Source organism: Buteo buteo, chromosome 3 (genome assembly GCF_964188355.1).
Source record: "Buteo buteo chromosome 3, bButBut1.hap1.1, whole genome shotgun sequence".
In the NCBI taxonomy this organism is placed as follows: domain Eukaryota; kingdom Metazoa; phylum Chordata; class Aves; order Accipitriformes; family Accipitridae; genus Buteo; species Buteo buteo.
In genome coordinates this window covers 16,830,977-16,903,065 of record NC_134173.1, presented here as the reverse complement: position 1 = coordinate 16,903,065, position 72,089 = coordinate 16,830,977, and the positions used below count along the sequence as shown (strand labels likewise).

Below are 72,089 nucleotides of genomic sequence, written 5' to 3'. Positions count from 1 at the left end.
AAATTCTTTCAGCAAAGGTGTCAAAATAATTTTCATTCAGTCTGCCTTCAGCAGACTTCACTCCCAATGACAAAGGACAAAAAAATCTGCTCTGCAAAGAACTAACTAAAAATGTACAAAGTTTTTCAAAAAGTTAAGATTATTATTTTACAGTTAATAAACTGAAAACAGTTAAGCATGAAATTCACTTAACAAAGACATTTTTTACGTATTAACAAATGCATCATAGGCAAAAATGATTCTCAGGCCACTTTGAAATATGCCTGCCCGCAAATGGCACAAATAAAAAGGACTCCGACCAGATCTTGAAATGGAATTCAGGTAAAAAATAAAAGCATAATTGCATGTTGAATTTAAAAAAACATTGAACTTCATCACTAAAGACATATACTCTATGTTGAGAATTTCTTATATATTGTGGGGAGATTTTATGAGTGCTTGGACTGGGTGCCCAACATAGCAGTAGGCCTGATGTAAAAATGGCTAAAGAGAGGTAGCCACCAAGCAACATGTCTGGATCATGTAAAAATTTTCATTTTTCAAAATTTATCAAGTTTGGTGAGTTTTTTGGACCCACAGCTACTCAGTCAAAATGGCATTTTTATTTGTCTCCCAGAATGGCCATATTGGCCAAGATGTCCCTGCTGTGGCAGGGGATTGGAACAGATGATCTTTAAAGGTCCCTTCCAACCCAAACCGTTCTGCAGTTCTATGATTCTATAGTTTATTTTTCACGTTTCATGTATTTGATTATAAACCTGTTTGCCTATATGAGAGTTGCTGTTTTCACGGGAAGTAAACCATCTCCATGCTTTGGAGATCCAGCAAAATCTTTAAGTACAAACTCTGTGTTAGCTTGTAAATGGGATGAGACAGTGTAGTTTAACACTGAGTGCAACACTCATACCCTAAAATCTGCTATTGTGAGCTAGAATAGAAAGTTTATTGGGGAATTCATAGTATTTTCAAAAATCAAAAATTTTTGATACATTGGATGGATCTAACTAGTCAAACAGAGTTGTATTTAGTCCATATAAATTCATAACAGAGTCAAATAAAATTGTGTCTTCTAAATATAAACACACTTGCAAGCTTGGAAAGGATGAAACCCTAAGTTACAGAACAGTTCTTATCCTGTGCAGCAATATTTATTTGTTTTATTGAAATATGTATTTCATATATCTCTGTCTATCTGTGTCATATAACCTATATGCATAGATCTATTAAAAAAAAAAAGTCAGTGGAATTTGTAGCAGCCTTTTAATTCTCTCTCTTATGCATTGGAATGTCTTGAAATTTAAAGGGCTTCAGAGAGTTCATATAGGATCTTTAAATGTTCGGAGACATTGCTGGTTTAGTTTATATTAATTTCTGAAATATTTTGGTACAGGAGAATGTAGTTTATATAAAAAACAATTATTTAATGAAAGTCAAAGTATATTAGAAAAAGTATTTTAGAAAACCCTTTAAGTGTGTGCATGGAATTAAATTATCAAGAGTTGAAGTACAGGACATTCCTGAGAACAATACAAAGCCAGCGGATTTACAGAGGAATAGAAGTAGCTGTATTCAAGGTATCTAATTCATTGCAAGCAAAATCTAGTAAAGCTGTCCTTAGTACTTATCCTCTAGGCTCCACATTGAAATGAATGTTTGCTTTAGTTTCCCATATTTTTGTGGCAGCAAAGAACTAAAATCCTGCATGTATATATGCTTAACTGTACAGACTTACTCATTTTAATTTTAAGGGTATGAAATAATAAAATGAAAAGTATCCATTTCTTCATAAGACTTCACCCAAAATATTTACTGCAGGAATTTTTCAACATTGTCAATATTGGACTCATACTTGTCCCACTGAACTCAGTATCTGACTTGAAGAACACTGGACTAGTTTTGAGCACTTCTGAAACCTTATTCTAACTTCATAAATATTCAAGATAATATACCCTACGATATTTTGTACTAACAGAAACTTGACAGAGACTTTGGGGAATTTCAGGATTCAAAGGATATCTACCAAATATACACAGAAACTTGTACTCAGATTTTCCTTTCTCCAACATCTCTATGTCTACATCATAATTTATGATACTTTTCAGGTTCCACACACTTAAGAATCATACATAAATATAAATTAACCTTCAACTGAGATTCATATTTGTTTATTAAAGGGATCTGGAATCCATGCCTTAAGCATTTTTGTCTTCCTACCTAGTTTATTCATTTGGAAACAACTCCTGAAATTTTAAAACCTTGGAGCATTATGGCTGATAAGCAGTTTTATGACTTTTTTTTTTCTTTTTGTGCAAATTCAGAAATCTAGATTACAGGAGGCATATTTATCTTCTGTTAAAGAGGAGCTTCAGAAGAGGTGTTTGGGCTGAGGATTTTGTAGGGTTTACTTCTACCTCTGTTCTTATTTTTCCAGTTTCTCCACAGGAACCCAATGCTAGTCGTAACGTGAAAGTCAATAAAAGGTCTATTCTAACTTTAAATACCTTTTTGAGAGAGGAGAAGGAGAAAGATTAGACTTTGTCAAGCATTTTTGTTGGTGCCAGTGAGCTCAGTCGTTCATTTCAGACTGTAAAATATAATGTACTTTCCCAGTGATTGTACTTCTGTGCTCAGAACAATAGGTTTGGCACATGAAGCTGAGTAGGAGCATGGAGATGTATTAGTTCAAAATGGGTCATAAAATAAGGACCTACATTTGTTTGCAACAGTGACAACAGTCAGAAAATAGATTCTGATGCATTTAAATTGTTTCTATTGTTAACCCAGTAACCTGTACAAGGCATTTCCAAAACTCTCTCTCGTACCAGAATTTTAAAAATGAGTGAGTTATCTTTTGTCATAACATGTTATTCCAGCTAATAATTTTATGACACACAAGAAGTTAAAATAAAGAATTAAAACTGTTAGAAGAGCCAAGCTTAGGAAAAAAAAATAAAATAAAAATTATAACCTCTATGGTATAGGTTGGAAGTATGTGAGCCAGACAAAAATTTAATACATAGGAAATAGAATTAGTAGACCAAGGTATCGAACAGCTCCTTAAACTCAAACTATCATTAGTTTTTGAAAGATTCTCAAGGTATTTGAAAATCAAGAACCCATTATTGTAATTATCTAGATTTGTTTTATTCTATTTACTAGTTATGCTTTGAAATGCATGATCCCTGTTTAAATGATAGTGGAACTAAGAGACATTTTGTTTTCATAATCTTATGCTTTTCATACACCTGAATGGTTGAAGTGTCTCACTGACAGCACTCAAATACATTGTCATTGCACCTACTAATGAGGGCAAAGTTGTACAGCCTCAGGTTACTTTATTAATTATTTTCCAAATTTTAATACCAATACCCTTCATGGAAACAATGTGTAGTTTTCACAGATATCAAGCTACCATACAAGAAGGTATGAGTTACATATGATTTCAAACCAAGTCTGCCTTTTAAACCTACACACCTCAGCATATATCAGAATGCACTATAAAATATTGCTTATTTCCACATGACGTTCAGCCACCATCACTGTAGTGTGTGAAATCAGACCTAATGAGTACTGAAAACAGTGTGTCAGGATAGCCACAGGTCTGCCTGTGCTGCAGGATTATATGGATGTATTACAACACAGGCTGAAATTAATTTAAATAGTTGCGGGCTAATGAATGTCAAAGGAAAAGAAGGGCTAAATTTTGAAAATCCCTCAGAAAATTAAAAAATACCTGAACATACAGTTTCATCTGCTCTGACTAGGCTACAATCTGGTGCACAAATTAAAGCTAGCATGTGGTTGTCTTTTCTAAAACTCAGTACTGTAGAGCTACCTTTAAGTTTGCCACATCCTTGATACCAGAATTACTGAGCCGATAGATGACTCAGATTATAAGTGTAAATGTTGTTTATGTAAAGCACTAGGGATTGGTTTACTGCAGCTTGGCCCTTTTTCACCTCTCAAAATAAATAACAAACTTGCTCTCTAAGTGCCAAAATGGCTTCAACTTTTCTGTAACTCCAGTTGGTGTTTTAACCTTGTCTGAGCAGTTTCTTTAAGACCATCGTAAATGAACCACTAGGGATAAATGCTGTAGGAGTGAGCTTGAAGCAAAATCCTTCCCTGATCGGCAATTCTTACAGATAATTTATGTCAAGCTGATTTCCAAAGGTTGATTCTGAGATTGCACATATTTATCTGGTTATTTCTTAAGATTCATGTCATGAAATTGTGTGGCTCCTCAGCTCTTTTTGATGACAAAGCTTGTGCTGCTTCTCTATCAAATTAATTGAAATCTCCTATACCAATGTACTTTCATGTCTTCTGGTATCCCAAAGGCAGGCTTGTCAATCACACAATCACTCTGCTGCTGTTCTGCAGTTGACCTGATTCGGCACTGAATAGGAACAAGCGCTTCTGTGCAATCAAACTGGAACTGATGGATACCAAAGAGACCTTGATAGACTCACTTAGTACCAGGCAGTGGGAGTAAGGGAGGGAAGACAGACAGAACAAGAGAGAATGCACTGGGGAAAACAGTTGCTTTGGAAGTGATTTTTTTCTTTACAAATCTGTACAGAAAGAAGCAAGTGTAAGTATACAAATAGGGTAATGTAGGGTGAGTTCTTTCACACACATAAATGATGTTCACACACAGCACAGCTTTAGGTGTTCACTTTTGTTTCTAATCACCCAAGGCTTCCTGTACAATTAGCATAAGGGAAAAATTTCCTTTTGTGGATAACATAAAAATTTCCTATTGTGGGTAACAGAAGGAAACACTTTTTCACTGTAAGGGTGACTGAGCACTGGAAAGGATTGCCCAGAGGGGTTGTGGAGTCTCCATCCTTGGAGATATTCAAAAGCCACCTGGGCAACCAGCTCTATGTGTCCCTGCCTGAGCAGGGGGTTGGACCAGGTGATTTCCAGTGATCCCTGCCAACCTCAACCACTTACTGTGATTCTGTGATTCTATGAACTCGTAAAACCTACTTTGGTCCTTGGAATTCAGAGGAAGCCCAGGGCAACATGTTTGCCTCCATAGGCATCAGTGTATTCCTCTGTCCCTGGGTCCCCTTTCCCCAACCTCCAAATGTTAAGTGTCTTTAATTGTTCTTCTGAAATTAAAGAAAATGTAGCCCAGGGTGAAGTATTTCTGTTAGGAAACAATAAACAAGGTGTACAGAGTTTCAGAATTTTATTTTGGAAGAAAAAAAATGAGATATTTTTCTTCCCCTAAAATGTAATAAGAGATGACAGAAATAGGAATTCTGAAATAAATCAACAGTTATAGCCTAGGAATAATTTCTGTACCATAAAAAAGCCAAATTTGGATTTTACAGAAGACTATATGGCTGGCTTTCTAGTGTCACCTTTTTGGAATCAAATCAAGGTTGATTGTGTATGGCATTTTGACTTTTACAGAACAGGCGGTTTATGTGATTTATCAGTTAAAGGCCCATTGAAAAACAGTTGGAGACAGAAATCTGATTAGATGTTGTTCAGAGCCTCAATAAATATTTAGGGAGATAACTCTTACTGAAATTAATGGAAATTAGATCCCTTAAAACCACTGAGAATGTAAGCCATGGACGCTTGGATACATTGAAAAAAATGAAGATATTACGTGACTGATTATGTGTTCTTTTAAAGGGCTGGAATCTGGACCAAGATGAAACTAATCTGATTCCAGATTCAAGTTTACTCCACTTTCTAAGAAAAAGAAACACTTTTGAGGTCTACCTGAAAAGGCCATGAAGTCTAGAAAACTGTCCTCAGGTAATTTAATTACTTCTTGTCCCACCACCTGTACTTAAATTTGAAGTTTGTTTCACCTTTTGAAAGAAGGTAATTGAGTTGGCATAGTTACTAGCACTTTTATCTTTTTGTCCCACAAAGTGTTCTCAGGAAGACTGTAGTTCAGGTTAGAAATCTGAAGAGGTGAAGATACACCTTGAATGGATTAAGGCCTTTCTGAAGGTACCAAAAATGATCTGTAAAGAAACATAACAAAACATTAATAGCAGCTTTGCAGAATGAGGAAAAATACACCGTTTAGTGCTATGTAAAGAGATCTTCATACTAATGAATCAGAAATCTTTTCTACTTGTACCTGTATAATAAACCACCAAGTTGCTGTCTGGGACTTATGAATGCAGGACACATTCTATATATATTTATACCCTTATAAGAAGACTATTTCCTATATAGGATGTACATGCAATATCCAGTGATCAAACATAAACAGACCAGTGAGATCAGGGACCCCATTTGATGTGGGCAAGAAAAAGAACAAGTACTATGTTTGTACAGCTTATTTTTTCTACGCATTGTGAGAAGTTGCACCAAAGATATTCTTTGGTCTGTGAACATATCCTGTGAGAGCCTCCTCTAGTTGCCAGTTGCCCTCTGTGCATCAGAGTTTGCTGCTAAAAGATATCTGAGAGTTATTTTATTTCAGTCTCGTCTCTACAAAAGCTATGTTCAGTTCCCTCTCCCTTGACATTCATGTAACCTATCTTCAGTCAGCCTCATTAGTCACCTTGACTGCAATTTCAGTGCCTTGTAGGTTGGGATAGCCTGTGGGAAAGAGTTGCTTCTGTTTATCCTCCACAGTAGGTAGCTACTGTGAAGAAAAGATAGTTGCAACTATTTACTGTTCTTAAATACTGATTTTTTACTTCCTCATCTGCAGGAATTTGCACAGGGGTCTGCATTTACACTTGATATTCTGATGTGAGAAAGTGACAAAAATAGTGCCTTCACCCGGAACAGCCCTCAGCATAAACCAAACTGCAGCTTCCAGAACAGTGGAAGGTGTGTCTCACATCTGGGTGTATGTGTGTGTTTCTGCTGAAGGACAAAACACCAAGCATGCAATTTTCTGAAGAAAGACAAAGTTTTGCTTGGTCGTGCATTCTTCTACGTCTAGAGAACAGAAATAACAATCTTCAAATGATGTCTTTGAAGAAGAGAGACCAGAATGATTTGTGACTCAGGAGGTGAGTTTTTGTTTAAAGGTCTGTAAGGAACTGTCAATAAAGATTTCATAAAATGATGGAACTGGAAAAATGCTAGAGAGGATCTGTTCAAATTTTACAATGCTTTTGTGAATGCTGTGAAGACATATATTTGCTCACTGACATCCATGAAGGTAAATTAGAAAGATATAATCAGAACATGATCTTTAATGGATTACCTCATTGTCAGGATTTACAGAAAGGTATGTTCAGTGCACAGAGGCAAAAAAGGGCTTTTTTTTCTGAAATGTGTAGACATTAACTCTGAAATTATTGTTCTGAAGTTATTAGATTTAGATCATTGATGTTCTCTGATAATATCAGTCTTGTGTTCAAAGTAATTATATATTCCAGTAAAGCCTTACCTTTTTTTTGTGAGTTGGTTGCTTTTGCTTCCATTTATTACCATCGTCTTCTGTATCTCCTTTGTTTAGTCCCTTATATTTTACCGTACTGCAGAGCTATTTGGCCTGTTATACATAAGAAATAAAAGATGATGACTAACTTAATTTTCCAGCAAACACTGCACTTGTTTCTTTTCTTTAAATAAATTGTTCAAACACTTTCCTCTTTTGGAGAGGCCATTGTCTTCAAGCCAGAAGCAGTCATGCCTTCCAAATCTTAAAGAGGAGGAAAGGGGAGGCAGCTCTTTCTCCTCAGTGATGACATTAACTTCAACATTTGGATCTGAAAATCATAACTTTCCCTAAAATGAAAGAGAAATAACAGGCCCATTAAGTACCTACACCAGGAAAAAGAATTAAAAATCATATTAATAATCTCAGGATGAATTGCTTGCTATTATACTGTCTCCTTTGCTACAGAGAAATGCACTGAAATGTGCAATCAGGCCAGATAAACACATGTTGATAGGATTTTTACACAGAAACAGTGCACCCCTTGGGTGTTAGTCCCCATCTTTTGTTAAACAGTTTCATTTTGACAAGTTACTGCATACTTTCATTCAAAACCACCTCTCGTCTGATACAAGTAAAATGAAAAAGAAAGGGAGGGGAAAAAAAAGAGAAAGCGGCTTTGCTTTACAGAGATTACCAGTCCTTCACAGACATATTCAAATCAGAAAAACTGTGAAATACATATTCAATAATTTGATGAGGAAAAAATGATAGCTAAGCCCTCTTGACCTTTTACGCAGCCCATTAACACAGTCCGCTAACACCTGCTTTGTAATTAATGTGCTAATCAAGGCAGCAGGGTTTACCAGTTACCACATTTCTGTACAGATTTCCAGCTTTGTTGCCATGTTGCTATCTCAATTAGTCTGCAGCACTCTTAATGTAGCCTCCTCCTGCAGGAAGAAAATTGGTTTCAGATGTGAATGCTTCATAATGAAGCAATCCCTTAATGTATAGTGAACTTATTATGCATTATGCTGAAACTAATTTTCTTTCTTCTAGAAGTGTATGTGTGCTTAAAACTTAGGTGCAGAACAAATGATATTCATATTTGTCCCAAAATGAGATATTTGGGAATAGTTTATAATAAACAGGCAAACTGTCACCGCCATAGAGTTGAAAAAGCTGTTCACTCAATATGCTGTTTGCTTAGGTTCTGTCCATATACGCACACAAACAAATCATTTTATGTCATATATTTCATGTCCACTTGCAATATTAATACCATTAGAATTACTGAAATGTCACCTGGAAAGCAGAAAAGCATTTGAAAACTGTCATGTGGATAAGGTTCCCATGGAAACCAATTTCCTTGATATCCATGTGTTCAATATAACTGCCTGTAATTTTGTTTGGATACTCGTGGATAAAAAGCTGCAACAATAACTTGGAAATAAGTTACGCATTTTTAAAAGATTATAAAAATATTCATTTAATGCACCGTGTGACTCACGCAATAGAATAGCACTAACCTTATCAGCATTCATCACTTCTAGCCATAGCTGTCATGCTACATATGATGTGTATGGCATGTTGACTTTGGAAACCAAAGGATTTTACCAGAATAAACACAGTGCCTTGAGTTTTTTGTTCAGTACATAGAGGAGTTATACTAGGACAGCGGGGTTAAGCACATTTGCAATGTAGACTACAACGTCATTGAATCCCCTACTGCAAGTCCCTAAGATTGGTTACCTTACACAGTGCTCCTGTGTCACAAAACCACGCAACTCCAGAACACGAGACGCTCGTGCTGAGAATAAATTGTAAGGCTGCCCCCACCCAAAAGTACTTACAATAAAATTGGATGTGGCAGGCATAATTAGTGACAAATTAAAGTAACTGAGATGCAGAGATGAAACACTCTCACAAGGCTGCCTGGCTAAGAGTTAATAAAAGAAATTACCAAAGGAAATAGTCCTTGTGAATAATCGTAAAGTTTATCCCCTAAAAAACAAACAGACAAAAAAACACCAAACAAACCCGAAAGCAAACCCTAAATGGTTTGTTGGTGTTTTGGGTTTTTTTTGTTTGTTTGTTTGTTTGTTTTCTTCTAGTTTTGATTCCATAAAAGCCAAAAAACCCCAAAATCTCTTTCTCTCTCCTTTCTCCAAAAATGAAACACAACACCCTCAGATGCAATCTGCTAAACTGTAGGTAAGTAACTAACCAACCACATGGTCAGGACCCTTGTTTGGAATAAGAAATTTCAGATCTCTTATGAAACAGTAAGGGCTTGAATTTCAGCAGTTTGCTGTTTTAATTTCCTCTCTGCTCTGGTTTTGGCCAGAAAATTCATCTTTTACACAACAAACATCACCAAGTCTTGCTTCCTTTCCTTTTTTTGTCTTAAGAAATTTCGTGTCTTGAAGGCTGGATTTTTTTAGTTTTGGTCTCCTTATATCCTGGAGCCACCTAAGGCTACATTAGTCACCTATATCCTCAGTTACTTAAGTTTCTTCAGCCATCTCATATCCTTTGTCACACTATGTCTTTAGCACCTCACATCTCTGTTTACCATGTAAATACTCCCATGAGATACATGGTCCTGTTATTGAAGTAAGATGTTTCTTCAACATGAATATGTATATCCATGTGAACTATGTAATAAATGATGAGTATTTTTTTCTGTCTTTTTACTGAAGATGAAAATCAAATATCTGAAAAACATCTACTTTTAGTTTAAAAAACCTGCAAGTGAGGATTCTTTCTTCTGACATTTTTCATGTGTAGAAGGGAAAAAACCCAATACCCTAGAAATAGAGAGAATATCCGTTTGAGTAAGACAACACTAGTAATAAAGGGGAAATAAATTAGGAATACAGACTTTTTGCTTCCTTCAAAACCAGTTTGTGAAGTTTTTCAATTGTAAGTCATTGTGTTATTTCAGTGGGTCCCTAGTTAAACTGTTTGCTATCTTCTAAATCTGATAACCTAAATTTTCTGAGTTACATGGCTAAGTTTTGAGCCCATGTAAAATAGAAATAAGGAATATGCTTAAAGCTTGAGGTAATTCTTTTTTCTGTTGTTATTATTAGAGCTGCAGTGACAGCTGTAACAAGTACGAATTTTCCAGAAAGTACAACAGCATATTTTACCTCTTTAGATATATTCTACTTATTACAAAAATGTTAACCTGAGTATACTTTGCTGCACTGCCTACCCATCCAATTCAAGCCATAAGCGGAAGAGAATTTAAAATTTTATAAACCATTTCCTGGAAGTAGCAAAAGACTACACTGCTGATAACTGGTCATTAATGTCCCTGATTCTGAATTAATATCCTTAATTTTGCCTGTGCTATACTGATGATATGCCTTGGCACTGAATGAAGACCTGATGTTTTTTCTGTAGCCTACATCACTTGTTACTTCATAGGAGTATACCCACTGTTACATATAGAGCAAATTTGAAATATAATTTTATTTTGCAGTTTGTTTCCCTGGTTAAAAGAAGGAGAAGTCACGAAATTCTAAAATCATTCTATTGCAGTTCCAATATATCAAGACAAGATTGTTCTGAGATTCTTTGTTCAAATACTAAACAAGGCAGTAACTGTGCAATCTATGTGTCAAACTCATGAAAAATGTTTCTGGATAGTCGAGAGACATGGACAAAACCTTCATGTAGTGAATTGTGGAAAAGGACAAGAGAAGAAAAACCAGGATTGTAGTGTTTAAGGGCTTAAAGTGAGACAGTCACTGAGGAAATGGAGCAACAGAGAGTTTTGTCTCCAGCAAGCTACCTTTTACTTTTCTGAGAAGTTCAGATAATAAATCGACGAGGCAAGTCTCCTGATGATATATGTATCTAAATTTGAATTACTGGCTGTTATGAACAAAGCTAAAGTTTTGGCTTCCTCTGTCTTCAAAACTCCTGGAAATGTGACAAGATTACATCAATAAAAAATTAATGTTTCTGATGGTAGATCCTAACATTAAGATGATTTTCAGACTTACTGCTCTTGTCCTTAGAATGACTTAGCATTTAAATATATCCTTGGATGTTATATGAAAAAAAAGACCATAATCCTTCTTTCGAGGCTCAGTTTTTTCTGTTTTCGTTTAGCAGGTTTTTAACACTTAATAACAGCAGGCAATTCTTTCTGAGATGCTTTTCCCTTGTATACACTAAAATACTTTTTCTCAGATAGCATATTTGAGTAGTAGTTATCTAATATTATGATTTGCAAATAGTTGGAAAAGTGAGCAGACATGAAAATGAGGTTATTTTCAATGTTTATGGACTGTTTATCTCACTAATATTTTACTTTACTTTTTTTTCACTACATTGGGGGAAAATTGTTTTTTTCTTAGCCTTAATTATTATTAAACAATTTAACAAGTTTTAACTGGAATTTTTAGTCTCTTAAAATATGTGAGACTATTTACTCATAATATTCTTGCCAATTTGGAGAATGAGTGGATACATGGAGTATTATACAAATGCTTTCAAAGTAAGCTAATGTGAAGAGAAAGTAAGTACAAATATCTCGCTAACTCTTGGTGTTTAGCAGATAAAGTAAACATGAGAATGATGGTCCTAAATCTGTAGTATTAAACCTGAATGAAAACTGGTCATCTAAAAATATAACATAGTGGTGAAATAGTTATTATATGCACATTACATTGCTAGTTGCATATTCTTAGCATTCTTTTTGTAGCATAATCGGCTTTTTAAATCAATCTTCCTTCCTCAAGCATGTTACAACTATAAGTGCACATGTAAATGTATACGTGTGTCTGAATATGAATATGCCTAGATTCCTACAAAGACATTATAAAGTCAAAACTGTTTATTACAATAAAATGTGAGAACTCAAATTTTGTTTGTAATTGATCAAACCCTGAAGTAATCTTTAGGCTCATATTATAGAAGTCTTTTATACTGCGTCATCTTCAAAAGAGACTATCAGACTCAAATGCACGACTACAGAAATATCTCCTAAAGATTTTTAACTTAATGGGATTGGTGAAGTTTCCCATTCTATATGTTTTTTTATTTCTAAAATGCAGTCTTCCACCTTATTCTTCTGTAAGACTCATAAAGCTAAATGTTCTTGTTCCTTTGCACACTGTGGAATATGAAATAATATAGAATTAGTGGGATATTCCTATGGAATGAAAGAGGATATAACTAAGCATAATTGTTTCTAAATAGAAAACTCCCTGCAATTTAGAAACTTTTCAATGGTCTTCTTTTTCTATTGTTTTCTTATGGTTAATCTCATTGCTTGTAATATTCCTGTATGTGAAGCTTGCCTTGTGAGCTCATAATAAACCAACACAGAACCGTATTCTCTGTACTGCATAAGAATAACTCTTGGTCATTTTTCTTGTTGAAATCACTGAATAGCAATAATTTCAGGGTAAAGATCCATAACACAGATAGCACCATAATTTTCTTCTTCATGAGTGCTTCTTAGAGTTTTAATAGAAACATGTGTTTTAAGTAAATAACAGTGTGTGTGTGGGTATTATTATTTTTACTCATATCGGTCATTAAGAACTGAACTGATGGAAAAGATACATTTCCAAAATGCAGTAATCCCTCATCCTGAGGCAATTAAAGGTTTTATGGAAGGCTTTTAAAGCTCAAATACATGTGTGTTTTTCATTTGAAAAACCAAGCTGGCATCTTTGGAGGATCCACGTAAGTACACTCACTGATAGAGAATATTGGATCTGGGTAGCTAGCTAGTACAAGCTGTCCCAATCCAATGTTGGGGAAGGTTTCGATATGATCCCAAGAGCGAGATTAAGAGAGAAACGAGGTCAAATGCCATATACTCAAAAGAGTTTTTATTATCAAAAGTATCAAAAGTAGAAAATAGTAGCGATAGGATAGAATGGAAAAAAAGGCAGAAATCAAGGAAGCAGTTGGGATAGAGTTGCAAGGATAGTCACCACCATGGATCTAGTGGTGTCCCCTTGGTCCTGTCTTCAATTCTTCGGTGGTGGGTGCACCACGGCTTGTCTCCACGGTCTTTTATGGGGCTTATTTCGATGAGGTATGCACATATGTACTGTTCATGCACTGTTCACACCCTGCAGATTTTGTCTGTCACAGGACCTTCAAGTGATCAACACCAGAAACCAGTATCTTATCTCAAAGACTACAGATTCCATGAGAATGGTAGCCTCCACATTCTTGCATGTTTGTCGGCTTCAGCCCATTTCCTCTCCTGCATGTCTCAGTGGCCTAGTAATTGTCCTTATGGACGGAGGAATGTCCTGCTTAGACAGGCCATCTCAGAGACAAAGGGCTCGAGATAAGCAGTTCACAATCCTTGAGACCAATGGCTTGAGATGACAGTCCAGTCTCTCACACCTAACAATCTTTGAGACAAACAGCTTGAGATAAAAATTTAGTCTCTCACACAAGTGAGGTGCTTACAAGTGGGGTGGAAACAGGCTAGCAAAATGCCACTAAATTTATATCCCTTGGTCCTAGGGAGAGATGCTTCAATTCTCTCATTGTCCTACTGTCATGGTTTAATCCCAGCATGTAACAAAGCACCACGCAACTGCTCGCTCCGGCCACGGTGGGATGAGGAGAAAATATAAAGGCAGGCTCGTGGGTTGAAACAAGGACAGGGAGGGATCACTCACCACTGATGGTCATGGGCAAAAGACAGGCTCAACTTGGGGAAGAGACAGAATCATTTTAATTTACTACCAATCAAATCAAAACAAGAACACTGAGAAGTAAACCCCAACCTTAGAACACCTTCCCCCCAGCCCTCACCCCCACTCCCGGTTCTCTCCACCTCCTCCCCCTGGTGGTGCAGGGGAACAGGGGATGGGGGTTGGGGTCAGCTCCCCACACCTGGTCTCTGCCGCTCCTTCCTCCTCGGGGGGAGGAGGACTCCGCACTCGGCCCCTGCTCCACCGGGGGGTCCCTCCCACGGGAGACAGTCCTCCACAAAACTCTCCTACGTGAGTCCTTTCCACAGGCTGCAGTTCCTCACAAACTTCTCTGGTGTGGGTCCTTTCCGTGGGCTGCAGTCCTTCAGGCACAGACTGCTCCAGCACGGGCTTTCCCATGGAGTCACGGCCATCTTGGGGGGCCTCCGGTCCCCCAGTCCCCTCCATGGGCTGGGGGGGACAGCCTGCCGCCTCACCGCGGGCTGCGGGGGCAAACCCTCCTCCCCTCCTTCCTCCTCACTGACCTTGGTGTCTGCAGAGGGGTTCCTCTCACATCCCACTCCCCCCACTCCCTGCAGGTTCCCCTTCCCAAATCTGTTCTCCCAGAGGCGCTACCGCTGTCGCTGACGGGCTCGGCCTGGGCCAGCGGCGGGTCCGACTTGGAGCCGAGGAAGCTTCCAGCAGCTTCTCACAGGAGCCGGCCCTGCGGCCCCTCCGCCGCTACCAAAAAAATGCACCACACAAACCCATAACACCTACTTACAGGATAATACATTTGTCCTCTGCATGCAGGAACAGTGGCAATAACACAAGCCTAGTTATAAATAACAGGGTTTATTTTGTTTATTTTTCCTTTATAAGCAAAAAGACAGATCACAGAAAAATGTTATATAAATTAAAAAAACACCTTTAAATGGACTGTGTTTATCTAAATAACAGAGAAGACTGATATACAGTGGTAACTTAACTCATTATATACTTCTGAAAGCTTTTCACTAGTCAAAGAGAAGAGGTCTGAGAAGAGAAAATCTGTTTATTCTGGTAAAGCCTGTTCTCTGGAGGTCCAAGTTTTATTCCTGTTGCAGTAAAATCCTTTTGTGACATGAAACTTTCAGTTTATGGTACCTCATCTGTAAATTGAGATGAAAAAACATTTCTATGCTCTAGAACACTGTGTTGCATATATATACCTTTTGTGACTTTTGGGTGATCTTTCAGTGGAATGTATTGCAGCAGTGCACAGTATTATTTTATGTACTATAATGTAGTTTATGCTCCAATAGTATTTTGTACCTGTTTTTCTAACATAGTAAATGATGATGCTAAATTAAAATTTGTTTTTGTTTTTTTTTCTTGTTCAAATAAAGCAATGCAACTATATTTTCAGTTCTACCAAAATTACTGCAAGACCCCCCTGACATATTTTTAACAAGTTTAACAGAAATAAAGGCAATGTGTCGAAAAGTGCTGTTCCTTTAAGAAGAAGATACTCATCTCATGTTTCTTTCCCAGGATATTGAGCATTAGGCAAGCCAAGTGCTTTTCCGGGTAACAACGAAACTCTGAGTAGGTCCTGTGTCTGAATTTTCATTTACAGCTGAGTTTCAGCCACCATATACCCATTCAGGATTGTAAGTTCAATTTTTCCACATGTTTTTGTATGTTTTCTATATCCCAGTTAAGTTCCATCTTGCCATCCAGAAGCTTTAAGTTAACCATGTGTATCACAGTTGGATTTAAAAAGTCAAATGTAACAGAAAAGGGAGGGAAAAAGTCAGAGAGAAGTGGTCACATAGACTCGTTTGTGTCTCTACCTCATCAGCTGTGCAGTTCTACTGATTGATCATCCAAACTTAATTTAAAGTGACTGGGTTGATGCTACATTGGCTGCCACTTAGGCTCTGACTAGTGCTACCGCTGTGTATCATGAGAACACCTCCTGCTGGACAGAAAAATGTCATTGCTGCTGGCTAGCACTGCAAAAAGATGTCAAGTCACAGGAATCTGTTTGGTACCTGGAATTAGATTTGAGCTGTCACAGTCTCATTTTACTAAAGTAAAATAAAATAAAATATAAAGGAAAGGCCTAAGAGACAGTGGGGGAGAAAGGAGTGACTGCCTTACAAAAATGTCCCTGGACCTTTAAAATAAAAAATCTGACATACTGAAGAAGTTGGAGTAACAGCTGTCATCAGATTGAGGTGGAAGGTGACCTCTCCCAGAAAAAGGTGTCCCTGGAGTTCTCTGGCTGACACCACAGTGGATACGTCAGCTTAAATACGCCTTCATTTAAGCATACTTAGTTGTAGCTAAAATCTCAAAAGTCAGTAGGAATGCACAAACACACACATGCAGAGACACAGAGATTAATACATATATTTACACATATACATATCTGAGGACAGATTGCATGCGTATAAAGGTCTGGAAGAATGGAGATAGACAATGCTGTGGAATAGGCAGGTGGCAAGGAAAGCTGAGGAAAGCTGAAGAAAACTAAGATAATTAGTCGAAGGAAGAAATTTCAGCTCACTCCCTGTTGTTTACAGGGCACATGACCTCAATTTATAAGAACCTCTTACATCATTTAAACTCCTAATTTCACATATCCTCAGAGAATTTGCCTGTACAGCTAAAGTGATGTATTATTGTTAATGGAGGCTCATTTCCAGTATGGAAATATCAAGCACATATTGAATAAATCACTTTAAAGTCAGTCAGTTTTACAAATACATTCTTTCTTCATGTTTAAACCATCCACATAGACTATTAGTTCAAAGTAGCTTCTGTGCTATCTATTCTCTACTGTGGTGGGCTGACCCTGGCTGGACGTCGGGTGCCCACCAAAGCTGTTCTATCACTCCCCCTCCTCAGCTGGACAGGGGAGAGAAAATATAACAAAGAGCTTGTGGGTAGAGATAAGGACAGGAGAGATCACTCACCAATTACGGTCACGGGCAAAACACACTCAGCTTGGGGAAAATTAACTCAATTTATTACCAATCAACTAGAGTAGGGTAATAAGAAATAAAACCAAATCTCAGAACACCTTCCCTGCACCCCTCCCTTCTTCCCGGGCACAACTTCACTCCCGGATTCTCTACCACCCCCCTCAGCAGCACAGGGGGACGGGGAATGGGGTTTACAGTCAATTCATCACACGTTATTTTCTGCTGCTTCATCCTCCTCAGGGACAGGACTCATCACACTCTTCCCCTGCTCCAGCGTGGGGTCCCTCCCACGGGAGACAGTCCTCCACGAACTTCTCCAATGTGGGTCCTTCCCACAGGCTGCGGTTCTTCACGAACTGCTCTAGCATGGGTCCCTTCCACAGCATGCAGTCCTTCAGGAGCACACTGCTCCAGCGTGGGTCCCCCATGGGGTCACAAGTCCTGCCAGAAAACCTGCTCTGTGGGCTCCTTTCTCCACAGATCTCCAGGTCCTGCCAGGAGCCTGCTCCAGTGCGGGGTTCCCACGGGGTCACAGACTCCTTCGGGAACCCACCTGCTCTGGCGTGGGGTCTTGCACGGGCTGCAGGCGGAGATCTGCTCCCCCGTGGACCTCCCTGGACTGCAGGGGGACAGCCTGCCTCACCATGGGCTTCCCCACGGGCTGCAGGGGAATCTCTGCTCCAGTGCCTGGAGCATCTCCTCCCTCTCCTTCTGCACTGACCTGGGTGTCCGCAGGGTTGTTTCTCTTACATGTTCTCACTCCTCTCTCCGGCGGCTGTTTCTCCCCGTCCCAACTTTTTCCCTTCTTAAAAATGTTATCCCAGAGGTGTTACCACTATCGCTGATTGGCTCAGCCTTGGCTGGTGGCGGGTCCATCTTAGAGCCGGCTGGTATGGGCTCTGTTGGACACAGGGGAAGCTTCCAGCAGCTTCTTACAGAAGCCACCCCTGTAACACACACACACACACACACCCCCGCTACCAAAACCTTGCCACACAAAGCCAATACATCTACCTACTTTATTACATACTTTTTTTTTTTTACTCTGAGCGAGTCCACAGTTACTCTACACCTAAACTCCTAACAAAATAATATACTATATGTAGACAAAAGCCAATAATACCCTCTTGAAAACTTTTCTTGTTGGCAAGAAGTTGCAGAATTCATTAGATGAGGTCAATTTCTGAAATCATGGACCCTACGTAGCTCCATAATTATGAAACTTGGCAGGTCTAGGAAATTACACAGGAATAACTCTTTTTATATATATTTTTTTACTGGTATGAATTAAAAATAACTCCAAAGAAATTAGATGAAAATGACTGTAACTAGGAATGGTAGAAAAAATAACTACCTTGTTCTCTGAATTTTACTATTTATTCAATTTTCCAAAGGAATAATTATTTATCCTCTAAAACAAAAAAATCTTGTATTAGCTATTTTATTTTATTTTATTTTATTTTATTTTATTTTATTTTAATTATTTTTTAATTACATATTAGAAGTTTTTTCTGTGTTTTGGGTTGTTGAGGTTTTTTGCCAGTGATATTTTTGTGTTTGTTTTTTTTTTTAAAAAAACTAAATAAAGGTAAGAGAATTCACAGAAATAAGGACAATGCAGTTTATGCTGGAGAATTACTTAAATGTTATGCATATTCTTTAATATAATTTTTATGTGATATCATTATATATATAATGATATTAAACACAGACACTGATAGATGTAATGCTGAGCACCAAAGAGAAGATTTTGTGAAGGTCTTGATATTCAAGTTCAGAGTGTGTTTGTATATAACACATTTTCTGGCTCTGCCTATAGCTTAGGCATGTTAGATTTAAAGAAATCCTTGTGACCCAAAATAGAGTTACACCAGGTAGGAATATAGTCCATCATTAGTGGAAGAAAAGTATAGTTATCTGAAGAAAACGATGTGCTGGGTTGAAGGCATGTGACAGAAAGACTTAAAATGGCTGCACATCTTTGGAAGTGTGACATTTTGTACTGGCAGGAGCAGAAGCAGGCAGAACAGACTGAAGAAAGGAAAATGCCTAATGAGGTTTGAAGGGAAAGATGTTATAGTGCCTGGTCCAAAATATACTAAAATCAATTTTGATTTCTTTTTTTTTTTTTTCTCATGGGCTGTACCAGGTTCTCTGTCAGCATCCGCACTTTGTTCATGATAACACATACACCATGCAGGGATAAAACAAGGAAAGGTTGGTGTGGGTGTATAATACTGATAGAAACAGTACATGCCTCATGAAGGCAATGATTTACCAACAAGAATGTGCAGCTTTCCTGCCTATGATCAAAATATTCTCTGTGCATATGCAAAAGAAAAATAAACAATGTTCTATGTAGTATCATAGGTAAAATATATAACAGTCATTATAAAGAAAAGGCAGATTTCAATTAAATGTCGTATCTTTTTTTTTCCAAAATTGTTTAAGATCTTGGTTAACTTTCAATGGAAAAATGTACAGTGACATGAAGCAGAAAACTTTAAATATACAATGAAATAAGAAAGGCACTTCAGCTTTTATTCTATGAAATACAAAAATAAGATTATTAAAAACATAGTTTTTTATTCCAAATAGTTTACATTTAAAGAACATGTAAAGAACAGTTTGGTATACTGTAAAATAACAACTTTTAAATTCTAAGTATTTTTAGAAAGGAGCTAATATGTATTTTGTCTAATATAGATAGAGACTTAAATGCAGCTTTCAAAGCAACGCTAAAATTGCTTCCGTAGAAAATGTACAGAAAATGTAACTAACCTATAACCTGCAAGAATCTACAAGAACTTAGAGACCATAAACTTAAGAAATCAGTCTGGCTTTTGTATATTTTTCTATTTAATTGGTGTCATAGTTATACATTGCTTAATGTATATATCAAGTTGGAAAACAAGTTGACAGTTATATGAGACAGAAACTAGCATCACTAGGAAGAATCATATTTAATTACGTGTTGCTAAACACAGAAATTCATGGAGTTTATATGTAGCAAGAACTAACAGAAATCATGCTAGCTTACAGTCGGCACTGAGATTGGGCTGACATTTTCTTGACCAGTAAAGGGTATTTTGTGATTATTTTTTTAAAAGCATAACGAAAAAAAAAGTATGTGAAAACAGCAAATAATTAAATTTACTTTTTCTATATTACCATAGAAATAAGAGTGGGTGGACCCTCAAAAGGTCATCTGAGCCATTCCTAATTCTACCACATTGTCAATTCAAAGAACAAAGAAGTTAGTTATTTTTTTCTGTCATTCTCAGTTACAGTCATTTTCATCCAATTTCTTTGTAACAAGAGCATCAGCAGTATCAAGTAGGTCTGCATGGAACAGTTGAATGCATGCTGTAATATAAGTAGATACTACCTTGTAAGTAATTTAATGTACCATTCTCCTAAACTACTTTTGCTGTGACAGTAATGAAACCATACCAGTGATCTTTCTTTACTATAAATGACTGAGGTGCCTTAATTGTTAAGCACACACTAATGCATTGCAATCCACTAAAATTTGAATGCTATAGGAGAATGCATATTGTTTATGCTACGTAGGCCAAAGCCTACTGACTCTTCTCAAATGGAATTGTACCACTGACTTCAATAGAAATCACAGCTAGTTTTGACTATGTTCTTCATATCCTTGTGTTTGTTCTTCTATGAAGCAAATAAAATTAGGTCATTTTAACTGGTTTATGGAAATTCAAATTGGTGCAGGTCACCAAGAAAACAAACACCTAATATAAGTATTTTAAGGCATCCAATGCAAAGAAAAATATTAAAAAAACACGGATCAGCTTCAAGAAGCAGTTGGTCAGCCCTCGAGACTGATAATGGACAATTCTTTCCAGTTCATATATGAATAAAAATTCTCCTTACTTTTGTTTAACTATGCTTTTGAAGTTCCAAAACATTTTAGAAAAAGCTTGTTAATCCTGTGCTTCTCACCAGCTGCTGCTAACTCTAACATAAGGTGGACAAATCACCAGCTGACGTAAGAAGATTATATTGCATAATGCATTATGAGATGATGGGAATCATGTATTATGCCCATTGTAGGATAATACATACCCTTGTTGAAGAAATAAAACATTTGATACATGTTACAAAAGTTACCATAAGATTCTCTCTTCATATAGATGTCTTCGTAACATGAAATTCTACAGGGTGCTGAGGCACTAATGATAGACACCTCATAGTTTTCCCTATTCATATTCAGTAACAGAAGCTGCAAAGTGCAGTACAGCTGATTCCCAGCAAGACAACGTACTCCTGAAACACAGATTTTCTCAATATGCTTCTTACCTTTTTGTAGTAATGGGGATTTTTCAAGTTTCTTTGTGTGGGCAGATCACATCTTGTTCACTTATTGCTGACATTGAAAAGTGTGTTTCTAGTTGATCCCCCTCCCCCCCCTCTATTTCCAAATCGTATAAGTCAATGATTGGTAGGTGAAAATTTTCATGAAAACTTACCTTTGATACAAAAGCTTCAAAGAAGGCTTAAGCTTCTTTGATCATGGCAAATTTTTTTTAAGGTAAAATGTTGATCCTGTGGTATGCAACCTTGTTTCATTTCCATGAGAATTCTTTTTCACTGTTCTTTGTCCAAAATAGATACTGCACTGTTATATCGCTACCATCTTGTCTGGTCATAATTTCTTTCTTCTTCCCTGGCATTTTGGACACTGACTGCCTTGTTAGATTCATGAGGCCTTAATATTTTCAATTTTAGGTCTCAAAAACACCTACCCTGCCAAGTAAATAGCAGGCTGAAGATTAGTCTTCAGCATACAATGCCTCATAACTTGTGCAGTTTCTATATTGTTGATTCACTATGGCAATATTTAAGTGCATTATAAGAAAAAGCTGAATTTGAGACTGCTGCTGCTTGACTGGGCAGTACAATGGCTGGATCTCAAGGGTCAGTCTTCCTCAGTGACACCTGAGCCCACACTGAAGTCCACTATTGTGTTGAAATTTTTTGTCTTATAAGCTAGATGCCCAAGTCTGGCCTTGACTACAAGCTACAGATCATGATTCACCAGTAGTATAGACATACTTAACACCTGAGACAAACAATTAATGTAATCGATCTCTCCCTGCCAGATACTTATTTTGTTAAAAAATACTTTTCTTTACCCTTCTTCCTCTACCTGACAGGAAAATTATGTCAGAAGATGAAAGATATGCTGTTTGTTATTTAGTATATTCTAGGCAGTTCAGCACTGTCTGAGAAAGTCTGAAGACATGATAATTAAATGGATTGTACATTTCAAATGTAAGCTTCTCCTTATGAAAAGGTTGGGGGGAAAAAAAAAAAAGACACTTCATTTTAGCAGTGGTAGTGTCTTAGGGAAAATAAAGCAGTTTCCAGAACTGATATACGCATGCAATTTAGAGGAACATAAAAGTTGATCTTAGATTTTTTCCTATCTGCCAAGTCCTCCTTTGATTTGATTTTAATTAACACAAGATACAATTCTTTTACTTACTCACACTAAGAAGAAAAATTCATGGTGACTCTTTCAAAAAAGCTTGAATGAAAATGAACAGAATCCATGAAAACAAGCTCTTCAAGTTCTAGGATCTTAACAGGGTCTGAAATAGGTCAGAGAAGTTTCTCACAACTAATTAGACTAATTTACTGACACTTCTCTGACTATAATTTCAGCAGCACTGCTTCCTAAATTTTGGAATATCTTCAGTTTTACAGTACCCTGGTTGCTCTGCCAAGAAACATGGTGTTTAAAACATAAGGCTTCTAACTGATCTTCAGTTTCTTGTTATCAACTAAAGAAATGACAATCTGGTTGAAAATTACACAGATTCATAAACATATCTCTACATGAGGGAAAGAAAGGGACTGTGCTCATGAGAGCTAGAAAATATCTGCAGCAAAGAAGCAGGCTGAGGAGGCATCCTGGCATCAGTAGGTTTGCTTTACCTCTCCACACCTCTTACCTAGCGTATTGGGCATAGGTGGCAATGGCATGGCAATGAGGGGGCTGCCGGGGGGGCTGCCCTTTGCTGGACACAGTTGGTTCTTGCCGGCTCCAGCGGACCCACCGATGAGCACCTCAGCCAAGCATATGTAAGACAGGGCAAAACACCACACAGTAGCTGCGAGAGAGAGGAGTGAGGAAAAAAAGGGTGAGGAACAGCCCTGCAGACACCAAGGTGAGAGAAGGAGGGGAGGAGGTGCTCCAGGTTCTCCTGCAGCCCGTGGGGAAGACCATGCTGGAGCAGCTATCCACGCTGTAACTCATGGAGGACCCCACACCGGAGCAGGTAGATATTTCCTGAAGGAAACCACAGACTGTGGAGAGTCCATGCTAGAGCATGTTTATTCTGAAGACTGCAGCCTGTGGGAAGGATCCATGCTGGAGCTGGGTAAAAGTGTGAGTGCGAAGGAGCAGCAGAGAACTGTCACGGGCTGACCACAACCCCCATTCTCCATCACCCTGCACCACTTGGACGGGAGATAGAGGACTCGGGAAGGAAGCAGGGAAGTCAAGCCTGGGAGGAAGGGAGGGTGGTGTTTTAGTTTTAGTTGTTGTTTCTCACCATTTGAATATGTATTCTTTGTTTCCTTGAGGGGACTCAGATGACAAGACTCGTGTAGAAGTAAAAGGAAGAGTTAGACAGGAGGAGAGAAGTGTACAGAGGCAATTTATGGTGGAAAGCTAGGTCATTGGGTGTCCAAAATAATATAGATTTTTCTTTTTTCAAATATTATTCAGAGGGAAGTAGAAACTATGAACTTCAGAGGGGTAGACTTTCATCAGTGCAAATCATTATATCTCCTCTGCTTCCATAATGGCTATGCCAATTTGTGACAGATAAAGATGTATTGTACCTTGAAATGATCTTGCAGTCTGAAGTAGTTTAGAAAACCTGTCTTTTAGGATAGTGAAAGAGACTTTCTATCATTTATTGGGTGGTTTGTTGTTTGTTTGTTTGGTTTTTTTCCGCAAAGGTTTTCATATTTCATAAATAGGAACACATTTTTGAAAGCCTAAAGGTAGTGTTAAAATTCCAAAAGATTCAACAAAGGCTGAGACAGGAGCAAGAGAGAAGATGGTGAAGGATGTAGGATATGTAGTGCAGTGTATGGATATTTAGAGCTTAGGTCTCCAATTCATAATTAGAATCTAACTTCCATATTGATTACAAAAGTTTTTGGCACAGTTCTCTCCTTGCCTAATGTCCTTTTCCTATAATTCTTTCCTATTTCTTTTCTCTGTCATTTTCTGTTCCAGATGTTCTGCTTTTTTATCTGCTTGTTTTTTTCTGTGTCCCTCCCCCTCATTACTTTCTGCTACTATTTTACAAGCCTTAACAAACCCTGCAGTTACGACTTATGGCTTTCAAATTAATTTCCAACAAATGTGTTTTGAATCAGGCAAAATGAACGTGTCCATTATTATTGAACACACTCTACTTTTGTGAAGTAACAGTAGCTTGGGCTATGTATGCATTGCTATGTATGACTATATGCGGAAGCTTTCTTATTTTTAAGAAATGCACAGTAAAATCTTTTGCGCATCCCTAAATTTTGTTCAATATTATATGGAGTTATGAATCAGCATATTTTTTTACATTTCATACTTTTTGCATCTCAGTATCTTAAATCAGAATTGTTCCAAAATGTGTTCCAAAATGCTGTTCCAAAATGTGCAAGGGTTTTAAATTATCTTTTAATGGATAAAATTAATTGATAAAGAACAACAAACAGGATTGCCAAGCACTGTCATTCTATTGGAAAACAGTAACAGATATATATGACTAAAAGAATCTCAACAAAATGGTAAAGACCTAGTTGTCTGGAAATGTTGGAAGGATGTATTTACAAAGAAATTGCTGATGTATCATACTAATAAATTCCAAATTCCCTCTCTGTTAAAAATATGAAATATTTTAAATTAATTAATTAATAATAGCAGCTCCTCAACTGCTCAGCGCAGGTTGGATGAACTTCAGAGAGCATTATCAGTGCTGCAAAAAACAAAGGGAGGACATGAAAGCTCATGTTCCCTGTCATCCTACTGGCCAAGGCATTATTGCAGTTCTAAAGTAGAAATGACTTTTTTACAGCTAGATTGAGAGAAAACTTAAACCTTGTCACTGCTGAAAAACCTTTTCTGTTCATTCAAGAGAAAGATTCTTCTGAGCTCAATTTTCTCACTGTACAAAAACAACTCGGTTCCTTCTTATAGTATAGATACTATGAGAATCTGAATATGATGCTTACTTTGTCATCTGATTACTTAACAAATACAGTCTGTAATGAAGTTTAAAGGACTCCATTTCAGCATGTGAATATATAGGGATCTATTGATTTACCACCTCCATTAATTTGATTCTCTGGAGCATCGTACTATACTATCCTTTCCTTTCAAGTACTAGCCTCCATTATGAAATTTCTCAATTTTTGTATATCATTACTCTCAATCTTCCACAGCCTCTTTCCTTTGATGCCTGCTAATTCTCAGCCTATCGCTAACAAGTTTGTTTAAAAATCAACTTCCAACTTCAGTTAAATATACCTATGGTGTTTATCTACTCCCTGTCCCCCCTTCCCTGAATAAATGCAAGGAACTACAAAATCCTTTCTCAGTTTACATTTTGCCAAATTTTAGCTTCCTTTATAGAACATGTGTTCCATATGAGAGGTCATACTAGGAGCTCTTCTTTTTTCCTCCTGAGGTTGAACTTCAGTTTTTCTAAATTTTGGTTATAGAAATTGGACTCAGTATTTCTAAATAAATCTTACCAGGCCTATTTGACTCATGAAAAGTTGACTTGGAAAATATTCCAGGAGTTTACTAATTCTACCTTCTTCCTTGGTGTGGCATCATATATCATTTTCTACAGATGTTTTTCCAACATCCTTCTAGCTCTGTTTTTAATTTTAATGTTTGTATAAGCATGCTTACTTTTCCATAGTCCCGTTTTGTTGGTGGCTTATAATTCAATAGTAATCTAATTCACACTCTTTTTTCCTATGTCTTACTTGCTTTCAGTTTACAGAAGCAAACCTTGTTTTTATCCAAGTTTCATGATCTTGCACTTTGGGCTATTCGATCTTATTCCACTGTTTTTTAACACGGTTCATTTATTAATGTCTCTTGAGCCTTTCTACATGATTTTTCTAGGCTCCCTGTATTGATATTTTCCATGTGCATCTTATCAGTATATTTTGTTATTGTATACCTGCTTTGTGCCAAGGTTTCCAGTGAAAGTATAGAATGATGTTGGCCCCATAGTTCCCGTGGATTTCCAATGCTTAATAACCTTTATCACAAGAAGATAGAAAACTATAGCGAATTTCTAAGTTAGCACTACTTTCCATGATTATGCATGGTGTTTTTCCATTTTCCAGAAATTTCTTAGTGAAATATCCAAAGAACATTAAGAATTAGATCACTGTTCCTGACACCAAAGGCAAATAAAGCAGCCCACAATAAATTACAAAAAACCTGCAAACTTGATGAAACTTCTGTCAGACTTCATATCAGATCACTACTTAAAGCCTGACCCTGTCAGACATGCTGATCAGTTAGCCTAAGAAATGTTAATATTAGAAAAAGCCCTCATAAGAACCTGTAGGGGTCGGCGTTCGGAAGATCTCGCGTTGTCACGGAAAGTTAGAGGGTTAGTCACAGCCTTGTGATGTACCTGTAACCCCACCTCCCCTTGTTAGTATAAAAGGAATTAACTGCGCAATAAAAGGCGGAAGTTGGCACTCACACTGTGTGTGTTATCTGTCTCTTTCCCTGGTCCGGGCCGACCAGTGATCTAAGCGTGGCACCTTGATATGTAGCAAATGCTACAAGAACCTTATAACCTTTACATAAAAGCATGAGGGCTGGGAGGGAGTATTGCACAGAATGTCACTTATCACATAATAATGAAAGCATAATTAAATCACAGTCATATACAGAAAATATTAGCAATACAATATGTACATCAAGAACCATGAAAATGATGTTTTAAACCAAACTGAATTAAAAAAATAATAATTTCTGTGTAGCTAAGAAAAATCATTTTGTGGTATGATTCTTCCCCTAGACACTAAAGATAAATCTATGGTTTTCTGAACCATAACTTTCCTCGTCTCAGTTGTAGCACCTTGTGTCAATAACATGCAATGTAATCTGGCTGCAGCTGGCTGATTGTGAATTATTCTCCCTGTGGAAGGGAAATCTTTAGCACTGCGCAGCCCAAGAATACATTCAGCACACAAAGCCCCTGACCCTGAGACAAACTTCTCTGCCTGAGATAAGGAAAAGAAGGGAATGGTTCTTTGTAAATCTTGACACACCTGTTAGCTTTGTGGATAGTTTTTTAGAGCTATAGTGTGTTAGAAGGATACAAAAGTAAGTTGAGAATCAGAGTGAATACCTGTGTCTCTGATTTCACCCTTCTCACCCATACTGTCGTGGGAGGCTTTGATACGAGTCTCAGCAGCAGGGAGGACACCAAGAAAGCTCACGGCTCTGATGTCATCTTACGCACCTCTAAGACTACTTCGCAGTCCAGCGGAGAGTCTGTTGCACTTCTGCTCCTCCGTGACCATCGTAAGTGTTTGATGTATGAAGTCAGACCAGTGCACAGGGGCAATATTCACTCCAACACAGGACAGGTGGTAAAATAGACACAACTTCACTGAATCCTTTCAGGGTTGAGCAAACACTTCAGTGACGCCATGACTTAAGCTAACCTTCTTTCTCAAGATGACAATGGCCCTTGTAAAAATCTGAGTGGGCTTCAGAAAGGTGTGTCTGTGAGTAGGAGAGAAGACAGTACATCTAAGAGGCTTTTCTGTTTGTTTCTTTGTTTCTTAATCCCTCACCCTTCACTTGACAGGATCTAATTCTCAGCATTCTTGTTTTCATTATTTGTACTTATAACACTGTACACTGACAGCAAAGTTTATTTCTTAGCTTTATTTCTGAGCTGTATGATGAAGAGAAGTATCTGAAATGTAGAATAAGCCTGGACTAAAAAATAAAAAAATTAGAATTTAGTTAGTTAGTTAATTAGTTAGTTAGTTAGTGTTTGATATTTGTGATTCCATGAGTCTATGTTTGCATTGTTATCAGATCTGGAAGGGAAGCTGGCAGGAAAATCTGCTTACTTTACAGATAACTGGTTGAACTCCAGAGAGTCAGGTGGCATGAAAAATGCCGAAGCTCAGAAGGAGACTTCAAAGTTTTTGTAGCACTGTTCCTGTACTTCTGATCCACAAAAGAGTCATCAGAACTCAAAAGTAAAGTGATCTGCAGAACACTTCCAAGCAGAGGGATTTGGGTTACGGATTCAATTAGCAAATGTATTAACAAATTACTATTATACCATGAAATATGAATGAAAAGCCTGCTCATTGTCATCTCAGTCTATTGCAGGTAAAGGCAAACTTTAAATCAGCAACATCCTCATGTTTTTAATAGAATTGTCCTTATCTAGATTAAGCCTCTCTTTAAGATTAAGGAGATTTATTGAGACACATAAAATATCTGTCTCCAGATTAGGGACATTAGGGAACTAATGGTTCAAAAAGTTTTCCATTGTACAAAAGGATAGAAATTACCAGATTGTCTGCTCAGTGGTCCATCCTATCTGAGGACACGACATAAAACTGAAAACAATTGGAATTTTCCCCCTGATTCCAAAAAGCTCTGTCCCAGACCTTTTAGCCGGCCTTATGTAGTCCTTAAAAATGGCCAAAAATGAACCATCAGAAAGACAGTTTTAGACTTTTTCTCAGAAAAAGGCCAACTCTTAACTGGCTGTGAGTACTCAATCTTGTATATGGGAAAAAAATAACATTAAACAATACTTCAGAGCAGCCAGTCAGCAGAAAAAAAAAAAAAAAGAAAAAAACACCACCCAAAACTTTCATGATTTGTTTTGGGGTTTTTTTTAGAGAACACAGTTATTAGGTTTCCAGAAGAAAGTAAAAGTGAATTTAAAGATGAAATCTGCCATCTTTTTATCAAAATAGATTTGTTCATTCTCTTCATAAGTCCCTTTAGCTGCTACAGAGGATTCTGGATACTCATCATGAAGGAAATCTTTGTCTGACATACAGCTGCATGTCTGAGTCTCTTCAAGACAGTAAAGAATAACTCTGGTACAATGCCTATTGGCAATTTTTGTTAGTATAGAAATTCTGAGGTGACCTTTTGTTCTGAGATGGCCTCAATCAATTTCAGCTCATCTCCTTGTTTATCTGCTAAGAGTAGAGATTGAAATACAGTTTTTAAACAAATATAAAGGCATTAGGTTTGTGAGGAGGGGTTGTATTTCCTATTTCTATTACTTCCTCCAAGGTTATTACTTTGTCTTTTTTTATAGAGGCTCCATAAGACATTACAGAAGGCTGAAAACCAAAACCTTAGGAAATTCTACTGGGCTTAATCCACAATTGAACAGAAAAAAACACGGACTTTACAGAAGAAAAAAAAAAAGCAGAAAGAAAGCAGAACTTGGCTGATGCAATTGATTTTAACTGGACTTTTCTCATTTACATAACTGAAATCTGTCTAGGAATTTTTTATCATTTTTTAGAATGTAGGGTTTGATTTTTCTCCAGAGCCTCCTTTTGATATATTCCTGGGATTCCTCAGAAGACCTCTGGGGGTAAAATCTGAAATGAATTCACTTAGCTGAGAAAAAAAAAAAATATATCACTGATATCATTGCCTAGAGAAATATTAGGAAAAACAAATAAATCACAATAGCAGAATCATTCCAAAGGGGAAAAAAACCTCCAGAGACATAGTGTTTTCTTACACATACAGTGTATTAGAGATGCAAGTTGTTACCTCAAGGCTTTCAATTGATTTGATTTTTCTGTGGTTGGTTTAACTCAATATTTCAAGGTCCTTGATTCTTTATTATGTTGCTCTTCGCTTCTTTATTAAGTTTTTATTTTGAAATATTATGATGAGAAGCACTATCTTGAGCATCATATGAATACACAAGAATACATAACAGCACTTGTATTTTCATATGACCATGTTATTTCCTAGGTTAAACTGACCTTTGATCATTCCTTTCCCTCCCCTACTCCTTCCCCTCACCCTTTTATCTCACACACACATTAACGCTTTAGGAGAAACACAACTTGAAACACTAGCTACTATGGTAAAGTAAGTGAAGATATTCAGGGTTCCTGTGAATAGTGTGTGATTTTAAGTCAGTTATTAGGAATGAAATCTGTGATCAGCTTCTCATGAGCAACACTCTGAGCAACTGAGAGAAAGGAAAGGAAAGTAATGCACTGAAAAAGAACATGGTTTGTCTTTTCAGGTGTGATTCTTAACTGCTGGTCTCTGTCCTAAACTCAAGACACTGTAGATTCATCTTAACTATATTGGCTATAATGGTACTTTTCCAGTAACTGAGGTCTGTCTTTAAACACAGATGGATATAGAATCAGATGCTGAAGTGACTTTGCTTCTACCACCTCAGAAAACATTATGAGGTGTGGCCAAAACTGGATTTTCCAGGTTTTATTTAGTTTGTTTGTTTTTAGTTTTGGCAAGCTCACCAATAGTTAAACAGATAGCATCCTTTATGACTTTTCTGATAAAGAAGAAAAATAATTTGTACATTTTAGTGCCATTCATTTAGCTGTCATATATGAAACTTCTTTTTTTTTTTGAAAAGTCATTTGCATAAACTACTGCTAATATTTTGTAAAATCCCCTGTATTAGATGTGGACACTGTACACAGAGTTTCTAACAGAGATTGCTTGATTTATGAGATCAAGACTGATGACAAACTTTACTGTCTGATATTTCTCAATACATTTTTTAAAAGGCTGAAAACTATCAAAGTGGCTTGAGAATTGCACTGTTTCTTCTTATTATTTTGGGGATGTGTCTCAGATATAAAGACATTTTTGTCTTTTAGATTAATATTTAGCAGATGTACTATGTCAAAGATGTGAGGCATTTTGCACTTAGTTCAGTTGTGATACTTCATGCAGTTACTACAGAGGTGCCACCCATACAGTACAGGCAGAAGAGGATTTTTCTGCCCTTAGAAATTCACAAAAACCACATGAAAGGTCACTGTGATACCTAATTCTCTCCAAAAACCAATGAGAGCAGCAGAAGAGCACATCATGTAAGGGAGGTGGCGCACAAAGGGGTTCAAAGGCAGACACAGCAATGCTCTGCGGCAGAGCAGGACGGCCTCCTCGGGCAAGGTGGGAGCTAAAACAGCTTTTCTATTCAATCCCTCCTTCCTAGGGGGATAATCCTGAGGTTCCTGAGGTGATTTCAAAGGCAATTCTGCAAATACTCCTGTGCAGAAGCCTCACATGAGTTCAGTGTCTCAACCGCTGATGCTGGAGGTACAGTCAGCTGCAGCACGGGTGACCCCCAGGCTACCAGCTATCCCCACCGCCCTTGCAGATGGGGTTCCCTCTGCTGAACGGAGGGTTGAGACCTGTCAGCTGTTTGTGTTGCTGTTGCCTGATGCAACTATGAACATGTTTATGTTTAAAATAAGGCCTTCTGCCACTTGGCCATCTCTTAGTGGAGTTAGCCCGGTGGCTCTAATTACTGAAAAGTGTCTCTGCTGCACTGAAGGTGGTACTTACTCATTCTGATGGTTGCAGATGATGTTTTTTACCCCCTTGCCTTAGCAAGCCTATTTAGAACTGATTTCAAAAAGCAGTATTCCATGTTCATACTTCACTGGCCAATAAGTAAATAAATAAATAAATGTATGACACTGAAATGGGTAAATGCAGGTTAATACAGAGAACACAGCTTTCTTGTAAAGCTGGAAAAGGCTCCTACTGGAAAACTGGAGATGTCTATCATGTGTGGATACCTGTTTTGTAAGTTTGACCCAATATTTGTCATATAAAACCAGTGCACTGTTGTGATTTAACCCCAGCTGTCAACTAAGCACCACACAGCCGCTCGCTCACTCCCCCACAGCGGGATGGGGGAGAGAATCAGAAGGGTAAAAGTGAGAAAACTCGTGGGTTGAGATAAAAACAGTTTAATAATAAAAAAGAAATAATAATAATAAAAAAGAAATAATAATAATAATAATAGAATAATAATAACAAATTGTAAGGAAAAAGGGAAAAAGTAACAAAAAGAGGGAAATATAAAACCCAAGAAAGACAAGTGATGCAAATGAAAACAATTTCTCACCACCAACAGACCGATGCCCAGCCAGTCCCTGAGGAGCGACCCCTCCCCCCTACTCCCCCCCCAACCTTCCACCCCCCAGCTTTATACACTGAGCGTGACATCATACGGTCTGGGATATCCCTTGGGTCAGTTGGGGTCAGCTGTCCCGGCTGTGTCCCCTCCCAGCTCCTTGTGCCTCCCCAGCCTCCTCGCTGGTGGGGTGGGCTGAGAAGCAGAACAGCCCTTGGCTCTGGGTGAGCACTGCTCAGCAACAGCGAACACAGCCCTGTGTTATCAGCACTGTTCTCAGCACAAATCCAAAACACAGCCCCACACTAGCTACTGTGAAGAAATTTAACTCTATCCCAGCCAAAACCAGTACAAGATGAAAAAAAAGATCCCTGCAAGTCAGCATCTGTGTTCATCGGTCATATCAGAGTTGATCATTGTCAAACTGGTTGCCTCAAGCACACTTTGAGGTGAATCCCCCACCCTTCCTCAGGACACAACAGAATCCAGTAGAAAAAAAATGCCTGTGTAGAGTAATATAGGTTAAACTAGAAATATTTTTCTACAACACTGACATAAGAAAAGAATATTGATAAATTTTCTCTAGATATTTCTCATAGCTCTTCCTGCATAACCCACTTCAGAAACAGAAACAGCTTCATCAGAGCAACCTAAGGCAGAGACAATGTCACAGGTAGGTGCATTTACATCCTGTATCACTTCACTTTCATTCTACTTACTTGTTCTGCACCTATATACCTCTGTGAAGGTAATTCAGATATGAGTTTTCACAGTGAAAAATCAGTAGCAAAGAAAAATTACAACTGATTAGGTCTAGACGTTTTTGTCACAAATTTCATTAAACTCCTGTGTATAATATGGTCTATTACTTGTCATAGGAGTGTTTGGGAGCTTCTTCAGTGAAAACGGATACTGTTTGTAAGCACGAATGTTTCATAACATTCTCCTTTATTCAGACTCAGTCAAACATGATTCTGGGAGAGTAAAACTGTTCAAAATGTAACTCAGGATTTTTGCCTGTAAAAAAAACCCAAACCAAAACCAACTAGAGGTTGAAAACCTTTTTCAAGATCGGTATTAAAAATAAATATAATACTGATGAAATACATAAAAATAATAATGCTCTAATACTATTGATCATATGCCACATGTTCTATTTTCTCACTTTCTTGCCCTTTTTTCTCAATGTTTGTAGATTAGAGATAATAAAGATGACTGTTTTTTAATTTTAGTTTCTCTCTAACCTTCACATCTCTTTCATATTACAGATTTGTATTTTATTCTATAATTCTGTTTGTCTTGAGCTTACTTTCTAAATTTCTGTTTCCCTTTCTCTTTCCTATTTCTGTTCTTCTAGCTATGCTATCCTCACTCTATTTTTTAAATCTTTTTTTACTTTATGTAACTTACACCCTTCCCCCTCTTTTTTTTTTTTTTCTTCTGGAGGAACACGTTTCCTCTTATGCTTCCTTTTGTCCATCAATTTGAAATAGGCAATTTAATTTGAACACCAAAGAGCTGGAAGCATCAAAAAGGCCCTGTGTGCTATACTGTCTATGCCAGGTTTTATTTTACAGAAACACAATGTAGAGCATCAGCTGGTAGGGTGGATTAATATCTGCTACTGTTGGATGGTTTCCCTTAACAAGCATTTCTTCCTACTGCCTGTTTCTCTAGCTCAGTAAGAGCAACAAACCCTATTCCCTTTATTTGTCCCCCTTCTTCTCAATATGACATCTGTGTCTCATTGCAAGGAGCAGACAACCCACATTCTAGTTCCTTTGTGCAACTGCAAAACTGATTTTGCTCGCAGCTCTTGAATGTTCGAGTTGGCTTCTTTGTCCTGGTTTGTTCTTTTAGCCTGTTCAAGGTTTTGTTTTCTATATTTGACATTCAAGACTCCCTGTGTTCCCTGTTCAACTCTGTAACTAGCATTTGCTGCCTCTCTTTACCACCCTATCTTCCTCCCCTCCATGGGGATGTATGGTAGGATTAGGAGGAGGATGAGTTAGCAACCAATGCCTCTTCCTAAATCACCCCTAAAAGGAGTAGAGTATTTACTCCAGATACTCCTGCTGCTGCTGAAGCTGAGCTGATGGACAACAGGAAAGACTGGCAGCTCCTATCTGAAACCAGCTTTCCTTGTTACTCTCTCCTCACCCTTCTTTCTCATCCAAAAATGATAAAATAATGAAGCCCCGTCACTCTGAAAAGTGTGTACAGTTTCAATGTTCGTATTGTGCATCAGTTGCAAGACCACCCACAAAATAAGATGGAAATGCAAATTTGTACAAGGCTTTGAGAACATAAAGCCCTATGCAAGCGCTAAGTGTGATTATGATGACTGGTAGTGACCCTAAGTACTGTGTGATTTTTTTAGGGCAGAACTGAGACTAGTTTGACATATCAAAGGGAAGTTAGCCTAGATTTGAGGCTCTGCTTTAACTAAGTCTATTTCACACCTGCTCCCTTTGTCAGTCCATATGTTTGTCATCAATGAAAAATCCTCTCCACATGAGCATTTGCAGTGGGAATGATTATGACACATTTCATTATCTTCAGTAAATTGGATGGTTCAGTCCTTGAACTGCTGAATACCCCACACAGGTCTTGTCCACATTGCAGACTTCACTCAGTTATAGCATAATCGAGCTGAACTTATCATATAGAGCCTGCGCTTCGAACTCTGCTGCAGAGAGGAATCTTTTCAGCTTTAGCTCGGAGCATGCAGGGATTATTTTTTCCCAAATCTAAAAAAACATAGGTACCCATTTTTATATCATTTAAAGTCAGTAGAATTGAACAATTTGAATAAGTAATCAATAAGAGCCCTTATTTATTTGTGATTTCTTAAGAGTTGGTTAGAATTTCTAAAGCTACACAGTTTGGGTTTTTTTTTAATATCCAGAAGATTCTCTTCACTGAATGAGTCTATTTCTATTGTACCTTGAAATAGTTATTGCCTCATTTGTTCCTTTTCAAGAATGATAATTACACCTGACAACATTTTTACTCTATTATGAAGCATTTGTCAGGTTAAAGCACATCAAGGGTTTCTGTGTAATGGAGCTAAAGGATGCTGAATCAAAGTAAACAGCCTTTTCCTGCATTTCATTATTCCTTTTCTCTAGCAAAGGCCAGAATTCAGTATTTTCAGAGTTATTCAGAAAGTTAGAGCTCTACCTGGTGTTACTGCACACAAGCACCTAAGAAGCAGCTGTTCACAGTTCCCACGCCCTTAGCAGAAATAATTCAACGTATGTTCTTGGCATAGTGAACATTTAATACATACTCTTATAAAGCATTGGAAATTATGGATGGAATAATATATGAAATAACCTTCTTAACAACAGCTGTTTTGTGGTGCTAGTTTTCCTCACAGAACTCTTTTCTTTCATAAGTGGAGAAAACCACCTAGATGCAAGATTTAAACTCAAGGTTTACATCTGTGTGTTTCAGGACCCCATATAAACACATTTCTCACTGATCTTTCAGAGGTGAGCTGGCAGTCTCTGGAGTGTGACCACAATACATAAGGTATGTGTCACCTTCTGACACTTGCTGGATTGATTCCTTCAAGTAAGGTAGTTTGAGGAATTCCTACTTTACAGTTCTCAGTCGAGTTTAGAGATGAGAGAGATTTCAAGCTGCCAGGTGCCAAAGGCAGGAGCAGAACTTTAAGTTTCAAGTAAAGTTTTATGCTGGAATAAATGCACTCACAAATTTAAAGGTGCCTCCAGGTGGTTAAGTCTTCAGATAATTGCACAGGTATCTAGTTTTTATAGAAAAATAAGGTAAAGACAAAGAGTATTCACTCATTTTTCAGCAGAAGCTGCCAGCTAGCAATTACGAAATGGCTTAAAAATAAATTGGGGGGGGGGGGGTAGGCTTATTTAGGTTTCGATCTTTGTTTTTGTTTTGTTTTTTTGTCTTAATAGTATGGAAGAGTTTCCAAATAAGAAGGGTCACTAGGAAAGAGCTAATTATTTCCCATTTGTAGAAAAGAATTAGTTTACATTTATATTAACTCCCCCCCCCCAAATACTCCATCACAGACTCAGAAAAAATATTATTCTTATGTTGATGGATTGTACAACTGTCTCACAGCACTTTTTTAATCAAAGGAATCTTAAACACAGCAACTGAAGCATTATGATTCAGGCTGGGTCTTGGCTGAGAGGGAGAGAAAGTGATTTTAGATTTTAATGAGGAAGCCTTCAGCATTTGAAGGGCAACTTGTTTATTTCAAGATCTGCAGTATCACAAGCAATGTGAATTAGTTTTCAAAAAGATGCGTTCTTTCCTCAAGCATCAGTAAGTAAAACAGGGAGTGATGCCTCACGTGAAGCTGTATTGCCTAGCAGAATACCAGGGTCTCTCCACAAATCTTGATTTGTAAGGCAAGTGAAACAGCAGTACTTCTGTCACCCATATCACAAAACCAACAGTTTACTACAGAAATTGAATGAAACCGTCAAAAGAAAGTTGTTCTGGCTAGTTTGATATATGAATGCAGATTGTTAAGGTTCCCTTAAAAATGTCAGGTCTACTTATTAGCCATTCCTCTGCTCATGAGACTTACCCGAAAATCATATTTTCAAATACAGTCTCAAGGCAAAGAGAAGCAATGCATGATTTGTGATGAGCTATATGACTTATATTATGAAGAAATAAATTTCTTCACAATATTATGTCTCCAATGACATTTCCACTGAACAAAGTTCCCAACACCTTGCTGACTTTTTTTAGAGAATGTTAGCTAAAAAGGTATTAACATTTCAGTGAGTAGACATAGTATTTTCTTTATAGCTTTGAATTTGCTTCTTGAAAAAGATTAAAAATATGCCAACTCTAGGAAAGACATAAAGTATAATTAATATGGTGAAAAAAACCCCAGTGAAAATACAGCTAGGGAAGGCTAGAAGAGAATTATGTCCTGAGGGTTGAAATTATGGGATGGGATGGGAGGAGGGGGAATATGAGTTCTATGTGTAAACTACTCCCATGCGAAAGCCATCAATCCATCTTAGTCTCCATTATATAAATGCAGCAGAAGTGGTGCACAGGGGGCAAAGAAAGGAGGATTTACTTTTTTTTATGTATGTCCAGAGTTGCCATGGAATTAAATGCACTTAAGAACTCCTCAGGTGCACACACTTAATTCTTAACAGCTGTAATTTATTCACATCCTATAAGAAAGCATCTCTATTATGAAAGCTAAAACATTTGTAGAAGGGTTAGGATTTTAATTCCAGAAATCTATTACAGATTTACTTCCTAAAATTATGTCTGATTGTATTTAATTCCAGAAATCTATTACAGATTTACTTCCTAACATTATGTCTAATTGTATTTAAAGCTTACTAGTTAACATTGTAAAGTCATTGTTTAATCATTTCTAATTCATTTGTTAATCTTTGTAATAAAATTAATCATGATGAATTGACTGGGCAATAATGGGGTTGTCATAAGTGCTTATAGAGGATTTACAGTGTAAAATCAGCACTGAGGGCTGGATGCTTTCTCTTTAAGTTCTTTTTTATTGATGATAGATGTAAGTGTTCAGTAATCAAAGAGGAGAACAAGAGGAAGCATATTCTCTTTGAGATTATGCTTTTTTTTTTGAACACTTAGTTAGAAATGGTAATTTTTGATATTATAAAAACAGCAAGCTTTTCTGGGAATGGAACTAGTGAGGAAACATTTTTGAGAGGAAATAGTTTTCCTTTTGGCTTAAGTATAAAACCAGGGTGCAGAATAAAAATAGTGTAAAAACAAAAATCTTTTAGCCCCAAATACCCATTACATTCCACTAACACCATTTTTAAAGACTAAAATGGCATCCAGACGCAGTATATTCTATTCATGAAAATAAGTTACTTTTTCAGTTAGCCTTTTGAAATAAATTTCATTAAAAAGGTAGCTATACTATAACTGGAACAGCAAATGGAGAATATCTGTGCACAGGAAAGAATTCAGAGGGTTTTTTTTTGCTACAAATTCTATATCTATGTATCTATCATGGTACAGGGATTTCTTGTAGATAATTTTTTGACAGATTTAAAGTGAGAATAATGCAACAAGTAGCTTGCCTCATGTCCCCATTAAAAAAAAAAAAATAAAGGAGCTGAAATCTTTACCGAACCTTTTTTATTATCACACTTTTTTGATTGTAGTATTTTTTAACACGTTCATAGATTAAAGATGATAAAAAAAACAAGACAACTAAATCTGCTGCCTGTTGTTTCTAAAATAAGCTTAAATGGTCCAAAATGTTTTCCTCTCAAACCATAAAATTTTGCATGCTTTTTAAGATGGTAAGTCATGACCTTTATTTATACATAACATAATTTTTTAGTAACTTCCTTTTTAAACCTAAAATAAAATATTGTAGAGAAGTATCATTAATAAGTATCACTCATTTCACTGAGATACTTCTGAGTAGTCTGCTGCAGTGGAAAAAAAAAAATCTGTAGAATCAGGTTCTGAATGGATAGATAGAGTATAAAAATGTGAAAGCCGTGAAAGGTCAGAAGGAGACTTTTAGCACTTTATGTCCTTTTTAGTTTGCATCAGGGTTTCCTTAACTCATTGTAGTTACAATAGATTGGAAGAAGATATTCATGTGAGAAAGTAAGAAGTAAGATATGAAGATATGAAGATCTCGTACATTTGGCATGCAACTGACAATACTGTTCTTATGCATACCTCCTGAAAGCTGAGTGAAAGAGACAGTATCACTGTAAATGCCTGGAGAAGAAAAGAAATTACAATTAGGTACTGTAATTTAACTATGTGAATGGTGTTCACAAAGATCTCCAGCAAAGCACAACCTCTGTACTCTTGGGTTATTAAAAAAACAAACCTTCACCTAGACAAATACTGTTGTCAGTGATGTAATATCAGTTTATAGCATGGTATTATGATACTGAATAAGATTTTCCTCTTCCAAGTGTCTCTTTGAATACTGAAAGAACATTTTGTATTCCAGTTCTGGAGTTTTTCTTTTTGTTTTTGTTTGATTAACTCACAGTTATCATAGATATGGTCACCTTTTATAAGTTTGCCCTTCTCCAGAAACAGTATGATCTGCAGTGATACATCTCATTTAAAAACCTGGATGGGTCAATGCTGTTGTTGTATTAGTATGTGATGGAATGAAAAGTTCAGTTCACATTTACTCATTTCTTTCAGTGCTCATTTATTCATTTCTTTTGGTACTTGCCATTTTCCAATCCTTTGCTTCACATGGCAACAGTGAAAAAGACAATCATGTCCCTCAGCATGTCACTTGTCATGCAACCACCATTCTAAGAGGGCATTTCTTGAATGTGCTAAATAAATTCCCAGGCATCTTGGGGGATATTCATTTCACTGGAGAGGAAGCAGGGAATTAAAATTTGTTACCACTTTTGAGAAACCATTCTACTGCTAGTTTTCAAGTACTTTTGTCCACATTATAACTCAATGCAGTAATTTATTTTATTATAATAGTAATAATAATAATAATAATAATAAAATTGGTTTTAAATTATTTTCTATCTTTCAGGTTCTAAGTAATATAACCAATACCATATTTTTAAAAAGTTATCTGTTTTGTTCAACCTGTCGTTTTATACACAGAAACCCTTAGAAAGCCATTGACTGTGAATTTTTCTTCTTCAAATAAGTATTCCTAATTTATTTTTTTAATGCAAATGGCTCATGTTCAGAGATTCTCTGAAAACTTCCCCTGTGAGTTAGCTATTTTCTTTAGAAGCTCCAACGTTTTCTTAGGATATTTTTTTTCTTTTTTCCTATGTGTTGTGCTGTTCTGGTGGTGTTCCATTCTTTCATGCCCCAAGACCAAAGAACTACACAGGCCACACGCTGCTTCTTTAGACCAAAATATCTCTTTCATCTTCTGCAAACTGTTCAACATACCCATCCAAATGCAAGTTCTAGCTGGTGTCATGCAGGGACCAAGGTTGTAATGGATATACACTTCTACGTACTTAGGACATCCAACTCTGCATGCTACTGCATTATTTATGGTTCATTATAGTATTTTTTGAATAACTATTTAGACTATGGTTCTGCTTTGGAGAAAACTGATGTATGTAAAACTTGGCTATTACTTTATGTAAATAATTCTTCATTTTAAAATAACATCAGTATATGGATCCAGTTTTATATCATGTTACACTCAAATAGAACAACTGATTCATCATTTTGGAAAATCAAAGATGACCTACTGTATGGAAGAAATGAGGAAAAGAAATTTTCATGAAGATTTGAAATATTTATTTTACTCTGATGTCCAGGGTTTGTAAATATTTTCTTCAGTTATTGAAATTTTACTAAAAAAAAAAAAGAAAAAAATCCTAAGAAACTGTCATAATTTTGGTTATTTAAAATTACTGTAATAATGCTAATTATTTTAACATGTTATATAAATAATGACAGTAACTATATATACATTTGTTTTTAAGCTTGTTTTGTTTGGTTTTGAGTAGAAACTGTTTGGGTTTTAGTTTGGTTTTGGACATGACCTGGCAATGTGCGCTCGCAGCCCAGAAAGCCAACAGTGTCCTGGGCTGCATCAAAAGAAGGGTGACCAGCAGGCCAAGGGAGGTGATTCTCCGCCTCTACTCTGCTCTCGTGAGACCCCACCTGGAATACTGTGTTCAGCTCTGGGGCCCCCAACATAAGAAAGACACGGACCTGCTTGAGTGGATCCAGAGGAGGACCATAGAAATGATCAGAGGGCTGGAACACCTCCCCTGTGAGGAAAGGCTGAGAGACTTGGGGTTGTTCATCCTGCAGAAGAGAAGGTTCTGGGGAGACCTGATTGCAGCCTTTTAATGTATAAAGAGGAAGGAAGGAAAGTGAGAGAAAATGTGGGACTGTCACTGAACTGCATGTGATTTAGTGACTGCAAACAAAGGTAAGGCTGAGGTACGCAATGTATTCTTTCCATCCATCTTCACAAATAATCTGCCCCAGAACTCTGTACTTTCAGACAGGATTTATGGAGAAGAGGAGCAACCAGCAATGGAAGTGGATCAAGTCAGGAGTTACTGGAGAGATATTGACCTGTATGAGTCCATGGGACCCAATGGGTGCCTCCAAGGCTCCTGAGAGAGTTGGACGATGCCCTCCAAGGCCACTCTCTATCATCTTTGAAATGTCATAGAGAATAGGGGAGGTCCCTGAGAACTACAGAAAGGCAAGTTTTGCATCCATCTTCAAAAAGTGCTGAAAGATATCTGGGGAGCTACAGGCTAGTTAGCCTCACTTCCGTCTCTGGGAAAATCATGGAGTGACTCCTATATATAGTGCATTTCTGGGCAACTGAAAGAGAAGTAAGTATAAGACTGGAAACAGTTGGTAAGGTACCAGCTGATCAAAGGCAATTCACACATGACCCACCTGATTGCCTTCTATGTTGGAATGCAGGATTTGGGGATAGGGGATGAGTGGAGAGCAGTGGTTCTAATTTAGCTTGCTTTAGAAAGGTCTTTGACACTGTCTTTAACAATACTCTTATGTCTTATTAAGTTAGGACATTGTGTATGGATGGACAGCTGGATGGGTAAAAGAACAGCTTAGATGGTAAGATTCAGAAAGTAGAGATTAACAAGCCAACAAGTTGGGTACCACAGGGGTCTATCCTGGGAACTATTATGTTTAAAGACTTTCTCAATGACCTGGAGGAGGTAATGGAGCTTACTCTCATCAACACTGCAGATGACACAAAGCTGGGGAACTAGTCAATACCCTCAAGGGCAGGGCTGCCATCCAGAATGACTTAGACAAGCTGGAAGAATGGGCCGACAGGGATCTTGTGAAACAGAATAAGAACAAGTGCTAAGTGCCGCCCCCGAGATGGAGAAGCCAGTGCAACAGCACAGGCTGGGAAGAACGGACCTGCAGAAAAGGTCCTGGGGGCCCTTGTGGGCAGCAAACTTAACCGGAGCCAGATGTGTTCCTTCACAGCAAAGGTGGCCAGCAGCATGCATTGCTGCACGAAGGAGCACAGCCAGCAGATCACATGGAAGGGGTTATTACCCTCTAGACAGAATTCTTTACAGCACATCTTGAGTATTGCATCCAGGGCCCCCTCCTCCCTCCCCTTCACAACCATCCGTGGCAGGGTAACAAGAGGCAATGGACATAAATTTAAACAAGAAAGGTGTTTCCCCATGAAGCCAGCTGCCCAGAGAGGCTGTGTCCTCTCTCTCCTTTGACGTTTTCAAAACCTGACTAGCTGTCCCTTGCACATGAATTACACTCTGCTCCTATGACTGTGATAAACAGTAGGGACAGACTCACTGTATATTGGTCTATTAGGTTATATAGTATTTGCCACAGACAAAGTTCTGGACACCCCACTTCTGGAACATTTTACCATATTATAAGGTTCTGGCCTTTAAGGAAAGCATCTGATTTTCAAGCAGTATTCTCCTGAAACCATTTGAAAAGTGCATTTCAGTTCTCTTTTTGTGGACTAAGCATGAAAGATAGCTTTTATTTAATTTTAGCACTCTGAGCTCCATGCAGTTCTTATCACAGCCTTAAAAAAAAAAAAAAAAAAAAAAAAAAAGGAAGCAAGCTTAATCTAAAGCTAATTTATTGTTTATGGAATTCTGTTAGCAGTTGTTATTCTGCTTTCACCGACCCTAAAAGGGAATAGTCAATGCATTTAAAATTAAACAGGGAAAAAAGGCAGGGGGGTACAGGGAAGAGAAGAGAAAAGAAAATAAATTAGGCTTGCCTTGTCACAGCCTTCTACAGTAATTTCACTTAGTGAAAAGCAGAGTTGCAGTTTTTCAATCAAACAGAAAACCATTCTGAGAGAAGATCTACGAAATTAAGCATTGTCTGTTTAATTCATATATATAATAAATTGTGGCATTTCTTTTAGCACTTTCCAATTGTCTCCTGCCATTACACAGTAACCCTATTCAAATGGATTATCAAAGGCAATGCTGAAGTCAAGGAAACAATTTCTGCAGACTCCTCTTGAACATCCCATTGATTTCCACATTGCAGCTAAATTTCTCATTTATATTTTTAATTCATTGTGGTTAAAAAGAAAAAAAAAAAAGGACCTGAAGAAAAAGGGATATAGATAGTTTAGTAAATCAATGCAGAAGCTTTTATTCCTTGCAGCACTCTCTGGATTGCAGATTTATTTCTTCGGGACTAGATTGTCTCAAATACCTTTCTTTTTTATGGCAATAAATCTGACCCTCAAAATAATATCATACAGCATTGCCCTAGTTTTAAAACTATTCAGTCCTTTAAAAATTACATTTTTATTTTTTATTTGGATCACACGAGCTAAATTAATGATGTGCTATTTCCTTTCTAAGCAATTCTTGGGTTTGGTTTGTTTTTTGTGTTTTTTTTTGGCTCAGATAAGCATTAACTTATGACCTAAAATACAACAAAGTTGAGAATATTTAAAGCTACAGCACATTTGTGTCAAAGTACTCATTTTAACAAGGAATTAGAAAAAAATAAAAACACCTGTTTGTATTTCTTAGGCAGTAAATAATCTTTGGTATTTTGTGTACCACATGCCAACTGATAATATGAAATGACTGTGCCTATAAAATTAAAATGGCTCCCATCTCTCTTTATAGAGATTCTGCACCTGCCTAGGACATTGTAACCTTTTTAATAAAGACTGAGTATCCGGTGTCTCCTTGAAACTTCTCACTGCATTAATCTATTTCTGCTTCCACGTGGCACATGGATTGCTTCCTCCCTGTTTAGTATTGTTATTGTTTTTATATTTCGTGCATTTTTTTTGACTCAGCCTAGCACAGGGGTGAAATGACAATACACATCCTGAAATGAGACTGAAAAAAACAAAGACTTTAAGTACAGCTACATATATCTCTATCTATATCTCTGTCTAACTGCATTCTCTAATCCATGCTATGGCTATAAGGCAATGTCTTATACTCTTGTAAAAGGATAATGTTATTTCTTGATCATGAGATAATTCCAAGTAAAAGAGGAAATTTGACAATGGCCATGAAGATCTCATCAGTTTATTTTCTTAGGAATTATATTCCGCTTCTCATTATTTATTTCTGCATGGTGTTTTTTGACCATGATTTCACATCTACCCTACACAATAAAGGTCTTTCTGGACATAAAACCGCAAGTATCCAGTCACAGTGGACTCGCTGCTTGACACAGGATGCGTGGTATAGACAGAACTTCTGGTTACATTACATCATCTGGCTTGGGTATCAGTGAACATGATCTTTCAAGTTATTCAGTTTCTTATACCTTTTCAAAATAAAGATCTGTAATCAGACAGTATATTTTGACATCTATCAAAAGAAATCTATCTACTGGAGCTACTATTACACAGTCTGCTCTTAGTACACTATGCATGATAACATACCATACCTGAAGAGCATCACATTCAACCTTTCCTGGCACCTTTACAGCTGTTTATTGTTCTACCTGATCCCTCCCAGGGCTGTTATCAGTAATGGTCTTATCCAGAGTTGCAGCCTTGAGTCAAGACTGGCTTTGCTGACTTCTAGAGAGGATGTGCTGAATCTGTTGTATTGCAAATGAGACAAAGGATCTACTGTCTCACTGTCCAGATCTACCACATATATTATCTAGAAAAGGATAATACAGAAAATACATAGCCACAAAACACAAAAGCACAGGTTTGGATTTTTAGGATCCAAGTTGACTATGTGCACTAAGGTCTTGCAAAACACAAATATGTTCAAACTTACTCTCTTTTCCAGAAACACCCTCTATCATATGTCACTGTTGCCAGAATGGAGACTATAATCGCAATATCTGTTCTCACATTACCCATAGGATATCTCACTTTATCGTACCTGTAACGTCTTTAAATAGTCATATGGTACTCTTGACTGTCTAGTAATACTTCTGTGAAAATTTTACTGCAAAATTAAAGATTTTCTGAAATTATAATGGATACGAGTAGAGCTAGATCCATGATTATCATTCACTTTAGTTCAGTTCATAAATCATTATCAAATATAAAAAAACTCCAAACATAATGTAAGTTATATATGTTAGTATCAAACATTTACAAATATTGATACAAAACTGTTGGACACAGAAAGATGGTGTATTACTAGCAGGTTGCTAAATAGTGGATCTAATGAATAACTAACTTTTTATTTTCAGCCACAGGGTTTTTTTGCCTTCTTCAGATTATTACTGAAAATTCAATGTATCTTTAAATTAAATCCTTCACTTTCAAACTTTATATTTCACTTAAAACTTTTCTGACAAAATTTATATGGCATTCCAACTTGCTCATATTGATTACCAAAGACTAGGTTCAAACTTTTTTTCGAATGTTACTAGCAGCTTTACAAGAATGTAAGATTCTTTCAATTTGTCCTAACAGCTTGGGTTGTCAGGAGGTAGGAAATCTCAGTGACACAAAGGAAATTCATTTTTACGGAATGATCTTGTAGGACCTGATAGACCTTTCACACTTTTTGGGGGTAAAACCAGCTACCTTTCTGTTCTGGTTTCAGCTGGGATAGAGTTAATTGTTTTCCTGGTAGCTGGTACTGTGCTATGTTGAGTTCAGTATGAGAAGAATGTTGATAACACTGATGTTTTCAGTTGTTGCTAAGTAACGTTTAGACTAAAGTCAAGGATTTTTCAGCTTCTGATGCCCAGCCAGCGAGAAAGCTGGAGGGGCACAAGAAGCTGGCACAGGACACAGCCAGGGTAGCTGACCCAAAGTGGCCAACCGGGTATTCCATACCATGGGACGTCACATCTAGTGTATAAACTGGGGGGAGTGGGGGCAGGGGGATCGCCATTCGCGGACTAACTGGGCATCGATCAGCGCATGGTGAGCAATTGCGTGCATCTTTTGTATGTGCCAAACCTTTTATTACTACTGTTGTCATTTTATTATTGTTATCATTACCATTATTAGTTTCTTCTTTTCTGTTCTATTAAACCGTTCTTAACCCACGAGTTTTACTTCTTTTCCCGATTTTCTCCCCCATCCCACTGGGTGGGGGGGTAGTGAGTGAGCAGCTGCATGGTGCTTAGTTACTGGCTGGGGTTAAACCACTACACTTCCTAATCTTCACACTTACTGTTTTAACAGTGTTCTTGAACTTTTAGTGAATTATCTAGCAAAATACTTAGCTGTTAAAAATTGTGCAGTTATAAAGTAGACCTCAACCAATCATAAAAGACAATTCTCTACATGCGCAAGAGATACCCCAAGAAGGTATATCCCAGATGCCATCTTCTCATTGCTTACTTGTTGCAGCATGCTGAGATAAGGCATATGACCAGAAATAAAACAAGTCACCTTAACCTGTGACAGAAAAAGAATATAAAAATCCAAAGTGTGTGTGATTCTGCCTTTTAGCTACAATCTTAATAGAGTAAGTAGCATGTTTAGTGTGTCTGTTTGTTCTAAGATCTTTGTAAAGAAGGCACAACACAGGGTTTATTACTGTTCATAAGCAGAATGGCAGGATTTTTATTCATTTTCCTAATTAATGGAAAACAGTGGCATGATCATAACAGCATTGCTTTTTCAACAAGAATTTGAAGTGGAACTTTATAAATTATATATATTATAAAGTGGAGCTTTACAGTTTATATACAATATTAAATATAGTATTTATATTCAGAACTGAATGAAATGATGTGAAGCTAGTTCTTCTGTGACTTGTTTCAAAAAGTTTATAGGATTGCAGCATGCAAGACACTAAACTCTTCTCCGATGACAGCTAAATTCTGTAATAGAAAAAAGCAATTTAATGATCTCTGATTACAGAAGACAAGGCTTTTCTCTCTAAGTGTAAGTAAGTGCTCAAAGGTAGCAATTCTGTGTCCCTGTTTCCTGTCTGCCTTTCCTAAATGCTGACCAAATGTGAGCATTCCTTTTGCTCATAACAGCAGAGCTTCCTGGGCAGGCCTTGCGGGGATTCCCAAACCAGAAGGTCAAATTGTTGTTTTGGCCTGCTACAGCTTACACTGGCTATTGATGGTTTTCATCACTGCTCTGAGTGTCCAGGCTTGTTGGGATCGATGAGTCAGAAGGTCAGACTGTCACATTGCCTTGGTAGGGTACAATTCCTTGTAGCTTCTGATGATTTCCACTGCTCATACTTGGAGTCTCTATTTACCGAAATAGTTTGTCGGGTTGTGAAGGTCATCCTGTCAGAAAGTGCTTACGATTTCAGAATTTTTGTGCTTCATTGCAAGGCTTTTCTCTTGTGCCTAGATGAACTTGCACATCAGTGCAATCACTGAGCTTTGGAAAACGCTTTCTTTAGTGTCTCCTAAAAGCATCTGTGATCACAAGAGAAAGGTTGTTGTAAGAAATGATTACCTTTGTTCTAGTCCTCATTCCTTGTTAATGCCTTGTGAGAATGGATTCATTTTGTGCTATCTTCCACCCTCATTAGAGTTTGCCAGTTGGGAAAGAGAACTGGGAAACGAGTACATTTTAGCCTTTAAGTTACACGAAAAAGGTCACAGTCAAGTGGTTTCATAATGTATGTCAAACAGTTGAAGATAAATGTATGCCAAGGTTCTTAGAAATCATGTACTTAGTGTTCAAATCACTGTGGGTCCTATTTTCAGATGCTGACCTTTTCTAGCAAGAAAACATAACTCAGTACATCTGAGACATGCAAAAGACCAAATGGAAAATCTGAAGAAAAAAAGAAAATATTAAAAGAAAGAGTGGGTGTGTGAGAGTGATACAGACACAAAAATACACATGTAACTGTAAAAATATTTGTTTATGATTTCTATCTGACATGTATAACTTCATAATTTGCCTTACAAGTATGACAGTTAGCATAACAGGACTTCATTTTTTAATTAGAGATGCCAAGAACTAGTGACATACAGTATTAAAAATATAAAATTTAAAAAAGCAAATACTAATTATATGGCCACTATAACTGTTCACTTCATTGTTCACTTCATTTCATTTGCAAGTTAGCAAACATTAAGAAAAATCATATTTTGAAAATAAAACATTTTTCTCAACTGATCAAGGCTTTTAAGGTTGGATTCTCTCATAGACGTAGCTCTTTATGCCTATTCATCATACCTATTTTTAAGTGGTTGAACTGTAAGTTGTAAAAAAAGTATGCGACAGATACTGTAAATAGCAGGAGAGAGTTTAACTGAAGTGTCTAATGTTTGACTAAAGCCTCCTACATTATACATTCAGGCTTTCTATTTCCAGTGAAAGAAGAAGATTGCATAAATTTAGGTTGAGTATTTTATGCCAGAAGAAAGTGTCATGTTAACAGCAGTGGCAATGGACTTTTTATAGAGTTTCAAGAAGAGCAGGAACAGCGGCAATACTGGAGGCTGGGAAATGAAAATACTAGAGAAAGCTCTGGGCTGGGACAATGGTTATTAAACTGTGCACCTGAAGTTATTATGAACATGTTATTATAAAATGAAACTCACATTCTAAAACAAGTTGTCTACACTTACACAAAAAGTGCTTAGCTTGCCCAAGAGAAGACAAAGTGAAAAGCTAGCCCAGAAAACTATTGCTCTGTTTTAACTAAGGCCCTCTAGACTGAAATCTCCCACTGAAGTCAATCAATCAGAACTGTTCTCATATAAGAGCTAAATGAACACTGAATATGGGCCTCAATTTTAGATGCAATATACCTTTGGAAAAGATACAGCTCTGCTTGCAAATGGCTGTTGTCAGCATAAAACACTGACACTGGAATGAAAACCACTGACCAAACTGATTTGCCTTTCATTTCTTGCACAAAATTTTTCATAAGGAAGCAATGGAAATCCCTGAAAACAGCTGTTCTATCAGACTGCATCAAGGTTGTTTCCTACTGTAATACAAATGACAAATTAATATAGCCGCTCAGAGAAGCATACTGAAATATACCTAAAATACAGGCACCACCTTCTGTAACCTCCCAAGGTGAAACCCTGAAATGAACAAAAAAAGACAGGGAAAGCAAGAGCTTTTTGCCTTCTCTTGATATCTTTACTTACCTTCAGTGAAGATGGGAGCTCCCTTGTCACAGCATAGTAAGCTGCTTACCTTGTGAATACACTCCTATCCTTCTTCTGACACATTGTAGTTTCACAACAAAAGGTTGTGCCTAAGTGGTATGGCTAAGGTCTGTATTACTTTTCTGCCAGAGTTCCAAAGTGATTGCATCTCTTTTTGGGGATTTATCATTATGAATTTTCTATATACCCTCTGAGAGGTGTAATTTTGCATCAGAGTATATTTAGGATGTGTGTCCTAACTGAAGAACTTCCCAGATGGACAAAGCAAAAATTCACATCTTAATAATCAGGTAAACTCAACTGCACAGCTGTATAGCAATAAACAGTTACTCAAATGTTACCTGTGCGGGTTTTGTCTGGACACCAAATAGGCTGTTGTTGGCTGCTTTGTTGGTTGTAAGACTGTTCTTTTCTGGACAGGTCCACTGTCTCTTCATTGACCTACACACAGATTTGGGTGCTATATACAGTAATAGTTATCCCCAGTGGGGCCATGGAGATGCAAAGAGGTTCATCAGTATATGAATTTTACAGAGTCTGGCTCATTTGTAATGGTTGATTTAGGTTGTCCTATTTTCCATGTAATATCAGAATTTCAAAGACCAGATTTCTGTTGTTGAAACGTATGCCAGAAATCGTGACCACAGAAGCAGGAATACATAGCAGAAGTTGGCAGCTCTAATCCTGCTTATTTCAGGAATTTAGAAAGCTTGGTACTAGTATGCATAGTATGAATAACTCACCTTAGTACAAAGTTAATTTTTTATATCTTGTGCTTAGAAAATGGCATAGGGCCATTGAGCTTGACAAGAAATAATGTGAAAGGATGTATAACAAAAAAAAAAAAAAAAAGGGTGTGGTAACCATATATGAAATGTCTTATTTATATTCTGCATTTAATTCTTCTGCTTCCCTACACTCCAACCTTGTCTTCCCAGCGCATACTGAAGAGTCTGGCGTGTGTTGTATATAGCAGATGGACATGCCGTGGCATACACAGATTCTCAGCGCAGTTCTGGCACACACATTTTCTGCTGAATTTGCTAGCTAGCAAGGACTCCAGCAGCAGCTGTTTCACAGAAAATGTTGTTCACTGTCACTGTATTAAAAATAATTAGGCCAGGATGAATCAATGAAACCAAATAAATGAACCAACCTAAGATCAAGCTGGATGAATATTTTTGATAGATATTTCCACACTTTATTTTTTGTTTTAACTGGAAGATATGTTATTAAAAGGAAGGAACTCAGTTCTCATCCTGAATCCTCTACTAAGGTACTTATCCAACAACTTACACTTTTTGGAAACAGCTGTTTCAGCCCTGGTAGGTTTACTGTCCATGTCGGGAGGGCAGTCTCAAGCAAACAGTATCAGCAAACTCCACTGATAGATGCAAAGAACTCCTCATTGCTGTATGTTGTCCATTCTGAGGACTTTTTCATTTGTGGGTTTTTTTTTTTTTGTTCAGTGTAGGCTAGCCTGAAGTGATACAGCTTGGTAGACCCTCTATTCTTTTCTTGGATGTAGTAAAAGTACCGATTTTAAATCTCAGACTATGTTTTTTTCTTGGCATTGTTAATTCTATCACAAAGGCAATAATCAAGTTTGCTCATATACATACCTACCTAAAAATAGGTAAATACTCAAAGGGACCTTTGATTTATCCCATCATTTCTGCCGTCCAACTAGCTGGACAGTGTGGCGCAGAATAAAAAGGCTTCTTTCTTAAAGAGTGCTAAAACATTTTGTTACTCCTAATGTTATTTGAAGGGTGGAAAGAAAGAAATGTGGAGAGAACAGGAAGGAATTATATCTCTTCCCATCACGTCTTTCCTCCTTACATGCTGTAACAGCCATCTAATTTTCTCTTAATAAATTGTAATGTTTGGTGATAGACAAAGGTGATACCTGATGTTAAGACTTCGTCATTAAATGCAATATACCTTTGTGTGTTTGAACTTGCAATTCATTGCCATTGTAATTCTTGCCTTGCAACACGTCAGGTTTTGACCCTCAGTTTGAGACTACTATATTGATAATTGTCCAGGTGATTGGCAGTCATGTAGGGTCTTCCTGACAGTAACTGATAATAAGAGATCATGTTCATGGCTCTTCCTTTAAACCTTGACTTTTTTTGTGATTTATTAAAAATGTACTAAATGAGATTGCTCTGGTGCTTGTTGAATAATATCTCCTCATTAACTACATACATTTCAGTTTTAATTTCATACTGAATATCAATAGCTCAAAAGCGAACAAAGAAAATGACAGTGCAATTACCTTGATTTAGGGCTAAAGGTAAGCATTCCAGTATTTCAGCATTAAAATTATTGCTATTAGTAGCTGTCATTTCTGTAGTTGTTCAGGGGTCTTTCTTTGACTTCTGTAGCTAATACCATTGTAGGTTTACTACCTGGAGAACTACTGATTGCCTTACAGGGGAAAGAGTATTTAGTGCGACTGATATTCTCTTCTGCACTCCCATGACAGGATTATGCTTGTAGTTCTTATTGGAAGCTGACCTACTGACCTCACCCTTATTTATGCACAGCATGTGCTGTTACTTATGTAAAGATCTGCTAGGAAGTCTTGTTCTTTATCACGTAAAATAGCAAACGAAAAATCCCACTGCACAGGTTTGTCTTTGTGGAGCCTACCTGTACTTTAATTCTGTACATACAGGTATTTCAGGATTTGACCTGATATTTTTTTGTTATGTTGAGGATGCTTTGTATCACTTATACTTTCCCTGATGGAATACATATATTCAATATGTTTCTTTTTTACAGAAGTAAATGGGTAAGAACTAGATTATTGATTTGCATTAGAACACTGATTATAAAAACTAATTTCTGAGCCATACAAACTGCCTCACATACTTTAGTTCTACACTTCACTCGTGAACACAAATTTGTTCCTTTTTAGATGACTCTCTACTTAAATGATTTGCCAATATTTTGCCTTCTTGTTCACCTCTACCTTGTGTGAAATTATAAGCTGTCATAGTATTAGCTAATTTTTTCTAATATTGGGATCTGCTCATTTGCCACTGATTACTGGGCTGCTTGTATGTAAAGTTAAACAGAAGAAATTGCATTGATTTGCACTAGCAGAATGAGTTACTTCTCACCTAAATTAATACGATCATTGAGAATGCATTAGCACAAAGACCAAAAGGTGAAAGCGTCTAGTTCAGTAAGACTTACTAAAGCAATAATTTGATCTGCAGGCCTAAACTTGACCTGACTGAATGACTGTAGATTTTGAAGAGGCAAGAGGAAGAAACTGCATGCAGGCTGGGAAATGGGAGAAATAAAAATTAATTATCACTTGTTAAAAGCAAACTAATCTCTGTAGTTAATAGGTTATCATTATCCAAATCACTTTGCTTTATGCTGTATTTATATAGCAAAGCTTTGTCTATTTTCATTGCCTTTTCTTTTTGACAGAATGAAGAACAGCACCACAGGTCAGGTAACTCACTCACACTTTGTCATTTGCTCCTTACAAATCTTTTTCTGGATCTGGGTTGCATAGCAACATTTCAGGCACTATTGCAATGGTAGGACTAATCACAATTGCCGCAGCCTTATAGTGCTAACTATGTTACCTGGTGTACAACTAAACTACCAATGCAGTTCCCTTCCCTAAGAATGTGTTCATAGTTTAAAGAAGGCTTTGCGAAGAAGATTTATGCCTTGTGACAAAGTACACCATCTTTTCCTAGGAGTTCTGTAAGCATAACTAAGCGCAGAAGCATTAAAGACAAAGAAAAATACAGCTAGATGGCCCCAAGTGTAATAACAGCTACATCTCTCAAGAAATAAATTACCCACATGACATGTCAGACTATGGGAAATGAATAGGAGAAAATATATATCAGTAAATCAACAGAAGTTCAAACGGCATTATGCTGCATGTCTATCTGAAAGAAAATTCAGAATAGTAGCTGACACTCTATCCTTTTCTCACCCCCATTGCCAGCTGGTGCCAAAGTGATCCTTACTTGGTTTTATGGTTTTTAACAGGAAAGCAATTCATCTTGTGGCAGGAGAATGACTTAGTGAAAAGGTAAATAGTATTAAGGATAGGATGGTGAAGCAGTTTTATCCCTATCCCTGCAAAAGACTTCCCATGTGACCTTGGACAAATGCTTTAACTGTTGCATGTCTCAGTGTGTCCATTAAAATTCTTATCCACGATCTATGGATGACTATGATAAAATAATATTGTCAAGACTGCCAATGTCATCCACAGTTAAGTTCACTTTCAATAAGGACATATTTACAGCTTTTCTAAGGTTTTCCACTGTTTTGTTAATTTGTTAATTTTTATATAAAGTTCATAATTTGTTCATTTGTGACAAAAAAATTTTTTAAAATGTTTTGATCAATCTTGGAGAATGTCTGTTCAACTACAATTTTAATTTGTAAGGTTTTGGCAGTTTTATCTCATGGTGGCATGAACAATCCTTGTTTGATTAGTCTTTTGGGAAGCAATATATACTTGTTTTGGTTTTAAACCGTTTACAACCATTATCTTGTCTATAACTTTGAAAAGAATATTACAAGTTCCATGTTTCTTGCCTGTGGTAAAAATCTAGTTTTCAAAATAGATATATTTGTAACTTGTGAGAATATTGCCACCCTTTTCCATTTGAAGCTAAAATACTTGCTGCAACTTTTCAACTAAAAGCACAGACAATGGGTCTATACTTCATTTTATGTAACTCAAAGTAATACCACTGATTTTAATATAACTATAAAAATATTGAGTTGCTGGAGATCTAGAATAAAATCCATTGATGTAATTCAAAATAGCTATGCAAAATAATCCAGAAAAACAAAGCAACAATTTCAATAAGAAATATTTTATCAATACCAGTAATCTGATACACATTGACCATTTCAGATAAAAAAAAGACAAAAATCCTTGCTCTCAAGAATTAGTGTTTTGTGTCATCTCTGCAGAAATGATTTAAAAGTATCAGTGAATGATCCCAACAGACTAACGAAATTTTTCTCTAGTTTACTAATGCCTACTGCTTAATAAAGAATGCCTGGGAACTCATGAGCACCTCACTACATCCCTTGGTAGTATCTATCACATCTGTAAGGACAAAAAAAGAGAATGCAATGGTATCATCTAGTCAGAAACCAGCTGCATCACTTGAGGATACATGTTAAAGCTACCAATGTTTTGAACTTTGACCTCTAGGTTAGACTCTTATCATATTTAATTCTATGAACTTCCTGAGAAAACACTGCAGATACTCTAACTCTGGCAAAATGGTATCGTCAGAATTTTCCTCTCAGTAAGTGGCCTCAGCATGTTGGTTGTATCGTGAAGGGAATACACTGGCTCCCTGTCAAACTTCAAATTGATTTTCAAATTGCTTTGATGGCTTATAAGGCAGTGCAGTTTGAGAAGTGTGTATTTATCAGAATTGCTTTCTCTGTGTGAACCCAATCTCTCTTTGAGATCATAAAAAGCAAGTAAATTGGCAATTCTGGAATGTATAGTAGGGTAAAAACTTGGGAACGCATATTTAGCTGTTTTACAACTCAAATACGTAATTGATTCTCTGACCAGGGTCTGTAATGTGATTTGATCAATTCATATTTATGTAGCATTTCAGACACCTGTAAATGATGAGCAGTATTTCTTTGTCTCTACATCTGTGCAACAATCTAGACCAGACACAGGAATTGCCCTTGCAACACACTTTTAAGGGAAGGAATCTGGTTTGAAGGATGCCTCATAGCTGAAAAGGAAAGGATGGGCTGCTGTATGTGCTGAAACTTCTATGTTTAATGTTGACCTACGAATGTACAGAGGACTTTATATTATGTCAGTAGGAAAACTATGACCAGTGCATATGCCATACAGAGTTCTTTATATGTGTTCAAAACATTGTATTTGCAGGTGCTGAGCCCAGAGCGAAAGATGACCCCATTCTAAATAACCTCCTTTTGGTACCCTTCAATTCTCAGGCTTAATGTCAAAGTCAATAAATTTAACTCTTAAGCACATTTAAGTTAGGGACTGAGCAAATAAAAAGCCCTTCCTGCCTCAAAAAATACCCCCCCAAAAGTCATCTTTATTATTTAATATTAATATCGCAGTAGCAGCTGAACACCCATTTTCCTTGACTCTGTTGTGCTAGAAGCTGTTGGTCATATAATAAACAATAAAAACTAAATTTCTGAGTTTCTGAAAGTATTTCCGAAAGCTAAAAGCATTTTCCAGGCATATTTCTCCCTTTCAATGGGAAAAGAATGTGATCAGGGGATCTGCCAAGTGTTCTATCAAATCAGCCATTTGCTCTCAGTTTTAGATATGAGATGACCCTAAATTCTTTCAACACTAGTAATGAAATTCTGTGACCAGTATTATTTTTCATTCCTCTCTATCTATTACTGGTCATTGATATTTAATATATTTTGTCTACAAAATTTATGCCCATAACTTGAATAGGTTTAGGAAATGATAATGGCACACTAACTAACCCTCCATTCCGACAGATCTTCATGAAATTAAAAGTGCGAGCTCAGACATGAAGAGCTGATGATGTCTGTTGCCTAAAGGAGTATGGAGTGAGTTTGAGAGATGTGAAAAAGAAAAACAGAAGTTATGTTCGGTTTGGATATTTGTTTGAAATTTCTTCCTATATTAGGATCCATCTCTAGTATACTTTCATTTTCATCGTGCTGTTATTCACGTGATGCCCAGAATGTACAAAATGAGATGTGTTTATTCTGTCATTATTATAACTCATCTTTTTGTGTGTGTGTGATAAAATATATTTTTTCAAAATTCAAGGATTTTTAAATTGTTTATCCATAACTGCAGTAACACTTTGTTTAATTTTTCAAAAATAAATTTCACCAATTGTAAACCATCAGAACCATGTTTTCTAAGGCAGCTTAGAAATCTCTTTCTATAGAAAATATGCTGTGTTATTTTGTAATAAGCAAAGCAAAATTCATGAAAGCAAAGAGCATTGTCAGTAAAAATGACCTGTTTGTACATAAGTGAGAGTTAAATAGCGAGAACTGCATAAAATAAAAAAGGTTTCACAAGCTGGGGGGGGGAAATATCAAGGAATTATAAAATTCAATCTAATCTAATGTAATCTAATCTAATATTTTTACCAGGCCACATTCTGGCATGTACTCTGTTTCTGACTCTCCCAAGCTATACAAAAGGTTTTGAGGAATACAGTTTGCCTGCTTTCCTCTTACTGACTTTAGTTTCATCAAAATGAATTGTAAGCTCTGACTATGTATTTTTATAATAGTTAACACAAGTTGTTGGTCTCAGATGAAGAAGCTCAATAATTATAAGAATAAATATTTTTCAACCTTTCAATATAAAGATCTTGCTGGCAATGTAAAATTACTTTTAAATTGTATTCTTTATTTTTAATAACAAATACAAATGTTCATGCTGACATTTTCAATATGACTATCAATCTCCTTCATTAAAATTATTTGAAGTGCTTTGAACTTTATAATGAGACAGAGTGGCTGCAATTTCAATTAAATTAGATTGTATGTTTTCTTAACAAGCTTCTTTGAGTTAAGTTAAAAAAGTATAAAGTGTTTTCTTTCTGTTAAGGAACATAAAAATCAATTAAAATGTCAGAAAAACATTTCAATTAGATAAAAATGGAAATAACAATTTTTGACAACTTTAAGTGATACTATGTCAAAAGTTTAAAGTTTTGTTTTCTTCTCTTAACTGAATTTGCTTACATGTAAAATACCTTAAAATTGTGATTCATGTTCTTTGATTATGACAGATATTTTGTCTTTGCCTTCAAAAAGAAAAGGATTTGGCTTGTAGTAAGATAGTATCTTATCTGTGGCATCCTTCCAGTTTTACTTGATAAATACAGAATTCCCCTTTTCTATACACGTACTTCACCCTGAATATGGCAGATGTGGCCCCTGCAGTCGTAATTAGAACCTATTTATTTGTTCAAGATAATTTCAGTCAGATCCATCTGACGTGTATGTGATGTTATCACATAAGCAGGTTAAACGTAAGTCAGACAACTTACTGTGTAATGGTGTGCACATTGACCTGGTGGGCACGCAGGTCAAGTACACAGCGAACAAGGGGTAAAAATAGTCATGTTCACTTATAGTGCTACAAAGCAATTAGTAAACATTTTGAACAGACTGAGTCCAGTACTTCAAGTTCATTGTTTGATTTGGACAAATCATGTAACTGCAACCTTGGAAACAGCTTCTGTATCCTTTTAAAGGTCGTTATGATGAGTATTCATTAATTCCATTTTTTTAAATTATTATTTCTTCTTTAAAAAAAAATAATATTCAATTAACATCCCTGTTAGTTAGGAACAGCAGTTGCAGAAAGCAAATCAGAATGACTAAATATTCACATCTTTTGTAACATGCTAGAAAACATCAACAAAGTGTTCTGGAGTTGTTAATGTTGTACCTATGCAATTAGTTCCAGTTAAAATAATTATGCTGTAGCATTTTTATTTTATAAAAGCATAAAGAGCTCTCAGCTGAGATTAGTCACCTCTTTTGATAGAGAACGTGCAAACATATAAACAGAGGAGATTATTCATACTCCATGGACATGAACCCACCTCATAGACAGACAAATAAATGCACAAACTAACAAAAGGACCCACCCGAGCTGATAGAAATGCCTTTAAGACCTATAGCAATGTTCCAAGCTCCAGCATGCAGTTTCATACCACACTGAGGGTAGTCTTTGGGTGATAAGAATTAACCTATCCCGGTTTCTGTAGAAACCAAAAGGGAGCTGTTGCCACCCAGATGAGATGACCAGGACTTTGATAAGGTTGTTAAGATCTATATTCTGTGTGCTAGAAAAGCAGTAAAACAATGACTCAGCCAGGAATAGGATCCAGATTTATACTCACTGTCCTTACCTTCTAAACTATGGTGTGACATCCATTCAAGATAGTGCAAAATAACATTTTCATTAGCATGGATTATAGCCCATGGGCTCTGAACTCCATTTCTGTAACCTACTGCGGTATCTGATAACATCCTTTTCCCCCTTAACTAGCTCTGATTTCTGTGGGAATTGCAGGTACTCAATATTTTGCAAAAGTGAAACTAGAAAGGTAAGTCTATAGGCTATAACTTCATATGACATAAATCAGCATTGTTCCAGTAGAACTGTCCTGATTTATACCTACTGAACTACAGTCTCGTAAAAGTTCCTAACAAGTTAGTAGGTATTAGTTAAAATTAATGAAAACGTGTCAGATTTGAATATCTATAATTTATTCTGATAAAGTGTGATTTGGGGAAGAGTGTTTAGTATGGTCACCTACATTCTTCATTTATACTGCCAAAATAACGTTCTCAAAGTTGAAAACCTCATGTTAAGTACTTAAAATGTATTTAAAACTCTCACGATAAATTGAATTAATTAAACTTAAATAACTTAGAAAAATCCTAAAAAGATTTATGAATGAAAGGAGGTATATCACTTAAGCATCTATTCTCTCAACAGCATTGAAGCTCATGTGAAAAAAATATATTGAATTCCTGTATTTTTGCCCCTTGGACATCACTGATTTGTCGTTTCTTCTTTCTTCATTTACAATAGGACCTTCACCAATAGGACCTAAAAATATCTTAACAACGAGGATTTTCTTCTCAAAATATATTTCCCAAGCTGTTCCCTCATAGGTATCAAACACAATTGTACCTTTTGAGATGAGGCAATTTCCTTCAAATGCTAAAATTTAGTGAAGAATTAAGATATTCTATTTTATCATACCTGCCATCATGTCTGTTTTCAGTAATACTGTAACCCATATATGTATATTTGACTAGAATTTGTTGAATGTGTTGAAGTTGGGCCTCAGTCAGTGTAATGTATACTTCTACAGAATGCCTGCAGAAAACAGGCTGCAAAAGCTCTGATTTCCATAATATGTATAATCTGTTCTAGAGATTTATAGCTGCTTTTTTAGTGTTTGTTTTGCTTTGGGTTTTTTTGTTGGTTTGGTTTTTTTTTTGTTTTGTTTTGTTTTGTTTTGGTTTTTTACATAAAAAAAACCTTTAACACTTACCACAGAAATAGGTAATGAATAATATGCTGTGGGAAGGACACAAGTGGATTCCCTGGAGAAACAATAGGTAAATGGTAAACACAGTAAATTAACAGCAAACAGCGCTTAGCTGAAGAGCTCTTAGTGGGGAAGATTGGCTTGATTTCAGAACTGCAGCACAGATTTATAGAAGAATCTCTGCACATGGGCAAAGAGAGTCCGACACTCCAAATGTCTTATCCCCAGGCTGTGATGAAGTACAATCAGTGAAATCTAGGGAGCTCTTGACGATGAGGAAAACACCCCTGCAGCACAGGCAAAGGTGGAAGAACCACCAGTGCCCCCACTGAACGGCAGTGCCTCAGCCCTGTCATCCATTCAACAAAGCACTCGAAGGACTGATCAAGCACAGCCTGCTTTACTGAACTTCTCGGTGCCACAAGCTAGTGAAAGGAGAAGAGGATGGAGGAGGGGAGTCAAGTCTTGGTTTAGCTGTTCTGACTATTCTTGAGTGTTGAAAGTTGAATATTTTTTTTCCTTACTGATTTTTAAAAGTTTTCTCAACAATTTCCTCAACTATTGAGTTAATTTTCTTAAAGCTACAACTGAAAGTGCTTTTGAAAGGAACTCAAAAAGCCAAGAAATAAAAATTTTTGCAATACATTTCAGTTAAAAAAACCCACATTTTGCTTTATTTGTTGTTTGTCTTTTTTTTTGACCAGATGAATCCAGCTCTAGATGACACAATCCCACTTTTCCCACTTTCTTACAGCTCTCTGTTTTGACAAGTGTCAAAACAGTTCTGTCCATCATTTCCTAATGACACAAAACAGCACAAGCCATAGGTTTCAAGTTAAAATAATAACATAAAACACGCCAACATACATTGTTAGTAAAATACTATGCAGCTAGCACTGCAATTACAAGCAAGTCTGTTTTCATAAGCACGTTTCCCTAGCCTCAGAAGGGTTAACATGCAGCTTGGGTTCATAAACTAAATGTAGGGAATAGTTTCAAAGGAGTTGGAAGTGAATAAACCTTTTAAAATACCCAGGTTGTTAATAAATAAGCTACCTTCTTATTATTACCTCTCTGAGAAACAATCTTTCCCATCTTGGAACCCACAGTGACAAAAACCATAGCAAGAAGAATCCCCAGCTTCCCTTTTGCATTGCTGTACTTTTTCAGTGTTTCTTGATCATGACTGTTTTGGGTTTGTGTGGTGGGGTTTTGGTGGCAGGGGAGGGGCCGCAGGGCCGGCTCCTGTGAGAAGCTGCTGGAAGCTTCCGCGGCTCCAAGTCGGACCCGCCGCTGGCCCAGGCCGAGCCCGTCAGCGACGGCGGTAGCACCTCTGGGAGAACAGATTTGGGAAGGGGAACCTGCAGGGAGTGGGGGGAGTGGGATGTGAGAGGAACCCCTCTGCAGACACCGAGGTCAGTGAGGAGGAAGGAGGGGAGGAGGGTTTGCCCCCGCAGCCCGCGGTGAGGCGGCAGGCTGTCCCCCCCAGCCCATGGAGGGGAGCGGGGCAGCAGATGCCCACCTGCAGCCCGGGGAAGGACTCGCCTCGGAGAAGTTGGTGGAGGACTGTCTGCCGTGGGAGGGACGCCCTGGTCAAGCAGGGGATGAGTGCGGAGTCCTCCTCCCCTGAGGAGGAAGGTGCAGCAGGGACAAGGTGTGGGGAGCTGACCCCAACCCCCATCCCCATCCACCTTCCTGGGGTTGAAGCTGGAAGGAGGGAAGGCTGAGGGGAAGGTGTTCTAAGGTTTGGTTTTACTTCCTAATAGCCTTGTTTTGTTTTGATTGGTAGTAAATTAAATTGATTTTGTTTCTTCCCCAAGTTGAGCCTGTCTTTTGCCCACGAGCATAAGTGGTGAGTGATCCCTCCCTGTCCTTGTCTCGACCTGTGAGCGTTTCTTTACATTTTCTCCTCATCCCAGCAGGGTCGGGGAAAGGAGTGAGCAAGTGGCTGCGTGGTGCTTTGTTACTGGCTGGGCTTAAAGCAGGACAACGACAGAAGTGTTTAAAGGCTCAAGAGCAGCCCCTCAGTGTGAGATGGGGTCTAGAAAGGGATACAAGAAGTCGGGATGGGTCAGTCAGGAAGACATTACACAACATTGAAAAGACCCTAATTTTACTGCACACCATGGTCCATGAACAGCTCCAACCTCTGAAGCAATCCAGAACTGGGTGGGGTGGGGTGGGGGGTGTTTAATGCTCCAGAATTCCTTTTGCTGAAGGGTTGTACATTTTGTTCTGTACCTGTTAATCTGAACTAGAGCAGTCTTACTGAACCATCCCCCCACCTGAATATGAAATGTGTACTTCTGAGAGAGCGTTCCTATTACAATTACATGCTCTGCAGCAAAAGATACATGAAGTAGCGATATGATTTTAATAATCTTACATATAACTATTTTAGTTTGCAGAAAAGTACTATACTGATACTCCTCAGAAAATGTTTCAAAAATAGTGCTATATATTTATCTTCAGAGAGATAATTATCTGGGCTTTTTTACTGCTTCACAATGGTTATTTCTTTAAATATTTCAATCAATTTCTATTTTACAAAATAGAAGAAAGTTAATTGCACTATAATTTAAACAAAAATGTCTCTAGGCACTGTTTCTGTGCCCCTTCTCTTGAGAGAAATCTTTAAAGTCCCAAGAAATACTCATTTGCTACAACTATCTGTAATTAAAATATAAAACCAGCTAAAAATACCCCATATCCACAAAAACAAGGAAGCATTGAATTTCAGACACTGAACAGCATGGATGAGTAGAAGAAAATATGGTATACATTTTTAATTTATTCTCAGTAAATCTCATGTGCTTTGTAGAAGTGTTAAAATGGATTAGTAGTATATTAAATTATTCTTTGAAAATATTCAGTAACAAATATTCAAATTCTTTCTGCTCCTATAAAAATAAAACTACAAAAATATCACAAAACTTGTTGTTTCTGGTGTCAACAATTATTATACTAAAAAATTATCCCCAAAAAAACCTAAACAGAAAGATAACATAATTGCACTTTCCATGTTTAGCCAAAAATTTTTCCTTATACCCCTAAAAACATTAAGAGTAGGAAAGTAGGTAGATAGGTAGGAAAAACATAGACAATTTTTGTGATAAAGGATTTATTCCTCAGAAAACACTGTATATATACATATGTGTATATGAATCATCCCTAACAATATAGGGTTATTATTTTTTCCAGCCTTAGCTGGACATCATCTCTTCAGTAGTTCAGATTAACAAGTGGGAGTTCATGGCGTTATGTTTGAGGGTGACATATCTAGGACATTTTTGAAAACCATGGTATTACCAGCACTGTAGGCATATGTTAAGCGCTAAGAAGGTTGAACTTTCTCATTTCAGGGATAGCACAGGTCATAAATCTGCCTAGACAAATAACAAAAAGTAAGATATTTCTCTGGATATGTACACTAATTCTTGTTGTCTTTCTCCCGTCACAGAATATAGAAATATTTGATCACAAAAGACAAAAGATGCAACTCTAGTTTCATGTAATCTGGCAGCAAAACTTCTCTTGACTGTATTTGGGCTGGTGTCTGTGACAAATATAATAAATTAATGTATAATATTTATTACAAAGATTATACTGCAGCTGTGTCAAGTACATTAAAATATAGCCACAATACACTTTCTGTTTCTTGGTCTTAGTTTAGGTTTTAGATGCATTCTGAAATCTTAAACTGTACTTGTTATTTTCCTCACTGTAGCAGCAGATGTCTTTCAGATATCTTGCAGCCTACTGCATCCATAGTCCTGAGTAAATAGCCTTGGTTTCCAATGCAATTTCAGGGGAAGGTCAGTTGCCTTGAAACAGAAGAAACAAAGGCCAGTCTTTTTACCCAAAGAGTAATCTGCTGTGGACAAATACCTGTAAACACAAGAAAACCCTAACTGTGGTTAAAAAAACAGGTTAGATCAGGTTAAAAAATAAATATGTAAGCAAACTGGACACCCGTAAGTCTGTGGGCTGGGCAGGATGCACCCACGAGGGCTGAGGGAGCTGGCTGATGTTATTTCATGGCCACTTTCAATAAGCTTTGAATGATCGTGGTGAATGGGAGAGGTTCCTAATAAATCAAGGCTCAAGGATATTATATGAGCTTTGAGATGCCTAAAAAATGCCTGTATTGGCTTATCCAGTGTGCTTTCCTAATATACTTAATACATGAGATCTTGTTTATGTTATCATTCTGGGTCGGGTTTTTTTATGCAAGCTGAAATGGGATATCTTACTTTAACTTGTTGCTCAATACCCTCAGATCCTGAAAGTAAGTGTGGATTTCATAAAGCCATGCAAATTTATACAAGCTAAGACAATAGCCCATTGGCACTAAACCCCTGCTTTCCTCACGTTTCCATATCCTGCTGAGTGAAGAAGGTTAACTTGTCATTGTTTGGATCATTAACTTTTTGGAGAGAGATTTTTTGAATGCTCTCATACATAAATTTACATGGCAAGACGAACTTCTTAACTCCATAACTAGACATTTCAGAATCTCTGAAGGATAGCATTTGGAAATCAGCATTTTGATTAGCAGAATGTACTTTCTAAATGGCACTGGAATACTGTTACTGAGGTACAGGGATGATGGATGCAGGAGATAAATAGAGAAGGAAAAGTTCCCTTTGTTGTCTTCATGAAAATGTTTGCATTCCCCGAAGACAAATTTGTTTAACATACGGTGAGTGGCAATTTGAAAAGATGGTTAACAGGCTACAAATAATTTGCTTTTTTTTTTTTACTTATTTTTGAAAGACAAGTGTAATGAAGAGAAGAAGAAGGTCCTACTACATCTATTTTGTTTGTATTCAAATAATGTTATAGAAACTCAATGCAGCTTCATACTGTTGTAAATTTTCCACAGGTATCTGGCATTTCACCTACTTTATCCCACTGTTGTATGCTGTCTTGTAAACTGTAACAGTGTTATGCATCTGCATCTACACACACCAGCTTTTGACTACAATTAAAATTGGCATGAAGAAGCATTCTGAGATGAAATCTTCTAATTGACAGACTGAGACACTAGCCAAAGGGGTATACATTTGGGTAATCCCTGGGCTGAAACACTGCTGGTCTGTCAGCCTCTGAAATTATTGGCAATCTCCTAGCCCGTATCTAGCAGCTGAGAGGAAGCTGTGCCAACCGGTGGCAGGCTTCAATAGGTTTTGAAAAGCCATCAGTGTAATTGTCATCTTTAACACCGAAAAGTGCTTAGATGCCATTGTGATAAGTGTGACAGAAACTGTGTAAATAGAAAAGAGCCAGCAGAGTCTTGGAAAAGGCATTCTGCGTTTACTATCCCCCACTGCTTTTGAACTGCCTGCAAACAGGCAGTTGAAAACAACAGACAAGTAACACTTCCCATCAAGTCCAAAGCATTATGAGAATGACCTCTGTGAATTGGTCTGATTCCTCCTGCTACGCTGCATGGTGTAACAGGGAGGAGGCCAAGAGGTGGCAGAAGTCCCCCGTATCCGACAGCTGCAGGGTGGGACTCTCTCCCTGTTCCTGACACTGGGAAAGCCAAGAAGCGAAAGGGACAGATAAACTTTATTGGAGTTTTGGTGCTATTGGTATCTTCCTTTATTCTAGGCAGGACAAAGAAACCCTCATATTCTCAATGTTTTAGGTACGTCAGTACAAAGTCCTTCAAACTAACACAGAAGTATTATGCTATTCAAGTCATGCTGCATAGTGTGAGGCTAAGTTTTTTTAGGTTTTTTTTTTAAAAACAAAAGAATGAACAAACCAACCAGACACCTCTGTGGCTTTTTCATTGTACCAAAACGGTTGCGTGTTGATAGATTGAAGATAATTGCTTAACCATCACCCAAAAGCCTATAAGTGATGAGGCACGATATTAAAAAAAGTCTGGGTAATAATGAACTCATTTCATTGTTCAGTGCCATAGTACTAAACAGCATAAATACAAAAGAGAACTGTGTGAAAGGTTTACTGTGGCAAAGTATCTGGAACAAGTTGTCCTTGTGTATTAACTATTTATTTAAAACAGCCAAACTGGAAACACAGGAAAGAGGACTAATTCTGAGTTGTTGATAAAGTAATTGCTTTCCTGCTTTTTCCAAATGATATAACACACACACACACATACTTGTACACACACAGAGGAGCACTATTATCTGTCAAATATACAGAATTATGCATAATGCTTGTCAGTCTCGCTCACCCTAGTGCTTTACATGCAGAGAGGCAAACTCAGTCACGTTGCATGGGATGTCATTTTAGGGATAATATTGTTACTTTTTTGCTTGGTTTATGGTGTGGGGATTTTTTCAAGCTAAGAGATGATATTTCATTTACTGTGTATAACATGATGGTCAGCACAAGCATGTTAAATGCAATTGAATTAAGAATTTTTAAAATCTTTTTAAAGTGGCACCTGCAGGTCACTGAAAATAAAAGTTCAGGGGAATTTTATATTATTCTCCTTAGTGCACATTTCAACTAAGGATGATGGGCCCATATCTGTCTGTATGTACCCAGTCCCCATTCAAATGTTGCACATCTGTTGCAAACCTAACCTTGAAAAGCATTTGAATCTCCTGCATGCCATTTCCTGAGGTACGTGCCGCTCTGCTCCCAGGCAAGCTCAGCATTTGTATCTCAGGCTCAGGAAGGGATTTGTTCTTACATGTGGGTCCACTCACCTCTGCCGAATCTGGCTCTACCCAAACTGCAGCAGGAATTAACACGTCCTTTTGCAGAGATCTGTTCAAAGACCCATGGTTTAATGGAAGAGGCCAGTGTTTAAAGTCTGTTCAGCCCAACTGGAGAGCTGTGCTGAATTTGCTGCTCAGGCAGTTCCAATAACCTCTAGAAAAGTGTCATAAACATCAAGGCAAAGGGACCTAACCAGCTGGAAAAAAGAGTCCTCGGATTGAAATTAGGCATTTCCATGAAGCTATGTCAGACATTCCTTGGAGCAGAATGAGAATGAGGCACAGGTGATCCCCATCCTTGAGGTGAGACTCCTCTGTCTGAGGAACAACTGGGCTGTGTCTGCGTGCGCCCTGCTCCACCGTGCCTCTTGCCGGCGCCTTGCTCCCCACAGCCCTGCGTGACAGCCTGCCAGCATGCCGGCATCCTTCAGGTGACGGCACAGCTTGACAACCTGCCCGTGAGTTGGGGCTGGCAAGCACCGTCTTCCCGTGGAGCCAGGGAAGTCCAACTGGCGTTTGAGCCTGGAGGAGGATCCCCCAGGTGTTAAATCTGCACACGGTCTTTGTACATACTTGTCTTTAAGCAGCTGAATGCGCTGAAGCGATCCTCAGATCAGAAACTGGGCTTTTCTTTTCCTAACCTGCAAATTAGGGGGGCAAACTGGGAGGGTGCTGGTTATTATTTAAGAAAAATAACAAAGAAAAGCACATTTTCTTGTTAGCTTCCTGTACAGGAGTCTGTCTTCATTAAAATACCTAGTAAATTACTTAAAATTTCACATTATTAAAATAAAATTGAAAAAAAAAAAAAGTGTGCCTTTTTAGAGTATTTTCTGCTCTGCTAAGAGAAGGATGAATAATGAGCATTTGAAGCACAGGCATGACTTTAGCACAGGGCATACCCTGAACTGTTACTAAGATTGCAGATAACAGCAGGGTCTTTGTAGCTCTGTTTGGTAAGAAGTGTGAAGCTTTTCCTTTGTACACATAATGTTCTGCCATGTATTTACACAATAAATGGAGATGAATCAATGCATTATTAAAATGTCTTATTCATAAAATAACAATTCAGAAGCACCTGCTTACACATCTTCTTTTAGTAAATACGATGAACTTCTTGGTTACTTGTGGAGATATAGCACATGCAAAATAGTACCAGTGGTGTTCCCATATTTTAGTGACTTACATAAAAGGATATAATTTGTTGATGCATGACACTGAAATTATTCTAATGCAGACCCAAGTAAATATGTTCCTTTCTGAGTTTCTCTAAGATTATAGTTACTTTATACTTCATGCAGATAAGTCTAATGAGGTTCACTATTTTAGTAACATCTTTTTCTAATTGCAGAAGTAATTGCCATCAACCACTCAGTGTAGATTGGTCATTTGGTGTATATTTGGTGAAAAAAAAATGTCTATGCTACTGAATATGAAAATGGTGGTTTCTGTTTGTATTCACTTATAAGGCGTACCTGAAATGTTTACTGTTTGTATTGAACAAAGAAAATAGCTGGAGATTAAATTAACCACAGGAAAAGACTTTTATAAAAATAATCCCACAACTTGCACCACGCTACTTCTGTCCAGTCTTGACTGCTTTTGGTTCACTGCTCTTGGTCAAGTTAAACACCACTGTTTTGTCATGGAACACATTCGGTGGAAAGGCAGAGAGCGAGTCTAATGTTTGAAATTTTAATTCAACACTAGCGGTACAAGAAGAATGATCACCTATATGCTCAGAGCAAGTCTAAATGTGTGCTGTAGCTAGTGTAACCTGCACACAGAAAACCCAGATGTTTTTGTGGCAGGTAAAGATTCACTAATAGAATATAGTCCAAGCTACATTAGTTTTAAAGATTTTCTGACCTCACTATACTGCTTTTTTCTCCAAAGGTAGTTGTTCTTAACTTAGATATTTCTCAACAGTGCAGACGAGCTCTGATCTTCTATTGAAAATTCCATAGAATTATATGGACAATATTTGCTGCTAAAAATCTGAAAATCTCAAAAAGTGCCACAGAAAGGATGTAATTTTTCAGTGCATTTTATCATATTTGTCTACCACATTTTTTTCCCTATTTATTAACTTTTCTTAGACTTTCTATAATGGAGGATTGAGTGCTTTCCCTCATGTGATTCTTTTAAGGAAAAAATCCCCAAGTATAATTAAAATATTAATATAAAACAATAATAATAATATTGCTCTTATTGCTCTTCTGGGATGCTCCAAATGCTTCTCATCCCTTCAAAAGGAGATCTAAACTTCCTCCATTTCTTTAGTAGAAATCTGCCACCAAATATATATGAGGGAATACCTTAATACCCTATAGTATTATAAATCTAGAATGATACTTGGCTTTCCACAGTTCTATTAATACCTAGTATTTCATTTGGAATTATAAGGTAAAAACACTGAAAATGCATATAAATGCACTTGAGTGGTTAATATTGTTCATGGGTGAAGTCCTCAGGTTTATGAGGAGTACAAAAGAGTAAATTATTTTAGAAGGATTCTGAAGATTAAGTCTTCAATAAGAAAGTTTTTTAAAAAATCACTTTGAAAGCATAAAATGTGATCTTCATTTGGAAGCCTTAATTCCTTGGACATTTCACTGGTTTTCCACATTTGAAAAGTACCTCTGTAATGTCTTCAAAAGTCTTCAGAATTCTTGTTCCATCCCTAAATTAATTGCTGAATTTTTGTTCTGGTGAAATTCTTACTAACATCAGTCTTTTGAGTCACTCAAGAAAGCCTTTGCCTGTTCACAGTTGTCTTCACTAGACTCTACCAGTAGCACAATGAATCATGTGTCCTTGTGTGTCCTGAATGGTGGAATAAACTTACTTTCTTCACAAACAAAAGAAAGGTGTATCACAAATGGATAAAATACTCTGGATTAGAAAGGTCAGTGATGTCCTCTGAATTCCTAATACCTAAAACCTGCTTGCTTTCCATTTTCTCATATACTGTAACATGTATAGTATAAACATCATCTTGAAAGAGTGTATCAAACTACCTGTGTCCAAGGAGTGTAGAGGACTGGTTCAGCTGGTTTTGTAATTTTTTTCAGTTAGATGCTTTTGAGCAGTGGCTATTAAGGATTTCTCTTTGTAAGATGTGCCTTTAAGTAAATAAATGGCTGAATTAAACATATGTTGAAGATCCAGACTTTATTCAAGTGTACTCTCAGAGTGATCCTAAGCAATATTTCCCTTTGCAAATTGAAAGAAAATCCTAAGGGAAAAAAAATATCTATAATAATTACATAATCAGAAAGTATGCAAAACAGCATAAGCAAGAAAAAAAAGATTAAGCCTTTCCTGGGATTCCACTTATTTTGTAAACCCTGCTGAGTTTCATGCTGGGTAGAAAGAGATGGGTAAAGTAACCTAGAAGAGTCAGATGATTCAATATGGCTTAGTATTTAATGAAGACAAAAATAAAACAAATAAATATGAAAAGAAAATTAGAACATCAGTTTTCTGTGAGCAATAAATTGCAATGTTTTTTTGAAGTATAAACTCAGAAAAGAAAAAATAGGAAATAACAAGAGCATCTAGATTAATAAGAACAGTCATAAACCAAGATGATTATAGTATCTCAAAAATTGGTTTCTGGCACTTTCTTCCCTTTATATGTTAGAATAAAAACCTGTAATTTTTTTGCCAATAGACTAGAAAACAACAATTTTCAGACATTTGACACTAGACTGCTTGATAAAAAGAACAAAACCATTCTGAATGAGGATGAGAAGTTACATGACTGCATTTTATAATGTTAGGGTCATTCCGTGAACATATGTATGTACCATATATAATTGTGTAAAAAAAAAATTACTGTGCAGACAGAATACTGTTAAAGTCTTCTTGTTATTACTGTTATTATTGTTTTCCAAAGGAACTGATGAAAAGTTACTATATTATGCAAAATGCTTTGACTAAATCTCTGTTGAATATTGACCTATGCTGGATCTTTTTTTTTTTTTCCCCAATACAATGAAATCAGACATTCCGAATACCAATGGACCTTGTTAATGAGCAGCTTTCTTCTAATCTTTGTAGTAATTAGGGGCTATGGCCCTCACTTCAGGAAAACTAGAAACATGTAATTAACTTTGTTAAAGTGGAAATTCATAATGAAATTAAGTAAATGAATATGAGTTCTGTTAAATCATAAGATTGCTGAATCTCTTGTGCTAGGCTTCATCTGCACTGTAAAGTATATCTGTTCTGAAGTTATCAAATCTGATTTCACCCACATGTCATGACTCCATATCAGCTGAGGGGCTGAGTATGTATCATTCCTACATTTCTTTGTTATTAATTCAATTCCCACACAAATAAAACATAGTTTGGACAACTTGTGATGATCTATCCATTTTCTGATGAGTGAGTGAAGAACGTGGGCTTTCTTGTGGTATGTGCCACATAGAGTAGTATAGTTACAGCTGTAGAAATTCAAACAGGCAAATCACATGGAAAGAAGAATCTGCTCGATCTTTTGGGGGGTAACAAACTGTTGCAAACATAATTTAATTTGAACTGGTTTGTTTCCTGTCTGGTGGTTCAGGAAGATGGTCATGTGGACAATAAGTCATCTTGTAGTTTTCTTATTACCCCCATTCAGATTGCTTTGCTCTGTGTCTTTGCTTTGTTATCCTATGGTGAGTACGTATTGGCTACCTTTATCACATAGGTAAGAATTAATCTCCCTTAAATATAGTTGCCCCAAATTTTATTGTGATGAAGACCATAGTGAGTTGCTGCATTGAATAAATATATTATTCTGTATTTGCATCATTCAGGATGAAAGAGACTTCTATAAAAAAAGTTAGAAAATAGACCAGTTTAAATGCATAGGGTACTTTGAAAAGAAATCAGTCAAAATACTTAGTTTAGAGCTTTTCTAAGTTTTTGAGTGCTCCGTTTGATAGAAGTAAAGAGTTTATTTGTTCAATTAACATACTTTTTATGAACACCTAATGGTCCTGAGAAATTCATAGAGTGTTTGCTGAGACTTTGGCAAGAACAGTATGTTTGGGAAAGGGTGGTGAGGAGGGAAGGTGAGAAGGACAGACTGCTGTCCTACCTTTCACACATACAGTCCCAGGGTCTCAGATGTCTGCAGGAGAGTGAAGAAGGTTTTCAAATACCTTGTACAACAGGAGAAAGTCACCTGCAGCTACTGTATCAAAAGTCACTTGATAAGTTTAGAGAAAGTCTGGTTAACTTTTAAGTCTTCATAGGATGAACACTTTACTTCAGCCAGCCTTGGGGATCTCTCGCATGATAGGGTTTCCCTTTGTCAGAGCTGTGATGATCTGAGGAATTTCCCAGGTGCTAGTGTGGGAAAATCCCTACATTTTTATCCAGTAATGAAAGGAGCATCATATGAAGTGGTAAGCATATTCCAAAACTGAATCTTTATGGGGAAAACTGACTTTGTCTCAGGTTCAGCTGGAGAGCCATTAACTTCAAATTACCAAACGTTGTCTAAAATGTTTAGAAGACAATGTCTTTTAGCTACAAGATACTGTTTCAGCACTCTGAATGGAAGGTAGGGAGACAAGAGCCTTTTATTAGTTAAAAAATTACATGTTATTATCTTAAATTTTTGCTGTCACAATGTAGATTTTAAAGAAGGTGTGCAATGCACCTAAGAGGTTACTTTGCAAATATCAGCATAGCATAAAAATGCAGGAACTTCAGCACAAGCACTTTAAAGAATTTGTCTAAGGTCACCTAACAAGCCAGGCAGATCCAGAACTGAAAATCAAATCTGCTTACAAACCTGTGTTTCCTTTTCTAAGGGAAAAGATTTTCTTCTGATGCCCTTTCCTAGTAAAGTAATATAGTCCTCATTAATTTTAAATAAAAGATAAAAGCTCTATGTCCCTTCACACTGTGGTACAAAAGAAAACACTAATAAAATACAATCTAGAAAGGGAACATAACATTAGAAGTAATGCTTCAGCCACAGGGCCTTCCTTG

General features: G+C 37.0%; 1 long non-coding RNA gene across 6 annotated transcripts; it reads left to right on the top strand.

Moving 5' to 3' along the window:
• The first annotated feature begins 46,078 nt into the window (after nucleotides 1–46,078).
• On the top strand, nucleotides 46,079–60,067 carry LOC142028917 (uncharacterized). Of its 6 annotated transcripts, none has more exons than XR_012649747.1 (4): nucleotides 46,079–46,115; nucleotides 52,751–52,775; nucleotides 55,826–58,434; nucleotides 58,926–60,067. It is a non-coding gene; the product is annotated as an uncharacterized LOC142028917 (long non-coding RNA). The 6 variants fall into 6 exon arrangements; XR_012649745.1 differs by adding an exon at nucleotides 53,330–53,372 and having other exon boundaries at nucleotides 46,087–46,115; nucleotides 52,751–52,770; nucleotides 55,826–60,067; XR_012649743.1 differs by adding an exon at nucleotides 53,330–53,372 and having other exon boundaries at nucleotides 46,090–46,115; nucleotides 55,826–60,067.
• The last annotated feature ends 12,022 nt before the right edge of the window (nucleotides 60,068–72,089 follow it).